Source organism: Lepus europaeus, chromosome 14, assembly GCF_033115175.1.
Source record: "Lepus europaeus isolate LE1 chromosome 14, mLepTim1.pri, whole genome shotgun sequence".
Taxonomy (NCBI): Eukaryota; Metazoa; Chordata; class Mammalia; order Lagomorpha; family Leporidae; genus Lepus; species Lepus europaeus.
In genome coordinates, this window is record NC_084840.1 from 21,831,768 (window position 1) to 21,894,720 (window position 62,953).

The 62,953-nt window shown below is 49.5% G+C and overlaps 2 protein-coding genes across 6 annotated transcripts; one reads left to right on the forward strand and one right to left on the reverse strand.

Moving 5' to 3' along the window:
• Nucleotides 1-12,412: 12,412 nt before the first annotated feature.
• Nucleotides 12,413-19,472, reverse strand: YOD1 (YOD1 deubiquitinase). Its single transcript, XM_062210256.1, has 2 exons — nt 18,835-19,472; nt 12,413-17,958 (listed from the first exon to the last, which is right to left on the reverse strand). The coding sequence occupies exons 1-2, from the start codon at nt 19,175-19,177 to the stop codon at nt 17,255-17,257; spliced, it is 1,047 nt and encodes a 348-aa protein (XP_062066240.1). The 5' UTR covers nt 19,178-19,472; the 3' UTR covers nt 12,413-17,254.
• A 713-nt stretch (nt 19,473-20,185) lies between these two features.
• PFKFB2 (6-phosphofructo-2-kinase/fructose-2,6-biphosphatase 2) lies at nt 20,186-44,992 on the forward strand. 5 transcript variants are annotated; one of them, XM_062210254.1, is made up of 15 exons: nt 20,186-20,505; nt 21,888-21,986; nt 27,361-27,486; nt 28,356-28,452; nt 28,817-28,883; nt 29,016-29,090; nt 29,371-29,427; nt 30,292-30,416; nt 31,739-31,946; nt 32,415-32,561; nt 33,705-33,809; nt 34,502-34,631; nt 35,290-35,352; nt 35,622-35,686; nt 36,299-43,070. In XM_062210254.1, the coding sequence occupies exons 2-15, from the start codon at nt 21,908-21,910 to the stop codon at nt 36,497-36,499; spliced, it is 1,545 nt and encodes a 514-aa protein (XP_062066238.1). In that variant the 5' UTR covers nt 20,186-20,505; nt 21,888-21,907; the 3' UTR covers nt 36,500-43,070. The 5 variants fall into 5 exon arrangements, with proteins under 5 accessions (XP_062066238.1, XP_062066237.1, XP_062066239.1 ...); XM_062210253.1 differs by having other exon boundaries at nt 20,187-20,505; nt 21,839-21,986; XM_062210255.1 differs by lacking the exons at nt 20,186-20,505; nt 36,299-43,070 and adding exons at nt 20,566-20,653; nt 43,082-44,992 and having other exon boundaries at nt 21,839-21,986.
• Nucleotides 44,993-62,953: the final 17,961 nt, after the last annotated feature.

Below are 62,953 nucleotides of genomic sequence, written 5' to 3' on the forward strand. Positions count from 1 at the left end.
GGCAAGACTCGTGAGCAGGAAGGAGGTTTGAAGAAGCCTGAGACAGCCCAGCATCGCAGCAGCAGAATCCAGGTAACAGAGCTGAGCGAGCACTCAGGGCTCAGTATTGTGTATGATGTCACAATACTAACGAAACAGGAAGAGCATCTCCAAGTCAGAAATTTAATGTAACTAGAGTTCCGCCCAGGGTCGGAGTCACTGAAGTTGATGCAGCTTCATTGTGTGATTTGAACATTTGCTAAAAAATGAATTGACTTCAGAGCATGAACCTCTCCAGGAGGCACAAGCTTTCTGTGGACAGTTTTTCAGTTGATAAGAAAATTAGGATAATTAGGAGGGGGCCCTATCTTTTCCCAAGTTGAAGCAGACATAGACAAAATCTTTCCCTTCCTCCTTTTCTGCCACCAGTCACGGAGGGGAGGGCGGTTGCTGGAGCGAGTCTCGTGGGTTCTTTCCCTCAGCTTAGTATAGGAATAAAAAGCTGGGAGACAATTTGCAAAGAGGCAGAAACTTTTGATGGGCAAGGGACAGAGAAGGCATCTGGTCTGAGAGGAGACCAGGCGGAGTGCCCAGGCGGGACACTGGCTTTGTCAGGTTTTAAGGCGTTACTCTCTGTTCATTGGGTCATTCTGTGGGGGTGCCCATTGGATGGGGGTTTCACATACTGTATGTTGATTGGCTTGGGGCTCATGGAGATAGCGGGGGTCTCCTGGAGACTGTCTGTCTCCTTAGGTGCTCAGACCCCCTCCTCTGCTAACAAGATTGCCCCCACTTTGAAGGTGTGATTTAAGGCCACAAGGTCACATGAGATAGCCTGGGTCTTCTGGACCCAGTCTGACTCCCCACGGGCTCAGCCCCTTCTCCTGTGGGTGAAAGATTGCCCCCACCCTGAAGGTGTGATTTTAAACACATGCAGCACAAGAAGCTGTTAGTGGGGAGATGCCAGTTGGCCTGGAGACAGGCTTTCCAGCCCCTGCTGGCAGCCTGCTTGTGAAGGACATTCTACCTGTGTCTGAAGGAGCCCACAGACTCCCAGCCCCACTGGCCGGCCTCATTTTCCTTGCGGCCTTTTCTTTTTTAAAGTTATGAAATATTTCAGTGCACAAGCATAATACCACTGCGTCCAACACCCAGTTTGGTAAATAAAATATCACCATTATAGTGGAAGTCACTAACAAGCTTCTACACCACCCCCCTTTCAAAACACACATCCTAGCTAAAACAGTTATCCGGAATCGTGGTGGTTCCCATTTTCCATGTCCTTAAATGTTTCCTCATGGAATTGATCTTGTTTTTGCTTTGCTTGGAGCAAACCAAACCTTTAAGGTCCCAAGAGAACTGGGGGAGGTGGCCTGCAGGACATCCCTGGTTGATGTAGGCCATCCTTGATGGGGGAGTGTGTGTGACTCTGCTTTTTGCATACGAATTCCTGTTTGATGACCCAACTCTGCAGTCCCGTGGCCGCCCAGCTCACCTGACTCACCTGCTCCCCTGACTCCGCCATCCTCACTAGCTGCTGTGGCACAGTCTCCTCCCTGACTGTCAGAGGCTTGTTTGTTTCCTTTCTTAGTAGAACCTCCCCACTGAGTCACCTCATTGCCCCGCCCGGGTGCTTGGCATGAACCTGCACTTGCCAGCAACTGATACCACTTCAAAACTGAAATGTATCATCAATAGTCATTGGCCAATCTGTCTTCGCTGGGCCCCTTACTACATTGCAAACTAGTTGAGGACCTCCATTCTGGACACTTATTCATTCACATTAAGTCACATCCAATCCGTGCCCTTCTTGCTTTCCTCTCCAGAGGGAAAATTATGTTACTTTGAACATACACAATCACATCCCTAGGGAGTACTTAGTGACTATGATTTTCATAGTACTATTTGTTGAAATAATAATATTTCTATTTGTGGCCTCCGAAATATTGGGGGAGGGACGATTTTATTTCAGTAGAGCCTATGGGGTGAAGAGACAATGGCTGGAGAGGAATTCAGACGAGGGTGTTTCTGATCTGGCTTTAAACCATGGGATTGATAGGCCAGATCAAGACATCAAGTAGATCACCAAGTTCTTCCCAAAGTATATTTTTGTTAAGTGTAAAATAATTAAATGGGAACTAAAGGATAGAATTAGGTGGATTTGGATGAAGAAATTCTGAAATTACTTAGTCGTTAAGTAGGTTCTGGAAGTAGCTTTTTCTTCTCCTTCCCTTTTTTCGACCTGTGTCCTTTGGCCCACCTACCATGGGAGTCTGGAGAATTCAACTGTCTTTTCCTTCCAGTGATAATGAAAGCCTGAAGGCTGAGATCACTTATTAACATCAGAGAGTTTTGTAAGGAACATCAAACCTTAACATGTTCAAAAGTGAGCTCATGTTGTCCTTCCATACGCCTCGAACCTGTCCTCTCTCCTCCATCCCCATCCCAATTAATCGCAACACAATATCCTTCTCAGCACTTACAGCAGCCCTGGAGTGTGTCTGGGAGAGAGCTCCCAGGTCAGTCTCCAATGCTTCCTTCCCTCTACTCTCGTTCAGAACCTCACTGCAGGATTATGGACTGTTAGAGAGGGAAGACTTGTTACACATCTTCCAACAAGCAGGTGCACACCCAGGTTGTCATTTTTATCCTTAAGATATTTGATGGGAGGCCGGCGCCGTGGCTCAACAGGCTAATCCTCTGCCTAGCGGTGCCGGCACACCGGGTTCTAGTCCCAGTCGGGGCGCCAGATTCTGTCCTTGTTGCCCCTCTTTCAGGCCAGCTCTCTGCTGTGGCCCGGGAGTGCAGTGGAGGATGGCCCAAGTGCTTGGGCCCTGCACCCGCATGGGAGACCAGGAGAAGCACCTGGCTCCTGGCTTCGGATCAGTGCAGTGCACCGGCCACAGCAGCCATTGTGGGGGTGAACCAATGGCAAAGGAAGACCTTTCTCTCTGTCTCTCTCTCTCTCTGTCCACTCTGCCTGTCAGAAAAAAAAAAAAAAAAAAAAAAAAAAAAGGATATTTGATGGGTTTTCATGACACCCAAGATGAAACTGTAAGTCCCTATTATGATGTGAATAGGGATGCATGAACGGGTTAAAGTTTTAAAAATTAAAAGGGAGGGATGGATGGATGGACTGAGCATGGGCTGAAGCCAGTAGCAAGCAACACAATCCAGGTCTCTCATGTAGATGGCAGGAACCCAATTACGTGAGCCATCGTCACTCCTCCGCAGGGTGTGCGTGGGTAGCAATCTGGAGTTAGGAGCTGGAGCTGGGAATTGACGCAGGCACTGCTTTGTGGGGTGTGGGCATCTTACTTGCTAGGCTAAACACCTGCTCCTCCATTCACAGTTTTTCCTATGGCCACATCCAATTTTTCAGAAAACACATCCAATTCAGAAACCACATGCTGTCCTGCTTCTGGGCCATGCTGTATCCTTTGCTGATCCCCTTCCCACCCTTCTCCTCTTGGCTTTGTCTTACCTTTCAAGGTTCCGCTCAGGTCCCATTTCTTTCAAAACAGTCTGTAACGTGATATTTCACAGTAATTCTGCCACCACACACACATATGCCAAAACTTAAGATAAATTTTTTGGCAGCTAAGTCCTTTGCTTAAGAAACGTCTTCAAAAATCCATTCTTTGGCCGGCGCCGTGGCTTAACAGGCTAATCCTCCGCCTTGCGGCGCCGGCACACCGGGTTCTAGTCCCGGTCAGGGCGCCGGATTCTATCCCGGTTGCCCCTCTTCCAGGCCAGCTCTCTGCTATGGCCCGGGAGTGCAGTGGAGGATGGCCCAAGTGCTTGGGCCCTGCACCCGCATGGGAGACCAGGAGAAGCACCTGGCTCCTGGCTTCGGATCAGCGAGATGCGCTGGCCGCAGCGGCCATTGGAGGGTTACCAACGGCAAAAAGGAAGACCTTTCTGTCTCTCTCTCTCTCTCTCTCTCTCTCTCTCTCTCACTATCCACTCTGCCTGTCAAAAAAATAAATAAATAAAAAAATTAAAAAAAAAAATCCATTCTTTGAGGGGCGAGTGCTGTGGCGTAGCAGGTAAAGCTGCTGCCTGCGGTGCCGGCCTCTCATATGAGTGCCGGTTTGGTTTCTGGCTGCTCCACTTCCAATCTAGCTCTCAGGAAAAGCAGTAGAAGATGGCCCAAGTCCTTGGGCCCCTGCGCCCACATGGGAAACCCAGAAGAAGTTCCTGGCTCCTGGCTTCGGATGGCTTAGCTCCAGCCGTTGCAGCCACCTGGGGGAGTGAACCAGAGGATGGAAGACCTCTCTATCTCTCTGCCGCTCCTCTCTCTCTGTGTAACTCTGATTTTCAAATAAGTAAATAAATCTTAAAAAACATCCATTCTTTGAATTTGTGTTGATGAGTAATCGACCTGCTATAATTCTACAATTTTGCTTTTTGCCTCAAATCTTGTCCTTCATGCTTGGCATGCTATGTGTTATTTTTAGAAGAACTGGGTAGTGGCTCATTGGGATTGTTTTCAGAGGTTTTTGACATCTAATGGCATATTATACCTGAGTGCAGGATACTGTTAAAGCCCCTGCCTGGTTGATGAGGCTTTCCACATTATAATTTAACACTTTTCTAGTAATGTGTTGACTGATTCCTTATCTTCCTTAAAATGTTTCTAACGTTCTTCATGTTCTTTACTCTTATAATGGACACCTAAAAATTATTTAATGAATAAAAGTCTTTACAAAGAACTGTGGCTTAGAGCAAATATTCAAATAATGGAAAGGCCGTAGAACATTATTGGGTCAGAGTTGCATCTCCTAGCAGTTTATAAGAGCTCTAGATAGAACGACTTGTTGAAATAGACAGTTTAAGAACTTATTTTAGGGACCAGTGCTGCAGTGTAGCAGGTAAAGTTGCCACCTGCAGTGCTGGCATCCCATATGGGCGCTGGCTGGTTCGAGTTCCAGCTGCTCCACTTCCAATCCAGCTCTCTGCTATGGCCTGGGAAAGCAGTAGAAAATGGCCCAAGTCCTTGGGCCCCTGCGCCTACGTGGGAGACCCAGAGGAAACTCCTGGCTTCTGGCTTCAGATCAGCACAGCTCCAGCCATTGCTGCCATCTGGGGAGTGAGCCAGCAGATGGAAGACTTCTCTCTCTCTTTCTCTGCCTCTGTAATTCTGCCTTTCAAATAAATAACTCAATCTTAAAAAAAAAAGAACTTATTTTGCTTCCCAAATTTGTTATCTCTTGAAATACTTTTTATAGAATTTGCATAAAATATCCTATCAGTATGAACATATTACTATTTATTTTACTTGCTATAAAAAGTCATCATTCACAGTAGACAAAACTGTGGAACACAAATCATATGGCAACAGCTACAAGCAAGACAGACTTATCGGACTGTAACCACTTGTATCTCACCTGCTTGTGGCTTCATTCCAAGAAGTGTCCACTTTACTCCTCTACTTCCCATGTAAGCATCTCCTATTCTTCACATGGTTTCACTGGACTCCTGCAAGCCACTAAGACCTCTTTGTCAATCATACAACAGGCAGATTGGTCCCACCATAAATTCATGCATAACCATCTCCAAAGGGCACTCTGTACTGCCAAGCAGTTGCTACACTTCTCTAGGAGGCTGGATTCCCCATTTCTGAGGGCGCTCTTGGTTCTCTGCCTTCCAAATTTCCACCTCTCTTTAACTCTCTCCATTTTTCAATAATAACTTTGCTACAAAGTTTGAAAAATTCAGTAAGAAAACAGTACCCCAGAAGTGGAACTCCATGTTTCCATCATTAGTTTATGCATTTCCCTTCTTTTATACATATTTTTTCTTTTTCTTTGTTGGTACAACAAGGGAATGTTCTTCCTGGACCCTCCCACCATTGCCATGTGCTCTGGATCTCACCCCACTAGCTCTCTCCTGGGAACAGTCTCTTCTACATCATCATTTTAACCTTTCTACTTGATTCCCACCAGCATTCACATGTGCTATGCTCTGGGGCAGTGTATCAGGAACCACAATCCCGGGTTTGAGTCCTTGCTTTCGACTTACTGGTTGTATGGATTGGCCAAGTTATTTCACCTTTCGAAACTTCCATTACCTTATTTATGAAACTGGGTCAATGATACTAATAGTAAATATTTAATACATGTATAGTACTTAGAAGTCACTGGAACTCAATACACATGAATTACTGGCAATTTTTTTTTTTTAGATTTTTAAAAATTTGTTTAAAAGGCAGAGTGAGAGAGAGAGAGAGGGAGAAACAACATGTGAGATCTCTTATCTGCTGGTTCACTCCTTGGATGGCTGCAATAGCTGGGGCTGGATCAGGCCAAAGCCAGGAGCCCGGAGTTTCTTTTGGGTCTCCCATGTGGGTGCAGGGGCCCAAGGACTTTGCCTATCCCCTGCTGTTTTCCCAGGCCATTAGCAGGGAGCTGGATTGGAAATGGAGGAGCCAGGACTCAAACCGGTGCCCGTATGGGTTGCCAGTGCTGCAGGTGATTTAACCCACTACACTACAACGCCAGCCCCATCACTGGTAGTTTAAAGCTGAACAAAATTCTTTTTCTTCCTCTTGAGCCCTTATCTCCCTCTGGCTATGTCTGATGCTCTTTGGCTCCCCTTCTCAGGTATGCTTTTTCTTTTTAAATTAATTAATTAATTTGAGAGGCAGGTAGTGTGTGTGTGTGTGTGTGTGTGTGGAGAGAGAGAGAGGGAGAGGGAGAGAGAGAGAGAGAGAGAGAAAGAGGGGGAGAGAGAGAGGGAGAGGGATGAGCGCTCTCCAATGTGCACTACCCACACACCCATTAATGGCTGGGGCTGGGCTGAAGCTGAAGCTGGGAGCCAGGAACTCAGTCTGGGTCTCCCACATGGGTGACAAGAACCTAATTCCTGGGATCACCATTGCCCCCCAGGGTCTGCATTAGCAAGAAGTGGATCCAGAGCCAAACCCAGGACATGGGCATCTTAGCCAGTTTTAATCACTAGGCCAAACACCCACCTCAAGCATACTTCTTAGGTGTCTACCTACATTAAATCCATTTCTTCACCTTCTACTCACACTTTTAATAATTTTATTTACTTTTGTCCCCACCAAAGTTATACAAATAGTTCTATAAGACTTGTTATAAAACAATGATACCTGATCACACATAAATGCACAATTTCTTGCTCTCCAAATTCTGGCATTCAGGACCATATAACATGTTTATATGCTATGTCTTTTTTTTTTTTAAAGATTTATTTATTTATTTGAAAGTCAGAATTACACACAGAGAGGAGAGGCAGACAGAAAGAGGTCTTCCATCTGATGGTTCACTCCCCACTTGGCTGCAATGGCTGGAGCTGTGCCGATCTGAAGCCAGGAACCAGGAGCATCCTCTGGGTCTCCCACGCAGATGCAGGGGCCCAAGGACTTGGGCCATCTTCCACTGCTCTCCCAGGCCATAGCAGAGAGCTGTATCAGAAGTGGAGCAGCCAAGTCTCGAACCAGCGCCCATATGGGATGCCGGTGCTCCAGGCCAAGGCGTTAACCCGCAGCGCCACAGGGCTGGCCTCTATATGCTACGTCTTAATATTTTTCCTGACTTTCTACTATACAAGATTAGGACTCTGCCTTTTTCACATATTGCTGTCTCTATCGCATCTGTACCTATAGGAGCTTCTTCCTTGATCTCCCACACAGGTGCAGGGGCCCAAGGACTTGGGCCATCTTCCACTGCTTTCCCAGGCCCCTGCACCCACGTGCGAGACCTGGAAGAGGCTGCTGACTCCTGGCTTTGGCCGGGCTCAGCCTTGGCCATTGTGGGCATTTGAGGGGTGAATCAGTGGATGGAAGATCTCTGTCTTGCTGTAACTCTGCCTTTCAAATAAAAAATTTAAATATTATGGATTTTAATGTATATATGGATGCTTGCTAGTCTTCTTTACTGAGATTTGATCTACATATAATAAACTCACCCATTTAGAGTACAAAGTTCAATCTAACTTTAGAACATTTCATCACTACAAAGGAGACCCCTTACTCATTAGTAGTTCCTCCTTATCCTCCACTCACTCCCTCAGCCCTAGGCAACCATCTGTCTCTGTAGATTTGTCTGTTCTGCGTTGTGCATGTAAATGGAATTACATAATGTATGCTCTTTCATGATTGGCTTCATTCACTTAAGATAGTGTTTAAAAGTACATTCAGGGGTCAGTGTTGTGGCATTGCAGGTAAAGCCACTGCCTGTGATGTTGGCATCCCATATGGGTGCCAGTTTCAATCCTGGCTGCTCCACTTCCTATCCAGCTCCCTGCTAATTGCCTGGGAAAATTACGGGAAGATGACTCAAGTGGTTGGGCCCCTGCCACCCACCTGGGAGACCCAGATGAAGATCCTGACTTCAGTCTGGCCCAACCCCACCACTGCAGTCATCTGAGGAGTGAATGAGTGGATGGAAGACCTGTCTCTCCCCTCTCTGCAACTTTTTTCAAATAAATAAATAAAAATCAAGGTATTCAGACTTTAGCATCCATCAGGTCTTCACCTTCTTTTTATTCTTCTGTGCGGCCATATCACATTTTATTTGGACACTCACCATGGTATCTGGGTCTCTAAATTTTAGCTATGACGAATAATGCTGCAATGATATGATGATTTTTCCTGCAGATCTACATACTGTGACAGGCACTCAGAAAATCCTTTCCTTCTAGAAACGCAGGACCCTCCAGTCAGGGGTATTTTCTTGATTTCTTTGATGAGTTTCTACCTCCCATTTTCTTTTTGGAGCTTCTGTTATTTGGGTGTTGGATCTTCTGAACACCACCTCTCTGCTTTACTGCTCTCGGTTGCATTTTTCTTTCTGCTGTTGCATTTTTAATTCCCAAGAATTTTTTTGTTCTCTGAAAATTTAATTGCTTTTTCTATCATAGTCAAAATCTTTTCTATTTTCCGTCCCTTTCCCTTTTAAAATGCATTTACTTATCTGAAAGGTAGAGTTAGAGAGAGAAGGAGAGACAGACACAGAGAGATATTTTCATCTCCTGGTTCACTCTCCAAATGGCCACAATAGCCGAGTCTGGACCAGGCCAAAGCCAGGAGCTTCTTCCAGCTCTCCCACGTGGGTGCAGGGGCCCAAGCACTTGGGCCATCTTCTGCTGATTTCATTAGCAGGGAGCTGGATCAGAAGTGGAGCAGCCAGCTCTTGAACAGGTGCACAGATGGGATGGTGGCATCGCAGGCAGCAGCTTACCCTGCTACACAACACCAGCCTTTTTGTGTTTTTAATAAAGGATCTCTTCAGATGTCTGAGTATTCGTAGCTATCTACTCAAGTTTAAGAATGTGGCAACACAGAGCTCTGTGGCATGACTGGGCTGATTTTAACTGTGAACAATACTGCAGAGTGATCTTGCAGGGCCATTGGCTTGGGAAATCTTTAACGTCAGCATGTTTAGTCTTTTTTGTTGGCCTGGCTAGGATCCTCAAAGGTTCTTCAGAGAAGGATTTTCCGACATCCTGCTTGCACAGTACACTTCCGGCAGCAAGCAGTCTAGGAGCCTAACGGCGGAAGGCCATCATTGTCAACGTGCAGTTTACAAACTTTCACTTCACCCCTTTAGGACAGAGACCTGTTTTACCCTCTCCAGGAGAGGATGTGGTAAACCCTTAGCTGCTCAGAGTGGAAGAGATCTGAGAGGTCTCACTGCTTCTTAACTAGACAATCCACCATCTCTTAAGGTATTTTTTTTTCTACTTTGGTTTCAAGAAATGCTAACATCACCAATTCTGGAACTTCTTTTGGGAAGGGGGTGCTCCATGGAGTCAATAGGATTGCTGAGTTAGAATTCAGCTTTTTTCTAATCAGCTAAGTTAGCTATCACAATTCAAAGTGTTGCTTAGCTTTTATGTTTAGAAGACTTAAACAGTTTACTTCCTAGTACTACTCAGACTCTGGGGGAAGTAATTCACTGAGGAAGATTTATCAACCCCAAGGCAAAGCTGTTATGTCATAGTAGCAGGCTTTGGAATTTTAGTAGTGAAAAGTTCTGTCCGTGATTAGGACAGACAACTCCGTGAAAGAGCCCATATAACATGCTCTAAAAAATGATTCTTCCTCCATGATAAAGGACACATTTCTGTTTAAGTCAATATAGATTTCTAATAGGATAGAAATGAATTGTGCAAGAAATTTTCATGGCTACTTGAAAAAGTACCTTTTCCTTTTGGATAGTTCTATGTAAGTTCTGGCAATTCTTACCACTCCTGTTCTCCATTGTTAATGGAAAAACTGTTAACAATAATTTCAAAGTTGATATTTCAATTTCTAATATTCTTTTACAAATTTTATGGTAGCTGCTTCTTTTTAAGATTTTTATTATTTGTGAGGTCGAGTTATGGACAGTGAGAGGGAGAGACAGAAAGGCTTCCACTGGTTCCCTCCCCAAATGGCTGCCAACTACCATTGGGCAGTTGGGCCCATCTGAAGCCAGGAGCCAGGAGTTCTTCTGGGTCTCCCACATGGGTTGCAGGAGCCCAAGTACTTGGACCATCTTCTACTGCTTTCCCAGGCCATAGCAGAGAGCTGGATCAGAAGAGGAGCAGCCGGGACTTGAACCGGTGTCCATATGGGATGGTGGAGAATTCACCTACGCCACAGCGCCACCCCACTCCTTTGATTCTTACAATGTGTTGTGAGGCCTTCCATTTCCAGCGATGCTGGACTGGGTAACTCAGAAGATCCCTCCTGCTACTGAAGGTGGCCAAAAAGCAGGGAAGGATCAGGAATGACAACCCAGGCCTGCTGTGGTGTGCCCAGTACCAGGGGCCGCCTTTCAGAACGGGTGGCTGAGATGCTGGACCAGCACTTCTGACAGCGAAGCAGAACAATGGGACGGCAGTCACAGTCCGGGGTCCACCCACAGATGGACCCCGTGAACCACGCACACTGCAGATCGCAGCCTGAGAGCAGCACCCTAGCAGTCAGTGAGCATGGGCTCTGCCAACACGGAGTGAAGTCTGTCTCACACATTTCCCCAGATTGGAGGTTAGTCTACGTGTCGATCTGTGATCTTGTCTCGTTCCAGCTTTCAGTCATCTACCCTGCTTCACACCCTGTTTTAACTGTAAAATCCACACACAAACCCTCACTGCACAGGACTAACACTGTGGCTTCAGTTTCCAATCTTGTAACTGTTAAGACACAGTTATTTCTGCAATCCACGCCATGTCACCCTGGTGGGATCAGAATTAAGTGTTATTGCTACATCTTCATCAAGTCAGCTTGAAAGACAGGTTTTCTTCATGCTGGACTCGGATTGTTTTAGACTTTACATTTATGGGCATTCAATGTCAGGGTTTTTCAACATGCTTTTTGAATTGTCACTGTACTAGTCTTTCCTGGACTTCCATTATCAATACATTAACTATCTCTAAGTAGGCAGATGGAAATGAATTGCATGAGCCAAGGATACAAGACTGATCTAAGTCATCAGACATCTCTCCAAGCTAATGTGCTGAAAAGTGTGCTTCTCAAACTGATGGCTGGGTGTCTGCACTTCTGATTTGTGAAAGTTTGCACTTCTAACATGTCCTCGGGTAATGCGATGACCAACGGCGAGAAGCACTGCATTATGGGCCTCGTTAATTGTTCAACAGGATCCTGTCACAAGCTCACGGTACTCTTTATAAGCCACATGGTGGACTGGTTGTCCTGGTGCACAGACTGACAGCAGTATTATGGTTATACTTTCATAATCTTTAAGCTTTCAATGAGAAAGAAAATAGTAGTTTAATTAATCCTAATAAAGTGTTGTTTCAAATGAATGTTTAAATGTTGACATTGTCAAAGATCAAATAAACCTCAGAGATGTTGCTATGTTCACACAAATTTATCTAAACAGGAACACTCAGCCTTTCCACTTGGCCAATTGTTCAGCAACAGACACTGAAAGCTAACTTTCAGGAACCGATTTAGAAAAATCGTCTCAACGAAAGGAGATTTCCAGTGCACTCTGGTGTTAAAGAGAGGCAGGATGGCGTGTTTGGCTGAGGTGTCATGCTGCTGCTCGGGGTGCCTGGGTTCAATACCCGAGTCTGGCTCCTCACGCCTTCCTGCAGATGCAGAGCCCGGGAAGGAAGTGGCGATGGCTCCGGTGACTGGATCCCCGCCAGCCACATGGAAGACCTGGGTTGAGTTCCTGGCTCCTGACTTTGCAAGGCCCAGCCCAGCCCCAGCTGTTGCAGGCATCTGGAGAGTGAACCAGTGGATGGAAGTTCTCAAATGAATTAAAAAAAAAAAAAAAAAAGGAAAAACCCTTCAGCTTCTAATTCATTAGAACCCACCTCGGGCAGGATTTGGCAGATTCTGGCATTTAAGTCAAAGACACTATTTTGATTACAGATAACTTGAGTGTAGTAGTTGTCCACTGGCCCTCTGCCAAGAACACACAATATGCTCAAACAACAATGTATTCATTTGATTTATTCCTTTAAAACAAGTCATTTCATACAGCGTTCAGGTATCTAAAATCATACACCTTATAAATAAAATCAATGCATCTTCATGACAATAGCAAAATTACATAATAGTTGCACAAAATGAAATTAGACATCTTCCAGGTAGCAGCAGTGCATTAACTTTGAAAAAATGCTGGCAAATAGACAAAACACTTTTTTTTAAATAAGAAAACACTGTCAATTTTCTGTTAATAAAAATATATTTTTTAGGCCAAGAGAAACAACCTTGTTGTTAATTTTTCCCTCCCTACTGCTTTTCTGAGTCATTCTACAGCTCTCGATCTAGTTGATGGGTCTCTTCGTGTGGTTTTCCTCCGGCTCTGGGAGCCCCTGCCTTGACCGTGTCAATACAGCAACCACGGGACAGTTGTGATTCTCTGTCACTGGACAAGCTCTGCAGACTCTATATTTTAAGCTGAATTCAAAAATTTTCAAGGAAAAAACCTACTTTGCTAAGTATATTATTTCCTGTAAACAGCTGGAGTCTTAAATGGCACCAATGAAAACTGGAAAATGACAAGAATTAGGTCCCCTGGTCCTTTAAGTAACTTATGGGCTATAATTAAACTACATATCTTATACCTGTTAAAAAGTCAAACGCATCTAATCGTAGTAGAAATTCTAAACACTTCTGCTTACCCACAATTTGACCAAGGCATAGCTTCACTGTACCTAAACTCCTACATGTAGGTACTTTTGGAAATCTAAGTATAAAGGGTATCATGGCAAAATGCTTATATTTATGGTTTTATACTTTAACGGCAAACTTTTACACCTATGGCCCTGCTACATTCTGTGCCCAAAAATGGAGGTGAAAGGGTTAAGGTGACAGAAAGGCATTGCTTGAAAAGCCCAATTCATGACTAGGAACAGTCTCTGGACGTCTCCTTTTTTAAATGGCATTCTATTCTTCTGCTTCACCCTTCACTCTGGAGATACCAGGGGAGGGTTCTCAGCGTCCTTTAAATGCACATGAATCAGGACCTAACTCATGACCTCACTAGTCAGTATCACCCTAACAACTTTTCTCAGCCACATATTCACAGCACTGTAAATAAAATGCTAGCTACTTTTTGGAGAAGAAAAAACAGAACACTTTCCCACAATCAGGGAAGTTTCACATTCTTTTTACATTGATTAAATGTGAAATATAATGCTTAATAAGAAAACATCTTTAATAAATTTAGCTTATTCAAATCAAATCAAGTGTTTTACTTTAGACTTCACAACGATGTTACTTGAATATGACTTTTAAGGCCTGATTCAAAAATTAGGTTCCTTAAAGTAAGTTTGCTTAGGAACAAACTAAGAAGCTTAAGAATCTAATCTTTTAGAAGTTGTCATCTTTGTGCAGAGGACAAATTTGAATACTGCACCACACAATGAATGATAATGGACAACCACATTGTAGTCATAACATTTTAGTGTTAGGACACAGATCATGCTAAGAGTTACTGAAACTGAGTTCTGTGGTTATCAAAACATTAGAATGTTGAATGTGTCACTCGGTATACCTCCACAGATGACGACGGTGGATTAGTAAGAGCTCATGGCCAACAGCTCACGATTGTATCATGTCGTCAACAAGATCCCTAGGGAGGGCTAGCATGTAAACTTTTATTTCATAGTTTTTAAAGTGCTGTAAATAATAAATGTGTGTCAACAGATGAAAGAATGTAAATGTTAAAATACGTGAATTTAGGAAGGCCACCTGATTTATCAAAAACAAAAAATAAAAAAACAAAAGCCACTCTGTTGCTTAATATTACATACTCCTCCATTCTAATTTTTTCAAGACACACAAAACTATGTTTAGCTAGAGCAACTTGCAACACCCCGAAGGAATAAGCTAGATAAGCAAGTTTGGCATGGGCACTTAGGGGTATAAACACATAGATAATGCAATGTTAATTCCTGTTTATGATTCTGCTGGGTCTTGAACTTCAATGGAAATCAAGTGGCATGACTGCATTAATTCTTAACAACAGACCCAAGCTGACCAGCAGCCAAGCTTCAAGGGTATGCCGCCACCTGACTACACCCACTTCTCTTTCATGGTGAACATGAAATCAACAATGAACCATGAGCACAAGATGCACAACATACTGCTGTCTTCACATGGCTATCACATCACGAGGCCCCCAAAGGGACATGAATTTGACCTGCACTCTGTCTAGGAATGCACTTTCATGGCAATAATTCTAAGTTTGAATTCAAAGATAAGAGAATGGAAGACAGGTTGGGGTGTGGGGAGCAGTTTCTATCTGTTTCTTCCACTACTGAAAATGGTCCATTTTAATTAAGGAAATTTTTTTTTCTTTTGGTATGGCACCCAAAAACTGAAGGAATATTAATAAGCGTAGTAAGAAGACTCTAAACGCTGCCAGGACCATAAGCTTCAGTGCAGCGTGAGCAGAAGCTTTCACATTCTCAATAACTCAACCGCACAGGCTGCACATCACGCTTCATCTCGAATTTTCCATGATCAGAACACTATTACAGTACCAACGACCGATTTCAGTAAATAATTTAAAAAGTCATTTTTTTAAAGTGACCTGACTATCAGGGTTCACCTGGTGACTGGACAACCTAGTTGACCCAGACAAAGAAAGATCCCCCAAAAGAATACTTAACAATATGTGATCAAAACTCTTAAGACCCTGGGCGGGGGTTGGGGGCAGGGGCTGTTACTGCTGTCGAATATCCTCGCTCCATTTCTTTCCTTTGTATTTGCTGAATCGATCCATTGTAGGTAATATTTACTCTATTTTAAAGCGAGAAATTTATGTTGGGAAACATATCAAACCATGCTTGCAACATGATAAAATACTGAATAAATATTTGTTGCACGAATCAATTTCTAGATCTAAAATTTCAGTAAGCAATTATCAAATGTGGCTCCGGAAATGGCAAAGGGAAGACAGCTTAGTGACTAACGATGCAGAAAGCTCAATCGGGTCAATGTCACCTGGTGGCATGTTCATAAAGTATATTTTTAAATTTCATCTTTTTTTGAGGAAAATAAAAATCATACAAAAATCATCTAGACCAGATGATAGGGACAGAACTTCAACCATATTCATTCACATGTAACATGATTGCCAAACGTTATTGTAAGCTCACAAGTGCTATTTTTAAGGCTCAGAAAATAGAAAATGAAACACTTTTTAGTTATACTGACCATAATAACTTATAATACCTAAAACAGATATGCACTCAAGAGGTACTCCAGCAACCTCATTTCATGATTTGAATCATTTCTTGTGAATTGTTCCTTCAAGTATTTTCCCCCTAAATTGTTCACATGGTCACCTTCACCGAGTGTTAATGCTAAAAGTAAAACTCAATTCTAAAAACATCTGCTGAGACTATATGCTGAAGAGATATTAAGTGCTTTAGAGTATACCATAGGTTTCCTAAGAGATACTTCATCAAAACTAACTTCACAACATTAAGCTTCTTCACATGGTGTGAGATAATACATAACAAACTCTAACTTAGCATCCCTGATCTTCATAGGAATTAAGAAAAGAGGTAGAAAATCTTATGTGGAAGATCTTGGAGTGCAGTCACGTGTCAGAGGGCATGCCTTGTGCCTCAGCGACCAGGCCGCCAAGCAAATGGCTGCACATCTACGCAAGTAGGAAGAAGCAGAAGTCAGAGAAAGCTGAATAAGGCAAGGGTTTTAAAACTTTCATATTTTGGAAGAGAAACAAATTCATTCAACAGCATTATCCCAATTACTTTGAAAATGTTTCAAAGTACAAGATCACAGATTAAGCAAAGTGCTAATTTGCAGAAATATGGAATTATTCAAAAGAGTGTTAGTGGAGGGACAGGGCTGGCACAACACCAAACACTGTTTAGGTATGCAAAGTCTTGTAAAACACAAGCCGAAGCATAGCATTCTCACTTTGGATGAAGATGTTTTTTGGAGGAAGTGCTCTTAACAAAAAGCTGAGGAAATTACATCCCTCCAAATTTTTATGTAAAGAAAGCAAAAGTCAAATACTGGAATTTCAAGGAACTCTGATTAAAAAAAAAAAAAATTACCCTGCTTAATTTTAAAATTGTACCCAACGTGACAAAGACCAGCACAGGAAGTGCATTGACACACGAGGCTGACGTCCTTGGAAGCCGCAGGGAGCTGCTTCAGGCACCTTTTCCTCATACATTCTACTTCACACACCAGCAATCCGCAGCAGGACACTGGCGCTCCTGCTGTCAGCGACATTCTCTAGGAACGTACTCAGCCCTGTCAAGACTGCTCGTTATGTACTCAGACGTGGTTCAGTACACACTGAAAAAGTCTACCAGATGGCAATATAAAATCAGTTTTGACAATTCTGAGTTTCTTCGTTTGATAAATCAATTCATAATTTAGAAACTATTAACTCACTCAGAGTTGTTAAAAGGACTCAATTACTGGAGACACTGGTACACGTCCGGGCCTCACAAGAGGCTGTCAACGTTACTCGAAATGTGGTGTTCTCTTCTTCTACGGGTGAAAGCTGCGGGTGCTAGTTTGTAATACTGAAACTCAATCTCCAGCAGGTGGGGGGCCACCTGTTCTGTCACCCCCGTGGAAAGAGGGCAGGCATCACCACTGTAGACACACATCTGTAAACTTGCACACTAATTTTAATCTTAACAAGGAATTTCAGTGTCTTAGTGGTTTCAAGTTCAAGGTGTGGTTCAAGCATTGTGTCCTTTGTTCTTTAGGGTCAGGAATAGCTTATTGGAAAACCCAGAGCCTTCTGGATCTGTGAGGTAGTAGGCTTCCACCCTCATCATGCATAGATCACACTTCTCCAAAGTTGGTGTGGCCTGTCTCCTTGGCATGCTCCCTTGCCTCTGCCTGTCCAGTCAGCCCCTTCTGACACACCATGCATCGCAGGGTGAAGCGGTTGACGTCGGTAAACTGTCTCTTTCTTCTAGCTTCATCTGCTAGTTCCAGTGCTTGTACGAGGACAATGTCATCATTCGAGGAGAAGATGGTCAGAGGCGGCGTGTCTGGATCCGGGAAGTCTCGCTGCAGCGGGTCGTAGTGGATGCCATCATAAATTAGCAGGACCCTTTTGGTATACCCTGCGTCTTCCCCAAAGCGATCGATTCTTACCGTCTGTGTATCCACTACACAGATTTCACACTGGTAAAATTTAGACAAGATGGAGATCTCAATCGCTCCTCCCCAAGTATCATCCCTTTTGATCCAGTCACAGTACTCTTGATTTGTTTTTCCCAGTATGGCCTCACTGTAGAAGTCTGGATCGCTCGCTACGATCTGTGCTATGAGGCGTCTCATCTCAGGGGCGCAAGCTGGATCCAGGACGCCTCCTTCAACCACATAGTACACGCTGGTGAAGAGGCAGGAGTTGTCTGCTGGGACCACAGTCCTGGTAAGCACAGGCAACGTTTCCCTGACATAGCTAGGAGCACCGTGTTTTGAGAATGCAGGTGAAGCTTTGGGCCTGGTTTGGTCTTCTTCGACGATCAGCATGTCGCCTGTTAAAAATAAAACAGATCCAGAACTGCAGAGAAATGACAGATGAGGTTAGCCAAGTCTGTAAATTACAAACAGAAGCTGGGGTTACGATGGAGAACACTGCTGCCCCTAGGAACACTAGAAACACCTGACCCGGAATGTTCACAAAGATGAAAACAGAACAGGCTTCACGCTGCATCCCAAGCAAGCCAAGCCAGAGGCCTACACCGCGACACTTCCTTAAAAAGATACATTTATACCAAAACTGCCTGCGAAGCCTCGTCCGGAGGGTGCGTCCCCTAGACCGGCCGCTAGGGGGCTCTCGCCCTCCTGAAACTTGGCCTCTCTCGCCCCGCTGGTGTTTACAAGGTCCCGGATCCAAGAACAAAAAGCTTTTAATTACAACGTTGATGTTCAAGTTTTAACACTGGACACAAATAATTACTGTCGGTTAGGACTTGAAAGAGCTCTCCGCGGATGTTGACAAGCCAACTCTACGAGGCGTGCACCTGTTAAACTTAACTATTCAACGCGGGGGACTGCAAAAACGAACCAGGAAAGCCAAAGGAAGCACCCTGGACCCTTCAGACCGGCTGGCCAAAGAGCGACGCCGGGAACGAGCGCGCTCAGGGCCGAGATGCAGGCCCTACCTTTTCCAACTTCTGCGGATGCACGGGGGAAACAAGGCTGAGCTAGCTTCAGGGAAGCCCAGAAGGCAGGCCGGGGAGGGCGAACTCCTGGGCTCTGGGCTTCTCTTCCAGCCCTGCGTAAAGGCACGGAGTTGCCGGACACTCGGCCCGGCCTCCGTCAGCGCCCCAGCCACCTGCCTTGCCTGGGTCTCCGTCCCCGCGCGCGCCCCTCAGGCCTTCCCGTTGGTCCCAGCTCCGACCCCTCACCTGACTGGATGGGCAGGTCCCCCAGAACGGTGTCCCCGTCGCTGAGATCCAGGCACTCGGGCGGAAAGCCGACGAGGATTCGCTGACCGCCGGGGGCGATCCCGGTGATGGCGGCAATTTGGCCCTGGAGTTCTCGCACCCGGGTTCGGCTGGACAGCCCCTGCAAAACATGGGTGCCATCCTTGGCCTTGCAGCGCAGCCGCCACATCGTGTCGGACTGGCCGCCCACAGGCCAGACACCCCCGGGGCCAGCCTTGGTGGCGGCCGCAGGAGGCGAGACGCCGCCGGGGCAACCAGCCGCCGGGTGGACTCCAAAATGGCCACCCTTCGCGGGGCCAAACATCGCGAGAAGTCGGCGCGGGCTACAGTTCTCGCGACACTTTGGGGGCGGCTTCCGCCTCGGCCCTTGCAGGAGCGCGACCTGCCTTAAAGTGGCCGCTGGTGTTGCAGGGACGAGGAGGCGCCCCGTATCCCTAAAGCACCCCTGGACTCGGCCTTATAAGGGCGCGGGAAGAGGGCGGGGAAGGAGTTCCCGGGTGGAATGTCGGCGGCCAGTGATTAGGCCGGGGCCTCCGCCCGACACGGCTCGGAATGCTAGCGATGGCCAGTGAGTCAGCGGGGCTGTCGGACGCCATCGGAGGCTCGAGGCCGGAAGCCCGACCCTCCCGTCCCCGCGGCAGCAGGCGGTCGGCCCCAGCCTGGGGGGCGCGGTGTGAGGAGGAGGGAGGGCGTCGAGCTTCCTGTGCAGTTCCCGGGCGGGCAGACCCCGAGCCGGCCGCGTCCCCGCCTTCGGTGCCCGCGGGGGCGCGGAGAGACTCGCGCTGGGTGTCACGGCGACGTGACAGTGCGGGGCCAGGTGGCCCTTCTGCACGCTGTGGGCCCAAAACCCGGGGCCGGGCACGGGGAGGGCCGCTGCCGCTCGCCCAAAGAGCAGCTGGCTACACGGTCGAGCCGTTCGGGAGGACGCCTTAGCTCCCAGGTCGGGGGGTGAAGACGCCCCGCGATGGAGCGCTTGTCCAAGAAGTGCATTTGCACCCGGACCCAGAGCTGCAGGGTCTACGGCCTCCAGCCTCACCGGGCCAGCCGGGGCAGCGGGACGAGGGCAGCCCCTGGGCGTGCAGACTCACCGCCGGCGCCGCCGCCTCCGAGTGGCCACGAGGAGCCCCTGCTCGCTGCAAACTCCTTGCCCACCCCGGCCCCCGCCGGTGCCGCCGAGCGCCTCGGGCCTGCCGCACGACCGTCACAGCTGCGGCCGCGGGGGCGGGACGGTGGGGGAAGCCCCGGGTCCCTGGTTAGGGTGCACGGTCCGACCCACGGGAGCGGCACGCGGACACTCGGGGCGTGATCCGCAAGAGCACGGTGGACGCCGACTCCCGGCGCCTCTCAGCTTTGCCGCCCACGCGGTCCGCCTGGGGCTCAGGGATGAAAGCGTTAACCTCTCCGGACGCCGGCTAGCGCGGTTCAGTCTCGCGAGAGTTTTTACAGCACAGTCAGGCTTTCAGTGGGCCCCGCCCCCAGCCCTGTTCGTTACCTAGCAACGATGCAGCCCGCCCGGGAGCCGGGAGACTCGGGAGCTGGTCTCACCCTTCCTCGGGGCCAGGGTCCGCGCTTCCGCCTGGAGCCTCGCCCCCCGCGTCCGCCGGCGCCCGGTTGGTCGGAGGTTCTCCCCAGGTGAGGACCGACGCGCGGGTGGGCGGAGCCAGCGGGCACGTGACCCGCCGGGGACTCGGGGCCCGGCCCCCAGCCACGGCTCCAGTCTCCCGAGTTACGGGGCAGCGCCGGGGCCGCAGCCGGCAGGGGTGTCCGGAGAGATCGCGGGGTGAGCCGGCGCTGCCGGCGCCTGGGAGGGGCTGGGCGGGCGGGCCGCGGGGGGCTGCACGCACCCGGATGAGGGGCCGGGCCGGGCGTTAATGCCGGGCCTCCGGGCTGTCCCCGGCGTGCGGGCGGCCGGGGCCTGGGAGCCGCACCTGCGGCTCGGCTTGGACGATTTGTGTGGTCGTGGAGGAATAATGCGTGGCCCCTGAGCGGGTGGGACCGTCTGCCCTCGCGGGCCCCGTGTAGGCTGGGTTAGGGAGCGAGCTCTGGGCTTTCCTACCCCAGGATTTCCCCCTTATTCTGCAGGTGACCTTGGGGAAGTCACTTACCACCCTTGCCTCCTGTGTTCCTCCCTTAGAATCCTAGCGGATAAGCGGGGAGAGGCTGCAGGGCCGGGCGTGAGGATGAGAGCTCAGAGGAGAGACGACGTGTAGGGCCGTCCAGGGGCAGCTTCTGCCCAGGGAACGTGTTTGAAATTTTCCCACTCTTCTCAGTTTTTGAAAGTACTGAATCTACCTTTGGATTGAAGTTACTTTCTGTTTAAAAATGTTTATTTTCATCTACTTGCGAGGCAGAGAGAGAGAGAGCTTCCATCTGCTGGTTCACTACCCAAATGCCAGCAACAGCCAGGGCTGGGCCAGCCGGCCGTCTGGGTCTCCTGTGTGGGCGGCAGGGGCTTAAGCCATCACCTGCTGCCTGCCGGGATGCACATTAACAGGCAGTGGAATCAGAAGTCGAAGAGAAACGGAAGCCAGCACTGCTCTCTGGGATGTGAGCGTCCCAGCCTGTGGCCTAACCCGCTGTGCCACAGAGCCAGCGCTGAGAATGCCTTCTTGGTAGCGATCTGTTCCCAGCCTTCCCGCCCCTAGATCCTGAAAACTGCAGTCTGAAGTCACAAAGAAACTTGGACAAGCCACTTAAATCGAGCAACGTCGATTTTTCGATCTGTAAAATGGGACAGAAGTAATAATGGTAGCAACATCCGCTCTACTTAGGATTGAAAGAGAGAAAAGTGTCTATGAGGGTAGACTCCCAAGTCAGCAATACAGTAGGGTTCTAGCACCACCCTCTGTGTAAGTGAGAAAACGGGACCGAGGAGGCTGGTGGTTCCCCAAGGACGGGCAGCTCCTCTCTGTGGGAGAGAGAGCTGGCCTTGACTCTTGACCCAGGGTTCTTTCCTGCAACCCAGCTGACCCTCTGCACTGTTTTGAAGACCGTCTTCCTGCCCCTCCTTCCAGACGCCTGCCGGAGAGCCACCATGTCTGGGCACTTCGGGTCTCCCTCGGAACACAGCAGCAACCGAACCACCAGTCTTCGCATGGCGGACAAGAAATGTTGTGAGTTCTGGGACAGAGAAGGGTGGCCGACTGCCGGGATGTTATCTTGGGAATGCAACTTTGCTTCTTGGTAGGGTTGGAAAATCATTCCATGACTTGGGGATTTAAAGTGCCATCTCCAAGGGGACGGTTTCCTGTCTGAAGCAAGTAGTTTCAGTGAAATGTTTGATTTTGGGGCAAGAAGGCTGGGGCAGCCCAGGAATCTGTACGTCCTGCGTGACCTGTACACTCATTTGATCTTCCAAGTTGGGGCAAGCATTGTGCACACGGTAAGTAAGGCAGATTGACCAGGCACAGAAGTTAGATGGGGCTGGTGCTGTTAGCGGTTCCCCTTTCTCTGTTGGGCCAAGTCTGGGAGTGCCCCGCTCACTGTAGAAATTTCAGGTGCGGGTCAGTGTTGCCTTGCGGCATTCCTAGGCTCAGGGGAACGGGCCCTGACTGTGACTTCGTACCGCATCTAAGCGCCTTACTTTCTCCCAGGTTTAGGCTTTGTACTTTGCAAACTTCTTCTCCCTGCGAGTTCCTTCCTCTGGGGACTGGTTTCTCAGGAGCACGTCCAAGCTAATTTTTTAAAAGTCAGCTGGAGCAGGAGGGCTTGCAGAGGGAGAAGCACCACTCCCTGTCCCCACACACCTGCATTTCCAGGCATCATCGCAGGTTCCGTAGCTTCCCCAAATCTGGGAAAGCCGGTCCCCAGATGTCTGGGAGAAGCTGTTGCATCTGCTCCCCGCTGGCACCTTGCCTGTGGAGACCTGTCGGTGGGCTCCTCTCACTTCAGGGGTTGTCTGTATCAGCGAGTGCAAACAGCTGGCCAGCAGGAGCCGGGGATCCTTTCATGGTCCGAGCTCCTCCACCTTGATGTCATGCGTCTGTCAGTTTCATGATTAATGGTGCTGATTTCTCTTTACCGCTGCCCATGAGACCTACTGGACAGTAACAGCTGCTCTGGCTGTGATCCTGGGGTTGGCCACCTCTGCATTGTCACCAGGCACCAAGGGCAAAGTGCCCCATGAGTGAGAACCCGGATTGCCGGAGGCTTCGGCAACAAGACTGGGTTTGAGTGACGGTTTTACCTGCTCCTGGCAGCACGTGGCCCCGCCTCCCTGTGCCTCCCTCTGCTCCCTCTTACAAGTGAGGATGCCGATGGCGTCTGCCCTAGGAGTGACCCGAGGGCTGGGTTAGACAGTGTAGGGACCCCTTATGGAGGTGCTGGCCACACAGCTGGTGTGTGGTCTCTGTCACAGGTGGCTTTCTTCATCTTGTATTTATGGTTGAAACATTCTATGTAGATGCTCAATCGCCGTGCTGGGAGTTCAGTGTTTAAAGCACCCAGTGAAGACTTATTTTTTCAGTAGAGAATGTTTTCCCCTCTTGTTTGACAATATCCTAACCCAGGTTTGGGGACCAGGCTTGCACCCCAGCAGAGGGGAATCTCGTGTTACTGGGACGCTGGACCCAAAAGAGGGCGGGAAGTTGGAGGGCAGAGCACGGGCAGACTCTGTCACTGTGGGGATTCTGACCCTGGGGTCCGTCCTCTGCTCCCCGCCCGCCTGCCTGGCTCTCCTGGAGTTTCCTGTCTTGGGGTTTCCATCAGTCACGGACGCCCTAATCTCAGGCTCTTTTCTGTCTTCGAGACTCTGATTTCTGCTCCGGACTCTAATTTCTCCTTCCCAAACCCCACCTCTTTCTCCAGATGGCTTGTTCTACGCTTGTCCCAAAGCTACCCTCGTTCATTTGCCCCGGTCTTATCTCGTGTCTGGGCTGTGAGACTCTGGTAGAAAATACAGAAGAATCCAGCGAGGAGAACATGTGCTCTTTTACGTGTACAGAGACATGTAAATGTGGTTCTTTAGATGTCTAGTTCAGGTCTGTCTTAGTGACGTGTGTATATTCTGTTCTGCCATTTCCTTTTATTTTTTTTTTAATTTGCTTTGTTGCAGGCTTTTTTTGTGTTGGAAAATCCAGCTTTACCTCATTGTGTTATACAGAGAATGGGCCTTGGAACAGGCTCCCTGGCTGCGTGGCGTTCGCCCCAGCAGCTGCTCCTGCGCAGCTTGGCTGGGGTCCCTTTGCTGCTTGGTTACACCTGCGCTGGCTAACTGACTCTGGGGAGTGCCTGGGCTGCAGGACTTCAGGGCTGAGGAATGGGCCCGGGGAGCCAAGAGCTCTGCAGGAGCATTCCTGGGCCATCAGCTGCTCCGGGAGTTGGGGGGGAGGTGCCTTTGAGCCGCGCAGAGGCCTCTGAAAGCAGGAGCAGGGAGTGTCTGCGTGCTGTTTGTTCTTTTTATTTATTTTGAGTAGATCCGAGGCAGGCAGGTTATTTACAGGCACGTTTCCCTAAATACAAAGCAGCACACATCCATGAACAATTCAGAAAGAGGGAAAAAAGGAGGTGAAAAGTAAAAACAACCTCTTACGACCTCTCCTTTGCCTGCTAAGCCTGATGCTTGCAGACGTCGGGTTCTGGGCATCCTGTGAATGAACACAGGTTCCTCCTGTCCCTATCCGATCTGCCATTTCCTTTTGTGAAAAACTTACTGCTTCATGTTGGGGAATCCAGGTTTCTTCATTCTGCGTGGATGGGTGTGTCAGTTTCCCACCGAATTGTTTCCAGGTTTTCATCATCACAGACTGTTGCAGTGAACGTCCTTGTACACATACACCTTTGCGTGTTTGTGCCAGCAGCTGTTCCTACAGACATGGCAGGAGGAAAGGTAGATGTGGGAAGTGCTGACCAGTGTTGCAGTATTTCAGGTTACCTGGAGGAAACGGGACTTCTCAACCGTAGCCGCACCGGGTAACTGAAGTGTCCACTTAGTGTTTGGCTGCAGTCATATGAACTTGGGTATTTCATGCCCACAGGCAAACAGCAGGAGATACTTAACAGTTGTTCTGATTCTTGATAAATAAAAGTGTCAGTCATGAAGCATGCTTTATGGACGCATGTTGCAAAATGTTGGATCTGTTTAGAATGAATACCGAGAGAAGGCTGGGAGCCATTGCTGTCCTGGAGCCGCTCTCGGGAATAAGGAAGACAGCAAAGCTGTGCTTCCCAGAGAGTCCCTCTGTGCAGAGCTGATGTGAGGCACGAGAGTCAGCCGCTGGGACCAGCAATTAGGAGACCAGGAGTTTGGGCAGGGCCCTGACCTTGACTTGCTACTGTGGGCAAAGCCCAACTGCTGGGGGCTTGAGGTGTTCTGTTTTTGGGGGGCAGTTACGAGGCTGTCATTCCATGTGAGCATGTCTGATAAGGGAACATAGATTTCAGGTTGAGATGTGAGTTGAACTTTATGAAAAGACGCTACAAGAGGATTTGGGGACTGAAGCTGCTTTGCATAATGTGTTCCACAGTCTCGGAGATCGGTCAGCACCAAGCGTCCTCCGTACACATTAAGCTGGTGGTGGTGGTGGCAGGGAGACTGCAAGGTGGTTTTGTGTTGTAACGGGCAGGACGGCATGTTCCTATTCTTGCCAGTGTGGCGGTTTCAGATAGGAAGTGGGGTTTTGTTTTGTGCTTTAGAAAACCAGAAGCCCTGGTGGCAGCCGGTGTGTGGTGTGCTCTGGGCAGAGGCGGCGGGCGGCGGGCGTTGGCGCAGTCCCCAGGGGTCAGGGTTTTACATTGTTCTTAGCTCTCTCCTCCCCGGTGGCAAACACAGAGCATCTGGCTCCCTGGTTGCCTTCAGGGCAGCTCCCAAGTATCAGTTCATTTTCAGCTTTAGGGAGGGCGGCGGGGCCTTTGTGGGGAGCACCTAATGGGCTGGAAGGTGTAGACAGAGCAGGCCATGAAGCGCAGGTAATGAGGCAAACCCTGGGGGAACGGAGAGCGTGTGCACTGAGCTGGAGAAAGCGAAGGCTCAGGGGGACTCTGCTCCGCAAACGCGCGCAGTGGATCCCCTGCAGCGCGGCCAGCAGCCAGGGGTCAATACCGCTGATGCCGCACGGTGGTGTTTGCTTACCTCTGAGTAACGATTTTAGACAGAGGAACATTACTTACGTTGCTCCATTACCTACCCTGGAGGGGCTCAGTGAGTAGAAGCCTAAAAGCCACGTCCTCTGGCCCTGCATCTTGAAGTCCACCTGTCCCTCACCGCCGGGGCCACCCTGGCTGTGCAGTACTTCTTGCCCAACACCCCTCGGAAACTCTCCTTTCTACTTCTCCACTGAGACCTTTTTACAGTTCTCCCTCCAAAGATGAAGGGTTAATTTCACATCTGAGCACCTCCCTTCTACCCAGTTGTCTCTTAGTCCTCCAGGGTCGGCTTGTCCCAGTGTAGACAAGCAGCGGCAGCCCGCAGGGCACCTTCTAGAAAGCGGTGCTGGGATGTGGACGGTGAGGTCTTGCTCTCCGTTCCCATCCCTGTGCCGGGCCTCACTTATCAGAGGGGCAGAGCCTGAGCCCTTCCCGATGACCTCAGGTTGGGTCTTGGCCCCAGGAAAGGGGCTGGCAGCAGAGTGGGGTCCTTTCTGTCCCTTGCCCTGTGTCCTGATGGGCAGGAGGAGCCGGGCCTGTGAGTAAGCTGAGGAGGGGCTGCTTTTTCTGGAGAAAAGCTGTGCGTGAAGCCCAAAGTCTGAACTCCAGCACCAACTCTGCCCTTGACTCTCTGCGTGTCCTCTGGAACGTCGCCTGACCTCGGTGCATCTTGCCCAGAGAGATGAGCCTCTCTAAGTGAGCTTGCGGACATAAGTTAGCTTACTGAGCAAGGGCGGACCAGTGACGTCCTGCTTCTCCGTCGTCTTTTCTTATGGGCCACTTGGCCCTGATGCCCCTGTGGGCTGTCTCTACCAGAGACTTCCCAGGGTCTATTCGGAACCTGTATCCAGTAGGCTTTGCCCCCAGACTCTAACTATGCTGTAGAAAGTCTGGCTGAAGCTGGAGCTCAAGGCCGTGACAGCTCAAGGCCAAGCCAGGCCTCACCTGAGGCACTGAAGGGATGGGCGAGATTCCCAAGATGGACGCTGTTGCACCTGCTGTAGGAGCCAGCTCAGTTCTGCACGTAATCTCTAGGCGCCAGCCCTTCCTTCGCAGCTGTGTCCCTGTCCTGTGACTAGGTGTTCTCCTGGTAAGGAGGGGATCCTCGTTACTTTCTTACCCTTGCCACTCCCACCCCCCTTTCCACCTTGGGTGCCTCCTTGAAGACTTCAAACATGTGGAAAAGACATGGCTTAGTTGGATACTTTCTAGGAATCTGCATGGCCTGTAATTCTATTTCCAAAGAGTCTGCCCAAGATGTCCGTTTGCTTTCCATTCTTCCTGGAGCTTTTCCCTGCAAGTTTATGAGATTAAACGAGACATGAACATGAAGTCCCTAGCCCATTTCATAAGGCTTACTAGGCCCCTGGTCATTGAGTTCCGCCTTGTTTTGTTTCCTTTTAGCCTGGGCCTCCTACATGACCAACTCCCCAACTCTCATTGTGATGATTGGTTTGCCAGCCCGGGGGAAGACCTATGTTTCCAAGAAACTAACACGCTACCTCAACTGGATTGGGGTGCCCACCAAAGGTAGGTGTAAGTTTTCCTGGGAAAGGCAATGATGAGTTCTCCATCCCCACGGCCTCTAGGAGACTTGTCTCCCTGGCATCAAGGTTGTGGGGTGCTCCCAGCCAAAAGAGTGGGCACTTCCTGATTCACTGGATTTAGTCACTATTTTGAGACTTCTCTCTCCTGGCCTGGGGAGAATGACTTTATTTTGAGGGAATGCTGCTGTTAGAAATAAATATTAAGAATTAATGAGACAGGGCCAGCATTGGGGTGTAGCAGGTTAGGCCACTGCCTATAGTGCCAGCATCACATATAGGTACCAGTTTGAGTCCTGGTTGCTCCAGTTGCAATCCAGCTCCCTGCTAGTATGCCTGGGATGGAGTGGAGGATGGCCCAGGTGCTTGGACTCCTGCACCCATGTCGGGGACCAGGAAGAAGCTCTTGGCTCCTGGCTTTGGCCTGGCTCAGTCCCAGCCATTGTGGCCATTTGGGAAGTGAGCCAGCAGATGGAGTATCTCTCTCTTTCTCTCTCTCTGTAACTCTGCCTTTCAAATAGATAAAGTAAATCTTTAAAAATAAAAAAAAGAATTAATGAATATAGAGCTTTATATTTTCAAAGCCTTCCCATGTACTTCATCTTATTTTACCCTAGTGGTTCCCCTGTGAAACAGAAATAGAGTGGATGAGGAACTTGAAACCTAGACAGCTTAAGACTTGTCCAAAGTCTGCTAAGTCAGGACCTGAACCCACTCTTTTGACCTCTTAATCTGGGATTGTTCCCAGTACACTGTGGTGGTTTTCTCATCGCCTTGGCCACATTAGGCCAAGAAGTCCCCTTGGGTGGCGCCAGCAGGTTGTTTTGCTTCTGAAGGATCTGGGTGTCTCTGCAGTGTTTAACCTGGGGGTGTACCGGCGCAAAGCGGTCAAGTCCTACAAGTCCTACGACTTCTTTCGGCATGACAACGAGGAGGCCATGAAGATCCGCAAGTGAGTCTTTGTGAACGCCTGACCTCAGGGCCAGCGTGTGCCTGGATGTGACAGGGCTTTGTTCCTTGTGAGCACTTGAAGTGGAGGGTGTCTGGTGGGCAGCTCACCTTGGGCTTGGGGAGGTGGAGTAAGGCTTGTAGGCCAGGCCTAAAGAGGGATAAGGTGTGTGCACTGGGCAGGGGAAGGAGGAAGATGCTGGGTGTGGTGGAATCCTCAGTGGCAAGGGTGAGAGCTCTAGAGAGAAAAATTGTGACCACCGGGGACCTGGGTAGCAAGGGATGTGGCTCCTGCAGTAACCCACGTGCTTGTGTCAGTGGCTGCGCTGAGCGTAGCTCTTCTTGCTGATCTCCTCTGCTCTCGACAGACAGTGTGCTCTGGTGGCACTGGAAGATGTTAAGGCGTACCTCACCGAGGAGAACGGGCAGATTGCGGTAAGCCCGAGCCGCCTCTTCTCCGTGGGCTCCCCCTGTCTGCAGCCTGCCTACTCAGTCCCACCCTGGGTCTTCCCTGGTGGGGCTCCGTTTCTCAGGCCCCACTCAGTTACCTTGTTTGCTTATTCCCAGGTGTTTGATGCCACCAATACCACCCGGGAAAGGAGGGATTTGATTTTGAACTTTGCACAGCAGAATTCCTTCAAGGTAAGCTCTGACTCCGTGCTGGAGGAGAAAGGGTAGAGTGGAGGTGGGGAGTAGGACGGGGACATGCATCAGTTTGACCTGGTGGGTGGGGACAGGGCTGGATTCCTGAGCCCTTCTCTTGGGGCATACCTCCAGTCCTTGAGCGTTTTCTTTTAGGTCCTTTCTCAAGAGCAAAATTACGGGAGACGAAATGGCTGGGTGGGATAGGTGAGCATGCGCTCTTAATTAGTAGCCTGGCACATTTCTGACTCCCTCATCACTTCCTTCTCTCCATGGCCAGGTGTTCTTTGTGGAATCTGTGTGTGATGATCCTGATGTTATCGCTGCCAATATCATGGTGAGTGACAGCCCTGTATACTGCCTCCTCTTCATCTTTTGTGTCTTGTCTGGTTTGTGTCTCTGGGTAGTGAACGAGAGAAACTGACACGGTTGACACCAGAGAGTTCTGTTCTGTCTGTCAGAGCACTGTGAGTGCTTCCCTCTTCCCTTGGGAGATGAGATGGGAGCTTTGAGAGTCAGGTAAGAATTAGCTGTTGAGTGGACAGTGAGGCCTAGACTGTAGGTGTCCTGGCTCTGTGTCCTGGATATCCTTTGAGTGCTCTGACTTGGGTGTTGGGATAGATCATATTCTTTACTATCTCTTGGGGCCATCTCACAGTAAGCCACCTGCCCAGCAGGTGTCCAGTAGTCTGGTCAGTGTGCTATGCATTGTCTTCTTCACGCCCTCTGGGGTCACTGCATTCCGTGGGCCCCTTCAGTGGGTCCTGCCACGAGGTGGACATCTGTGGCTGTTCTCTTGGAGGTGCTGTCCCAGCACTGTGGGAACTTGGGGTGATCGGAGGCGAAGGCACCTGGTCCCAAGGCAGGCATTGGATTACACGCCCTATTCTGAGCAACGGTGGGGAACAATTGGAGCCCTTCTACCTTCAGGAGAGTCCGTAGAGGGATGGATGGGGCGGCTTCAGCTGCGTGACTGCCCGTGTCCTTCAGCCAAGGGCAGGCACATGACTCCCCAGTTGTCTTTCCCTTCTCGCTTGCCAGGGTCACAGGATGGGGGCGGGCTTCCCAGCGGCGGGGAGTGCCAGCGCCGCAGAGAAGGGCCGCTTTCCTGGGCGTCGGACTTCTCCTGCAGCAGAGCCGCGTGTGGCAGAGCTGCGCGCGCAGCTCTGTGACAGGGCTCGTGCTGTTCCTGTGCTTTCAGGAGGTAAAGGTGTCGAGCCCCGACTATCCCGAGAGGAACAGGGAGAATGTGATGGAGGACTTCCTGAAGAGAATTGAGTGCTACAAAGTCACCTACCGACCCCTGGATCCAGACAACTATGACAAGTAAGGGTTAGGGTCATGATTTGAAGGGCCTGAGGCAGAGTCTCCTCCGGGAGCAGTGCCTTCCTCACTCTGTCCCTTAATTGCTAGTCCAGACTATTAGTGTTTACATCATCCCAGAGAAACTGGGTGTGGACGTGTTGCTTTTATGCAGGTTGCATCTTACACTTGAACCCCACGTATTACATATTTCTTTCTATGCACATGTTCTACCTATCTATCATCTAATCTGTCTTACACGTAAAGCTCTTGGGAACATGCCTGACTCAGAGGAATTCTCATAGATGCTGCCTGTCATTCCAATGGACGTGTCTGTTGACAGTGTGGTATGGAATTCAGATGAGATACACTGTATTGGGAGGTACAAGAGCCATAGCAAATGTCAAGTCCATGTTGAACAAAGATGGTGCACTTGGAAGCACTTTTGAAAGTGCGGACGTTCAGGGCAGTCACTGGCTCTAGTCAACAGGTGTGGGCCTGCAGCCAAGCCATCTCCGAGACAGATGCACTTGGCACGCTGTTAGATCCCTGTGGGCCGGGTGAACTTGGTCGGCCTTTAGCTGCTTCAAGTGGGTTGCCCTGAATGCCAGTGTTTGGAGGTGTGCCCTTAGTACAAAGGTTGAAAACTGCTACCTTGGATATGATAGCACAGTACATTCTTCAGTTGCCCAAAGTCTCACACAGAGAGACAGCCTAGAAGGATGTTACGTATGACAGTGTGTCTTCATAGATGTTATCTCTGGTCATAGGGTGGTGGGTGACTTGCATCATTCTAGCTTATTTTTTGTTTGTTTGTTTCCTGAATTCTTTTTTGGAATAAGTACTTACTATTTTTATAATGAGGGAAATCCCACGATGGCTGCAAAGCAAACAGTTCCTGGAGTGCCTTTGAGAGAGGCTCGATTAGGCGGATGGAAGGAGTGTGTGGCTGTCTCTGTATGGCTCCGCAGCCTCCCTCTCTCCCCGGGTTGTTGGTGCCGTGTTCTAGCCAGGTTTTACCAACTTCAGGTGGAGCCTGTCTTCTCACCAAGTTTTGGTCTTAGCGCAATCTTCAGGACATCTCGTCTAGCTCCTGAGTGGAAGCTGAGTTCTGTTTACTGTGTTTATCTACTTGTGTGGTACAGTGCAGACATAGAGGAAAGGGTACAGACTGACCAAGAGCACAGGGAAGTGTGCTTCATCTTCCACTGTCTCTTGCCACTCGGTTCTGGAAGTGTGGGGAGGACACAGGAGAGGAGGAAGATCTGCTGAGAGCTTGGTCTCCTCCTGTTCTTACTCAGATTTGCATGGCCTGGGAATTTTCTTTTTCCTCTATCCTGTTCCAGAGACCTCTCTTTCATCAAGGTGATAAATGTGGGCCAGCGATTTTTGGTCAACAGAGTGCAGGATTACATCCAGAGCAAGATAGTCTACTACCTCATGAACATCCACGTCCAGCCCCGCACCATCTACCTTTGCCGGCATGGGGAGAGTGAATTCAATCTCGTGGGCAAGATCGGGGGTGACTCCGGCCTCTCGGCGCGGGGAAAGCAGGTGAGTAGTTGGCCAGCGTTGGATTTCCTAGGCTTAGAGCTGGAAGGGCATGGCAGAGGTCATCTATTTCATCCCCTTCTTAAGTCCCGTCTGGGCTTACGCTGTAGTTCCAGGCAGTCAGGCAAGTGCCAAAGATGCTTCCTTGCTCACTGCCTCTAGGTCTGTATTGAAGTGTGGGTGACTTGGAACCAGTTCTGCTGTGATCATTCAACCATTACTTATTCAGCAGGACTTGTGTTCTCAGCACAGTACAAGGTGTTCCTGCTGAGGTCCATTTCTTCTTGGGTTTATATTAACTATGTTGCACCTTACAGATTTGGCCCATGGCTCCCCACACTGCACATTACAGGCCAAGTTAGCAGTTGTGTGTGTGTGGTGGTGGTGGTGGTGGGGGGTGGTGGTAGTGGTGGTGTGTGTGTGTGTGTGTGTATTTTCTTTCTTTTCATAATTTTTATTTTCAAACCCCAGTTTGCTCAGGCTCTGAGGAATTTTCTGAAGGAACAGGAGATAGCAGATCTGAAAGTGTGGACAAGCCAGTTGAAGAGGACCATCCAGACCGCTGAGTCTCTCGGGGTGACCTATGAGCAGTGGAAGATCCTGAATGAGATTGATGCTGTGAGTAGGATGCTCTGAAGGCCAGGGGAGCCAGTAAGAATCACCTATTGAGACAGGGACCCTCAGAAGTCACTCTGTGGGCAGATCTCTCTAGAAAACTAGAACCGCACATCAAGACTGCAGAATCTGGATCTGTGGCCAGTTGAGGGGTTGGAAAGGAGGTGGACTTGGCCCTCCAATCAGAGCTTCCCGCCTGCTCAGCACCTGTGCCAACAGTGGGACCCAGGCCAGCGTTTGACCTCATTGCTCTGGCATCTAGGGGGAGTGAGGCTGAACAGGCCTATTTTGTTCCTTGATATGTTTTCCTCCTGGGAGAAAGGAATAGTTAACTACCCAGTTCTTTAATTGTTGCTTAGGTATTTTTCTCAGCTCTTCTGGTGAATTCTTTCCTCAAAATTTTCTTGTAATAGGAGACATCTCTATTTTTCTTTTTCTTTTTTTTTTTTTAATTTTGACAGGCAGAGTGGACAGCGAGAGAGAGAGACAGAGAGAAAGGTCTTCCTTTTGCCATTGATTCACCCTCCAATGGCCGCCACGGCCAGCACGCTGCAGCCGGCGCAGCGTGCTGATCCAAAGGCAGGAGCCAGGTGCTTCTCCTGGTCTCCCATGGGCTGCAGGGCCCAAGCACTTGGGCCATCCTCCTCTGCACTCCCGGGCCATAGCAGAGAGCTGGCCTGGAAGGGGGGCAACCGGGACAGAATCCAGCACCCCGACCGGGACTAGAACCCGGTGTGCTGGCGCCACTAGGCGGAGGATTAGCCTGTTGAGCCACGGCGCTGGCCTGAGACATTTCTATTTCTCTCCTTCCTCTCTGCCTCTTTATTCTTCAGCAAGGTGTTCAGTGCCTTCAGTTTCCCTCCTTCCGTGCTACCTCCTTCTGTTCCTCTTGTTGACTTTTCTTGTCCTCCCCAGTGCTAGGAGAAGGGGGACGTTAAGCTAGAGGAGCTGCCTGCTTTCTGCAGGGGCCCTCACCCCGTGATCCCAGACACCGTGCCATCCTGGTCACAGTCAGCTGCAAAGCATGGAAGGACCCAGCGCGGGGCCTGGCACACAGTCTGAAACTCGTGATCGTCCCTCCTATGTTCCTAGTCTGGCGTGGGGCGAGAGCGGGTCAGTCGACCCCTACCCCATGGCTCTTTGCAGGGCGTGTGCGAGGAAATGACCTACGCAGAGATTGAGAAGCGGTACCCGGAAGAGTTTGCACTTCGAGATCAAGATAAGTATCTGTACCGGTACCCAGGAGGCGAGGTGAGACTGCCCTTGCGTGGCGTGGCTGCCCAGCCCTGCGCTGGGGCTTGGCCCTCGTTTGGGAGAAGGATCGAATGATTGGGTGGTGATTAGAAAGGAGGATCGGGGCTCATTTATCCTCCGACCTTTGGGTCATACTAAGATCTCCAGGGCAGAGGGTGACAAGGTATCCCCTGGGTTGAGTATGTTGTAGAATCCTTTTTACTTATTTTCATTCTGCCTCTTCATTTCTACCTCCCTCCAAGCAGGAAGGGTCACCAAGTGCACATGGGATATGGGGTTATGAATCATTTCCTGTTGTCTCTGGTGGTCAGTTTGCTTCCTGGTCAAGGGGTTTCCCACTGCAGGGATGTGCAAGGCAGGAGTGCATGAAACAGGATGATGGGGGCCAGGAAACTGCTAGCAGCCTCTTGTCCTAGACTCTGCCTGTTCCTCTCGTTCCTTCCTTCCTGTGGGAAGGAAAAGTAAGCGCCTGCCGCCCCCACCGGCTGGATGCAGACTTCTCCTTGACCTTGGTTTTCCCAGTGTCAGCATTGCTCTTACAAGTCCTGAGTGTTCTGAAAAGGCAGCAGGGCGGGGGCAGTTAGCGGGCGACACAGTCACTGAGCCTCCGGGAGGAAGAAGTGGCCTCTCGACCATGGGTCCTGCCAGCTGGGCCTGGCCTCCTCCCAACCTGCCCGCTTCCCCCACAGTCCTACCAGGACCTGGTGCAGCGGCTCGAGCCTGTCATCATGGAACTGGAACGGCAGGGCAACGTCCTGGTCATCTCCCACCAGGCTGTCATGCGCTGCCTCCTGGCCTACTTCCTGGACAAGGGCGCAGGTACCCGCTGAGGGGAGGGGCTGGGGCACAGGCAGAGAGAGGGGCCGGGCTTACTGCGACTCTGTCTCTTTCTTCCACTCTAATTAGAGTTCATTCTCCAGGCAGCAGCTATTGGGTTGCCTACTTGAATTCGCTCTGCTGCCACCAAACCCCCAGGGGACCGGCGGGGTGCTGCCACTGCGCTGCTCGTTGGCCCCTTCTGTCTGAAAGGCCTGTGTCGAGCTGAACGTTCGCAGCTTGGCCCTGAGGCCGTGGGAGGGTGGTCTCTTGGAAGCATCTCTATTCCTTGGGTTGGGGCACTGGCATCTGGGTCAGAGCCGTGAGGAAGTGCTGCTTTCCTGCCAGATCCACCTGAACCGCTGGGAAGCCTGCAGGCGGCCTTAGCCTGCCCGAGGGCCAAAGTCTCCCCTTCCGCGGGGCCCTGGCTGCGGCACTTACTCCTGTTGCGTCTACCTGGAAGGATCTAAAATGGCCCGATTTCCTCAGGAGTTTGGGTAGCTTCCGTGGTCTTGCTGAGCGTCTGGGGACCAGGGAGCACGTGTGCCACTGCAGGTGGCAGTCAGGGTGAAGAAAGCTCACACACGCTGCAGACCCCATCTGTTACCTTGACCTCACTCTGCAGTGTAGGAGACCCCTCACCTGGTCTCTCTGCTTTCAGATGAACTGCCGTACTTGAAGTGCCCTCTCCATACCATCTTCAAACTCACTCCCGTGGCCTACGGTAACTAGGGCGTGGGGCTGGCACGAGGTGGGGACTGGCGGAGGTCAGGATGCTTGAGTTTTCTCTGAAGGTGGCCCAGAAGTTCAGCGTCGTCACCGTGCACGTCAGGGAAGTTCCCTCAGCGCCCTCCATCTTTGAAGGGGTGGATGGGTGCCTGTATTTGGGAATGCACGCATACCTTTATGGTGTGCTTTCCCGGACTGAAACCAGGGAGTTTTCCATAGAGCGTTTTTGCCTGAAGGCTGCTTCTCTTTGCTCTGTTTTGTCAGGGTGCAAAGTAGAAACAATTCAGCTCAGCGTGGAGGCCGTGAACACTCACCGGGACAAGCCCACTGTAAGTATTTTCCCATGGATGCACTTGCCACATTCCCGTTCCCTTGCGTCTTTGAACCTTTGGTACCAAGAGACCGTACAAAAGGAAAACATGCAGATCTCACGGCCTAGATGGTCTGCTGACTTCCCAAAGGAAAAGATGTTGAGATTACATGTTTTAAAATTATCTCTCTTTCATGAATCAACCTTGAAATCTGGCTCCTAAGGAGGTCAATTAAATATGAAAAATGTTTGGCTGAAATAAAATGCAAACATCGCCCCTTCCCCGCCCCTACCCCCACCCCCAGGTTTCCCTTTAGAAAGCAGGGTCCACAGGAGCCAATGAGGTCGGGTCATGAGGTTTAGGTCTGATCCTAGCTCCGTCCCTGGGAATCTGCGTTATCTTAAATAAGCCCCTTCCTTGGAGCCACTCTCCATGCTTTGGGATGTGAGGCTCAAGGAGCTTTTCCCCCTGCAACCCTTTTAGCTCCCAGGGGCTGGGGATCAGGCTGAGTCCCTGCATGTGGAGCAGCAGGAGTGGAGGAAGCTGTGTGGCTGCAGGCAGTGTTTAGCCTGTGCAAGTGAGCTTTTGGTTTGGCTTTCATCTGTGTGGTGTCCCTCCATTTCCAATCAGAACAACTTCCCCAAGAACCAAACCCCTGTAAGGATGAGAAGGAACAGCTTTACGCCTCTGTCCAGTTCGAATACAATCAGGCGTCCAAGAAATTACAGTGTTGGGAGCCGGCCCCTCAAGCCCCTCAGCCCTCTTCGTGCCCTGGACGTGCAAGAAGGGGCCGACCAGCCGAAGACCCAAGTCCGCATTCCGGTGGTGTAACCGTGTGTGTCCCTCCGCCCTGGCCTCCTGCCCCTGTCACTAATCACCTGCGCCCTGCCACTTCACCATTAATCTGAACACAGATCCTGGGTCTGTGTTGTGGACCAGCTTCCGTCGGCGGCCTCGCCCAGGGGCAGCTTGGCAGGTTGGGTCTTTCAGGACAGGCGCTCAGCTGGGGTGGTCTGGAGGAGGAGGAACAGGATACACTCTCCGGGGCCAAGCACGCCCCTACACCTGCTCCTTTCCCGTGTCCAACTCCCCACCGTCCTGGTGCTGTGACAGGGGCAGGTAAGTGCAGGGAGACACGAAAGCCCATTTATCCTTCGCCTTTGTCTCTTGAATGTGTGTTTCCTTCATAGTCTTCGCTTGGTTGTTCTCCTCGTCCAGCTCACCCGTGGCTTGTCCAGTGTTATTGTCTGGGAAAAGGGGTGGTTGGTGAAGGAGAAGGCTAGGCCCCGACGCTGCCTTCTCCCATGGGCCTGAAGGGATCAGGACTCGGGGAGACTCTCCTTTGCCTTCTCCCTTCCTCTCCAGCCAGGTCCTGTAAGGGTCAGCCCAGGCTGCACACCCAGAGAATGCTCTGGCGCTTGCAAGTACACATAGGGTGAGAGTTCTGGCCTCCTCTCCTAAGAAGTGATCCTGTTTCTGATGCTGTGAGAGGAGCTGGCTCCGGGGACGTGGACGACATCTTGGTGTGTGTTCTAGCTTGAAGAGCCCAGAGTAGATCGTCTGTTACTGCAGGGTGGGCTGGGCCAGCAGGGCGGTCTCCAGCTCTCGCACAGCGCTTCCTGGAGCACTCCTCTCCTCGCCTGTGGTGCTCAGGTTCTTTGCCAATCACAGCAGGTTCCATGCCAAGCCTGTGTCCTGCTCTTCTTGAGTTGTGCCGAGGTCTGAAGGGCCCCATTTCCTATAATTTTCAGCACAGCCTCCTTAACTTAAAGAAAAAGCTGCTTCTTCCCCCCGCCCCTCCAGGAGCAACCTTTTTTCCCCCCAAATATGGAAAAAGCTTGATCAGCGTTTAATCTCTCATTTAGAGTATTCTTGTTCATAAGGAGAATCTATCTCATCTTAATGTCTAGAGGAGTCCTTGGCACACTGGAGTCTGACTCTTTACTGTTTTATTTATTCACTTCTGTCATTTTCTTTGTAGGGTTAGACAGGAAATATTTAAATCCATAGCCCCTTGGTGGCCAGTAATGGCTTTCTCTCGGTCCCAGTGTAGTAGACAAAATGCATGAATGTGGATATGTATATTTTGCCGAGAGGCAAGTCTAGAATTCTCATGAGATTTTTTTTAAAAAGATGGGTGGCTCCTCACTGCAAAGTTATGAATTTGTCTTTTAGAAGAAGTCAGCAATTTTCCGAGGACGGTCGTGTTTGGTAATAGAAGACTCGTCTTGGTTCTCACCCAGGAGTGTTCTTTAGAGAGCTCTTTAGAACTTTGGGACAACATGTCTGGGTCCACCTGGGTCAGGCTCAGTAGTGGCTCATTGCATCTAGGTTGGAGCCTGGACATGTGGTGTTTAATAGCTTCCCTGATTATTCTGATTCATTCCCAAGGTTCAGCGCTCCACCCTGTCAACTTGGGTGGGAAAACACTCGGGCAAAGTGTCAGCCTGCAAGTTCTGAATTGCCTCCTGGTTCTGAAAGGACAGTTCTGTGCAGTTAGATGTTTGAGCACTTGACAGTTTGAAATGAAGTCACCCCCTCGAAGGCAGGCTGCGTCAAACAACCCTTTTTATTAAAGGCTTGTTCCAGGCTCTTGTCCCATCTCTGACACTTTACTTTGCAGGGTAATTAAAAGAAATCACTAGATTAAATAAATGTCTTTGGTTGAAAGCTGAGGGTTTTAAGCACCTTGGAGAGAGGCACCAGTGATAAAAATCGGCAGCACTGGGAGCTGACTGCTGACCTTGAGCCCTTTGCTCTTACGTGTCCAGTAGAATCCTGCAGCCAGTGTCCACAGTCAGGGGGGCTAGATTCTTCCTGAAGTTGTGTCCGAGACAGAGTCACCTGCCGTCACACATTGTCTTTAGTGGCGTTGGTTTTGGCAGCTTTAGGGGGGTGGGTTTGTTTAGTATCTTTGCTTTTGGGGCTTTGAGCTGGTGGGGGAAGGACACACGGAAGTAGTAGAACGGGGCCTTCTCCTGGGAAGCAGGACTTGTATAACCAGTGAGCACTTGCCGAAGAGAGCTCCGAGTGTAGAGTGATGCGGCAGTGGAGAGCAGATTGCTCTTCCTCGATTTTCTCTTGTCCTGGGGCTGCTGGGAGACGGGGGTCTGGAGAGGGGTGTTCTGCAGTGGGGTCTGGGAGGTCAGTGCACGCAGTCGCCTGGTCTGCTGGGCTTGGGTAGTGGCATCTGTGGCCCGAATGGCCCAATTCAGCCTTTGCTTGTGCTGCGAGGTGAGAGTACTGAGTGAGAAGATGGAACTATGGAACTCGGTGATCTCAAGACCCTGGATTTGGGCTGCACTCACCATGAATCAGGAGAGGGGGCTTGTGGTGAAGTAGCACACTGTTAGCCTGTTAAAACCCCGGCACTGGAGACAGGTCCAGGGAACGTTCACTCTGGCTCTCAGCCTGCTGATTGTTTTTCCACTCTCCCCAGCCCCCTTGCTGGTCTGTTTCCCCCCGCAGGAGCTGAGGTGGTCTTACTGCCCTCAGATAGGACACGAGCAATTGGAATTTGACAACCCGCAAGGGTTTCAGCGTCTTTCAGGTTTTAGTGCTAAGAACCTTCAGAGAAGTTCATCAGGAAAATATAGAGTGGGCTTGAGCGCTGACTCCAAGCTTTAGAGACAGCCTGCTTCCCGTCTGTGCTCTCCCAGCCTCTCCCCTGCTTTCTTGAATGTGTACTCATGGTGTGTGCACCTTGCTGTGCTGTCTCAACCCCAAGTTCAACAGGGAAAGGTTGGGCCCCACACTGCCCTTTGCTGATGCGCTGAGTTCTGTTGAATAGGAAGCCGGTGGAGACTTCAGCATTTAATCTACTGATGTAAAATAGGGAAAGGAAATCATGATGTTATGTGTGTGTGTGTGTGTGTTCTCTTGCTCTCAGAGCTGATTGAAGAAATCCCTGGCAGATTTGAGAGCAGCCACTTCCCATTCCGGCCTCCTCATCTTCCAGTTGGAATTTAGCACTTACTTTTTGTCTCTGTTATCTGTTGTTTTGATAAAGGGGTAGTTGAAAAAATAGAAGAAAGATCTTTTAAAAACATGCATTGTGCTAGGCATGATCTGCCCCATGCCCCATATCATTGTCTCTGGCTTTTTTTTTTTTTTTTTTTTTTTGTCTGTTTCCCAAGAACTGAGCATTAAGGATGGCCTGTCTTTGTGCTCCCCGCCTGGATGTCTGTCTCATGTGAGAGCAGGGCCAAACCCTTGCAAGCCACGCTTGATGTTCAGAGGCAGTGAGGTTTGGAGGGAACATTTGGCACAGCTGTTTGGGGATAAAGCCACCTTGTGGTTTTCCTGTGAGCAGGATTCTGAGTGATCAGGAAACAGCGGTGCTTAGCCCGAGGACAAGGGAAGCACACTTAGTAACTGTGAGAAGTGTATGTGGGTGAGGGGATCTTAGGCATGTTCTACTATCTTTGCCAAGTCCAAAAGCTGTGTTGTATTGTCAAAAAATTGGATAGATTTACACAGCTTTCCTACTGTGCATTTTGGCTTGCTTGTATTTGGAAATACTTTTATTTATTTTTATTTTTTTGACAGGCAGAGTGGATAGTGAGAGACAGAGACAGAGAGAAAGGTCTTCCTTTTCTGTTGGTTCACCCCCCAATGGCCGCTGCAGCTGGTGCGCTGTGGCCGGCACACCGCGCTGATCTGAAGCCAGGAGCCAGGTGCTTCTCCTGGTCTCCCATGGGGTGCAGGGCCCAAGCACTTGGGCCATCCTCCACTGCCTTCCCGGGCCACAGCAGAGAGCTGGACTGGAAGAGGAGCAACAGGGACAGAATCCAGCGCCCCGACCAGGACTAGAACCTGGGGTGCTGGCGCCGCAGGTGGAGGAATAGCTTATTGAGCCATGGTGCCGGCCAAGAAATACTTTTATTTTAAAATGTATAGCAAGAGTAGGTGTTCACAGAGGGTTGCCCTCCTTGGGATGCCTGCACCCCATACTGTAGTGCCTGGTTCAAGTCCCAGCTGCTCCATACTTCTGATCCGGCTCCCTGCTAGTGTGCCTGGGAAGCAGAGAATCATGGCCCAAGTACCTGGGTTCCTGCCACCCATGCGGGATACTTGGATGGAGGGAACTTCTGGCTTCTGGCAGTGGTCTGGCCCAACCCAGGCTGTTTCAGGCATTTGAGGAGTGAACCAGTGGATGGAAGATCTCTACAACCCCTCCCCAACTTTCAAATAAATAAATAAAAATTTTTAAGCAGAAATTTAAAAATATGTAACAATTGAGTCCATTTGCAGCATTGGCGGGCTCTTTGGCTTCTCTTGGCCATGGCACAAACCTTAGACGTGTGCCCAAGAATTTACTCTAGACTCCCAGTCCCCAGGGTCTCTGCATCCTCTCTGATGGACTCTAGGGGTTGTGTGCTGGCTGACAGACTCACAGCAGTGCACCTGCTTTCTGACTGTAGCTTGGTGGTGTGCACACGTGTCGTAATTCTCGGTCTACAGCGCCTGTCTATGAAGAACAGAATTCAACAGGCCCTGCTTTCTCTTTCTAGGGAAATTCTACACTCTGGTCTTAATAGACATTTCTTGTCCATTAGCAGCCAACTTCTCATCATTTTGTAAAAGATGATGGTTGAGTATCACTGGGATGGTATTTTGTGAACTCATCCAAGGGAACGTGTGTTCAGAGCCTGAAGTTGTGACATGTACTTGAAGTCAGCTCACCCAGTGCCCTTCAGGGCAGGGCTTTGTGTCACCCTCTGTTTCTGAACCTTCTATGCCCGCAACTGACTCTGTTGAGGAGTGTCGCGTTCCACTGGGTAGTGGTGCTGTTTTTAGTCTGCGTGAACTTGGCTTTTATTCCTAATCTAATAAATAGAAATACAGAGGAGATTTTGTGATGAAGAAATGGGTGGGTACATGTGTTCTTTCCAGTCAGCCTTTTACTGGATATCGGTGTCCAATATCTACTTACTTTCAATGTGATTGTATTTGATTTGTTGTATATATTTTGTTTGATATTGAAGTCAGACAATTAACTCATTCTGATATGGTGATGATTTTACTGTGGCAAAAGCAAAGGACTGATCACAAGCAGTGCCCTTTGGAGGGAGGTGGGAGTGAGGGAGGGCTGAGGCCCACTGGGTTGGATGGGAATGGGCTGCACTGGGAAGCCAGGAACAGTTCTGTTGTGGTTCCCTAGGCACTGCTCTGTTGAAAGTCAGAATGTAAATCTGTAGTGGTGTTCTGATTTAATTGGTGACACTGATAAGAAAATTCACCAGAGGCGTGTACAACTGTATTTGAAATGTGCTTTGTGTGTGTGTGTGTGTGTGTGCGTGTTTGCGTATGTGTGTAGACTGGGTAAATAAAATTGTTGAATAACTTGAACATTTCAGAAGGCTCCTGGGTTTTTTGTTTTGTGTTTTGGGTTCTGTTCCCTACTGTCCCCCCTTCCCCCTAAAACTTTGCCTCTTGTTGCACAGTGAGACTTGGGCAAACCCACTTCAGTGTGATTGAGTCCATGGCATAGGCATGGCTCACTTCCACCACCTTCTGGGGGAGATGGGAAGGACATCATGGAAGAAAACATGGTGTACTTGTGTGTACCTATTGGCACCTCTATAAGAATTACAAACTACATTTGACCACACTGTACTCTAAGTCCCATTAGTGACATGTAATTCATGTTATCTAGTACAAAGAAAAACACTGGAGAACTTTGAAAATTTATTGGGCTGTTGCTTCTAAAATACAGCTTGCCTGTTGTTTTGTAAAGGGCTTGTAGTCAATGGTGCAGAGCAGTGTTTAACGTCTTCTGGGATGGGCGAATGTGCAGGTGGGGTTCTTTCACCATTCTCAGGCCTTAGTCCTTGGAATCCTAACGTGGCCCAGGAACTCAAGAGAAAAGCAGAATCACAGGCTCCGTTGCAGACCCGCTGAGCCCGAATCTTCCTCCTAACAGGATCACGAAGTGGTTCCTATGTACATTCAGCACTTGGGGAGCACTGTTCTAAGGGGAAGAATTTCTCACGAGGTGGAACGTTAAGTCTCAGTGAATGGGAGGAAGTTGCTCTGCTCTGATCCCTGACTTCAGAGCAGGACTGGGATAGCTGCCACGGTAGGGACCCTCTCGGAGGCCAAGTAGCCCCCAGGCTGCAGTGTCACTCTTGTGGCATGGTCTTTGGCTGATGTTGCCAACACATTCTCCTTTTACTGCCGGGGTCCTGGCTACTTCGGTTTCATAGCTTGGGTACGTAGCTTGTGGTCCAGGTCTGACGAGGTCAGCTTCTCAGGGAGAGAAGCTGAGTTTACCTGACTCCCCAGCGTCCATGCGTGGGTGTGGATATGGGGGTGAGCGGCACGGGGGAGCAGTGGAAAGGCGGGAGGGCTCCTCTACTTTTCTGCTGTCTGGGACATAATGGCTCTGCTTCTCTTCCTTCTGACCCATAGGTAGCAGCGAATGGCTGTGTATAGAGCCCCCTCCGTGGCGTCCCCCACATCGCTCTCCTCCTGATGTGGAGGCTGAGGCCAGACCTCTCCGAGGGACGGGCATCTACTGGAAAGCTGGGATGTCAGCTCCACAGAGACTAGGACAGGAAGCTCAGTGGGGATTCAGCTTTTGGCGCCACCAAAATAAGGCGCAAGAAAACAGTCACCCGTATTTCTTCCCCTCATGCCCAGCGGGAATATCAGTTAACACTGAAACTTAACTTCCCTGTGCCTCGAAACACCTGCCAGCCCGAACCATTTAGTTTTTATCATCTCCTTGCTGGGTTTGGCCACGTCGGCCTATCTTGTTCTTTTCAAGCATTTTACCGCCTTCCTGTGACTGCCTCTCCACAGTGCACAATGCACCTCTTCAGATACAGTTTGCAAGAGTGAGGACGGAACTCCAGGGAAGCTTTTCCAGGCACAGAGCTGGCCTCTGTGGCCATCCTGGGAGAGCAGGCTAGAGCCCTGGCAGTCACCTTCTGCCACACTGGACAGGAGACGCCCAGCAGGAGGATGGAGGTGTCAGAAGTTCCGTCTTCGGCAGCAATGGAGGAGGCAGTGTCAGTAGCACCCTTTTCATTCACAAAGTTTTCAGGGCGGACTCTGGAAGCAAGATCCCTCACGTGGGTACCCATCTAAGTTCTCTTTGGTAGCTACTGTGTTTCCTACCTGATGCAGCTCTCCTGGCTTGTACGAGATGAAGACCAGAGAGAAGAGTAGGGCTCTGTTGACATCACCCAAAGAAATAAAGACAGCTCCTTCACAATCAGCTCTGCTAGGGAGAGTTTCTGACTTCACACAGATGCATGGAGACACGTGCCTCTGCACGTTCTGTCACCATGGCGCAGTCTCTGAGAAAGCCGTGCCTCTGAGGGCAGTGGTCTTAGGATGCTTCTGTCTTGGCTAGTTGTCACTGTTACGGGCACCTCGTCTCCTGCGTGGAGCTTCACAGGAGCAGGAGGAGAGCCAAGGCCTCCAAGCGTTGGGCATTTGGTTTCCCTTACAGATGAGCCGCGCTGCTCCCCAGGCCAGTGACTGTCCGATGTACAAACCTGTCTGTGAATGGTGTTCCTGTCAGGGCTCTGGATGGAGTGTGCAATCCCTGAAGGATATTACATCTTGCAAGCAAAACCTTTTTTTTAAGAATAATGCATTTTTAGCTTTAATTTTTTTTTCTTTTCACTCCGATGCCCACATACTGGGCAAGAGAGTAAGTAGCAAGTAAGGCCGTGCAGCACGGCTTTCCCCACGTGGGTCTTCCGTGCTGTGGGTGACACGGAGGCAGAGAGCTGGGCTGCAGGCAGTTCAGCAGCCGGCAGCCGGGAGCTGCTTTCACACGCACAAAGCTGCCTCCGACGGGCTCCTCACCCAGCTCTGCACGGTGACTCTCAGCTGGCTGCTTGCAGCGCGCTGTGCTGTACAGATTTGCTTCTTGTGGTGCAGGTCTCCCTCTGCATCTGTCTATGCTATCTTTTGATGATCAGAAAAAAACATTTTTCATTATTTATTCTATCTGTGTAAGGCATTTTTAAGTCCTCATATCAGCATTTGCATGTATTTAACCAGAATGTAATGTAATGTATGTTGTCAGTTTTTTGGTAGAAATGTAGGTGGCCTGAACTTTTATGTCTAATGATGTCCATGGTATCACCTTAAGTTAAATTTCCAAAATATGGATATCGTCTTCTCTAAAAGGGTAATAACTGTGTTAAGGCACAGTAGGGTTTTTTGAATACTTTTTTTCTCGTGGATTTTTATTATAAGCCAGGAGATGCATTTATTTGCAGAAAAGTTTACCTCCTGGATAAATAAAATCAATGCTAAAATATGTGAGTCATATGTATTGTTTTTGTAATAACAGAATACAATAAAGGCTATTTTTCATTAAAAATGTAATCGTTATAATCACACAGAAAAGAAGATCACATTTGGTACATGGTGCTGGCCCTGTGATGTAGCAGGTTAAGCTGCTGCCTGTGATGCCAGTACCTGATGTGAGCACTGATTCAAGCCCTGGTGGCTCCACCTCTGATCTAGCTGATGTGCCTGGGAAAGCAGCTGAAGGTGGCCCAAGTGCTTGGATCCCTGCACCCACGTGCAAGGCCCAGATGGAGTTCCTGGCTCCTTGCCTTGGCCTCTTGCAGCCCAGGCCGCAGCAGCCATTTAGGGAGTGAACCAGCGGATAGAAGGTCTCCCCCTGTGTTTTCTCTCTGTCCCTCTCTCTTTATAACTCTGCCTTTCAAATAAATAAATCTTTAAAAAAAAAAACACACACTTAGTGGGGCTGGCGCTGTGGTGTAGCAGGTAAAAAGCCACCACCTGCAGTGCCAACATCCCAGGGGTGTCTGTCACTTTGGGTCCTGGATGCCCCATTTCCAATCCAGCTCTCTGCTATGGCCTGGGAAAGCAATGGAAGATGGCCCAAGTGCTTGGAGTCCTGCACCCGTGTGGGAGACCCAGAAGAAGCTCCAGGCTTGTGGCATCAGATCGGCCCAGCTCTGGCCATTGTGGCCATTTGGGGAGTGAACCTGCAAATGGAAGATCTCTATCTCTGCCTCTGTCTCTCTGCAACTCTGCCTTTCAAATAAATAAATAAATCTTAAAAAAAACACCATGATACTTTATATATACACAAAATATTCTCAAATTATTAGATTGTATATATATTCCAACTATAATTATGTTTTAACCAGTGATTACTGTCTGTCATGATCCACTAGCATTTCAAAATGATATCAGGGACCGGCACTGGCGTAGCGAGTAAAGCCACTGCCTGCAGTGCTGACATCCCATATGGGTGCCCGTTTGAATCCCAGCTGCTCCACTTCCGATCCAGTTCTCTGCTATGGCCTGGGAAAGCAGTGGAAGATGGCCCAAGCCCTTGGGTTCTTGCACCCGTGTGGGAGACCTGGAAGAAGCTCCTGGCTCCTGGCTTCGGATTGGTGCAGCTCCAGCCATTGTGGCCAATTAGGGAGTGAACCATTGGATGGAAGATTCTCTCTCTCTCTCTCTCTCTGCCTCTCCTTTCTCAGTGTAACTCTGACTTTCAAATAAATAAATCTTTTTTAAAAAATGATATCAGTAGGATTGTTACAGGTGCACATTACTGGCATTCCAGAATTTTACTCACTTATGTAACAAATAGTTAATGATTACCCTTAGGTTGCCAGGCAGCTCCTAAAGCAATGTCACTGCCAGTTTTCTAGCGCTTCTTTTTGGAAAGGAAAAGCAGTTCTGTAACCCATCTCTCCCTGCCGGGGCTGCTGTCTTCCTGATGACTGGTCTTGGCCAAAACCAGGATTAGATAAGAATTACATAAATGTGCATCACAGAGGAACTTAGAACACTCTCTTAGGGGGCAGGAGCAACAGATATCAAATAAAAATGTCCTTAATAACAACAGCTGCTTCCAAGTTATCTAAATTCAGGAGTTCTGATAGAATCAAAATGAGTAATGAATTTTCCAAGTTTGAAAGTAAACGAGAGATAGTGGTCATAAATGCTGAGGTGGATGAGTAATAATGAGTGTGATGTCTAGGGTGTCTTTTTTTTTTTTTTTTAAGTTTTATTTATTTGAAAGGCAGAGTTACAAAGAGAGAAGATGAGAGAGAGACCTTCCATCCACTGGTTCACTCCCCAAATGGCCACAGTGGTTGCGGTTGGGCTCCCATGAAGCCAGTAGCTTCTTCCGGGTCTCCCACGTGGTTCTCCCCTGGGCCATCTCTGCTGCTTTCCCAGGTGCAGTAGCAGGGAGCTGGAAGGGAAGTGGAGCAGCCCATATGGGATGCTGGCCCTGCAGGCAGCAGCTTAACCCCCTGCACCATTTTTTTTTTTTTTTGAAAGATCTGCAAGCACTTTTACAAGTAGTATTTGACAAGCTAAGGACTCTATTCCCAGAAAAGCTTAGAAAAATAAAAGTTTTGCATACAGTTTAGGAGGGTCATGACCTCAAACCCATTCCTCAGGGTAGGAAACCAGGTGCCAGGTGGTAATCCACAAGCTATCTCCTTTGATGTATAGAAGTAAAAATCAAATGACATCCATTCGACCCTTTTTTCAGCAGAGGAGGGGACTATTTGAACACAAAAATACCGGCCGGCGCCGTGGCTCAACAGGCTAATCCTCCGCCTTGCGGCCCCGGCACACCGGGTTCTAGTCCCGGTCGGGGCACCGATCCTGTCCCGGTTGCCCCTCTTCCAGGCCAGCTCTCTGCTGTGGCTAGGGAGTGCAGTGGAGGATGGCCCAAGTCCTTGGGTCCTGCACCCCATGGGAGACCAGGAGAAGCACCTGGCTCCTGCCATCGGAACAGCGCGGTGCGCCGGCTGCAGCACGCTACCGCGGCGGCCATTGGAGGGTGAACCAACGGCAAAAGGAAGCCCTTTCTCTCTGTCTCTCTCTCTCACTGTCCACTCTGCCTGTCAAAAAAAAAAAACAAAACAAAAAAAAAAAACTTTTTATGGACACTGATATATTTAAGATTTTTATGGATTGTAGTGAGATAATGTCAATCATAGGGAGTAATATCTTCTTTCTCTTCAAAACATCAAAGCACAAAGTCCGTCCCTTTTTATTCTCACCAAGCCGTTGTAAGCTGTGTTATCACAACCATTTACAGACAGGCGGCCGTTCCCTTCTAATTTCCAAAGGCTTGAAACGCCCTTTTTGGTTATGTGCAGTGCTCTGCCTGTGAAAACCTGGTTATCTTCTTCAGGTAAGTGTCTCCTTGTAAGGGACTTTCTTGCAGGAATGTGAGGTCTGTCCTTGAACCCCAGCTGGTGAATGTTCACCTGCCAGCCAGTCCACCTGCAGAGAACAGTGCTTTATCCTCTGAGGTTTCTTTCATCAGCGATGCGTTGACCGCACTGTTTGCGTTTGCTTTTCACTTCTTAGGTCGTCTCCCCCTCATCCACTGCTTGCCTTAGGATTTCTGGATGGGTTGGGAAACAGTCTGGGGTTGTAGTTCAATACAGTCTATTAAATATGCTTTTCTGAATTTAAATTCCTGGGTCATTTCGCTCAGACTCCGGGTCATCTTTATTTTCTTGCTTTCATCATTTCACATTAGAGTTGGCCAGCGAACCTGAAACAACCGCTCCTCACCTGGGACAGAAGGGTGTTGTCTCACCTACAGTGATGTGGGGTGTGCTTCCTAGAACTGGCGTGGAGGCATTGCAATCCTTGGGGTCCCTGGCCTCGAAACTCATCCTTAAAATGTGTAGCATTCACGATACCAGGTAGCTGCTCCGGCTGTAGGAATCATGTCTGCGTTCCAGCTAGCAGGAAGAAGAAATGCAAAAAGAAAAAAAAAAAAAACTTTTTAAGGGATAGTACCTAGATGCTGCACACAACACTTACTCTCACTCTCATGGGATACAGGGATACACACACACACACACACACTCACATCCCATAGGACACATGGATACATCTATATATATATATATGTATATATATATAGCTCCAAGACAGATTGGAAAAAATTGTTTATAATTCCAGATGGCTTTGTGCCAACTGGCATTGTGGTTTAATTACAGAAGAAGCAGGGTACTGAGTACTGAGTAGCTCAGTGCCTCAGGAGGCAACTGGAACATTGTAGTCAGTCTAAGGGCCAATGGCAAGACAAGCCACAGCCTTTGTCAGGTTAGGCTGCTGGGCCGGTGCTGTGGTATAGCTTGTGAAGCTACCGCCTGCAGTGCCGGCATCCCATATAAGCACCAGTTCAAGTCCCGACTGCTCCACTTCCAATCCAGCTCTCTGCTATGGCCTGGAAAAGTAGTAGAAGATGGCCCAAGTGCTTTTGGCCCCTGCACCCATGTGGGAGACCTGGAAGAAGCTCCTGGCTCTTGGCTTCAGATCAGTGCAGCTCGCCATTGCGGCCACTTGGGGAGTGGACCAGTGGATGGAAGAACTCTCTTTCTCTCTGCCTCTGCTTCTCTCTAACTCTGCCTTTCAAATAAATAAAATCTTAAAAGAAAAAAATAAGATTAGGCTGCGTGGTTTTGTAGGGTAGGGACAAATTCTTGGCTTCTACCTCCCTAGGTCCTCTGGCTGGGATCCTGTAAATTAGGCTGACAAAAGACACTTAGCAGGAGGAAAATGCATTACTGGTCGGCAGCAGTGCACCTGCAGGGTAGGGCAATCTCCTGATAAGGGGTGATTAGAATTCAACTAGTGCATCAACTTAACAACAAAACCATACCATTTAGACAAGGGCCAGGAAGGGACTTTCGAGTTTATAGAGTGGCACATTTGGGAGGGCAAATACTTAAACTAAGAAACTAAACTGATCCAGCGCTGTACTGTGGCCTGGGAAAGCCCACGTGGGAGACCCGGAAGAAGCTCCTGGCTCCTGGCTTCTGATCGGCCCAGCTCTGGCTCTGGCAGCCATTTAGGGAGTGGGCCAGCTGATGGAAGACGTCTCTTTCTCCCCCTTTCTCCGTAACTGCTTCTCAGATAAACAAATAAATTTTAACAACAACAAAAAACCTCAGGGGAGGGAACCTATTAGCAGTCCACATTTTTCAGCACTTTCTGCTTTTAGCCAAGTAAAGAAAGCTCTGGGAAGGCTTCTTTCCTTCCTTTGTCTTTTTTTTTTTTTTTTTTAAGATTTATTTATTTATTTGAAAGAGTTACACAGAGAGAAGGAGAGGCAGAGAAAGAGAGAGAGAGGTCTTCCATCCAATGGTTCACTCCCTAGTTGGCTGCAATGGCTGGAGCTGTGCCGATCTGAAGCCAGGAGCCAGGCGCTTCTTCCAGGTCTCCAATGCGGGTGCAGGGGTCCAAGGACTTGGGCCATCTTCCACTGCTTTCCCAGGCCTTAGCAGAGAGCTGGATTGGAAGTGGAGCAGCTGGGATTAGAACCGGTGCCCATATGGGATGTTGGCTCCGAAGGCAGAGGATTAACCTATTGCGCCACGGCACCAGCCCCACTGTAGGTCTTCTTAAACAACCCATTCTCGCAGGCCTCACACTCATCACATGTTTGCCCCTTTTCCTAGGTCATACAACCCTTCTCCCAGACGGGCATTTCGTATTTTTGCCTCTCTCCCTCCTCCCTTACTGCCTGGTCCCTTCCTGTATTCCTGTCTCCCCGTTTGTTTGAAAAGCAATCAAACCAGTCCTAGTATGGCTTCTTCACCTGCCCTGTAGCTGTGGGCCTCCAGGAAACATTGTGGAGCAGAGCGAACTGTCCTTCATGGTCAAGGGCGTAGAAGAGCCTGCGAATGCTCATTTCCTGCTTTATCCAGCGTCGGGTCCTCGTAATAAAACACAAGCCTGCAGCCTCTACATCTTCCATTCTAAAATCCAACAGTTTTGTTCTAAATCGTTTGACAGCAAAACTTGATTAAGTTTTTGAGGCTATAGTTTCTATCTGTCTCTCAGAGTGAATATTGTTGTCTGCTATGGAGAAATATCAGTACGGCCACAGTATAAGCGATATGGGACCTTCCTGAAGCCCTCGAGGTTCTGAATCTGAGATGAAGGATTCTTTGCAATGATTCTCTGTAACACATCCTCTATTTTATGTCCAGATTTTTTCTTTCCTTGTAGACAATTTGTTGTACAGATATTATGTATCTGTCTCTATATAAGACACTGAAGGGTGTATATTCCTCAAGAAGTGGAATATGTGGGAGGTTGAAAAAATTATTCAAAACCTGGAACTAAGCAGAAAGAACCCGTTGGATCATGTTTCAGTGGTTCATGGGCATTCTCTGGGAGGTTGGGGATTACCATTCTGTAGGGGCATGTAATTTTTTTGCTGACTTTGCATTAGCTAGGCTTTGTTACATTTCTCAAGAAAAGAGAATGTCTAGTAAAAAGACAGGCCTATGAAGGAGTTTTAGAACAATGATTCTTGAGCATACAAAGTTAATGACGTTTGACCATTTTGCTTTCATTAATTTCCATTAGGTAGAAAAGTCAATGTCGAGCATTGCACTGTGTTACTTTGTAAGCTATTCACCAGCTTTGTGCATTACAAGAGTCATTTCAGAATGCTTTTCACTTACTGACCGCACGGGTCTCGATTCCTCAAATTCTTCTTTGACCCACTCTTAGCCTGTCAATGCGGGGAGGGGGCGCCCAAAGTTGCGAAGCCTTCGCTCGACAAGGCCTCTAAGCCTTAGCTCGAGTTTGCCGCACTTCCGCATCCCAGTGACTCAGCGTTTCCAACAATCCAAGATGGCCCCCGGGGGAGGGACCTAGCCTGACAGGAGACTCCCGTATTCGTGAACAGTATGTGTCCTCGGCTGTGATAGGCCCTTGAGGGCGTGCCCGGCTCGTGTCCTGCCTTACCTTTCAGCTGGTTGGCTCGGTTCCCCTGTGCCCTAGACAGCCCCCTTTCTGTGTCTATAAAAGCTCTTCCCCTCCCAATAAAGTCGAGAACCCGGCTGCGCCCTGGGTGTTGACTGATCTCCCGGCTCTGGTGTGGTTCCTTTGCCGCCGACACTCATCATCCCGCTCGGCCCCCGAGCTCCCCAGGCTGGCCCTGAGGAGCTCTATCGGACCTGCTGCCCCGTGAGCAGCATGTCAATGGTCCCCCACTCCTAAATGAGTTGAGTAAAGCCTAAAGCATAGTATTTATTTACACACTGTATTTACACAAGTGTCATGGTTTTTTTCACCTTTTGAAAACCATGCTTTAGAAGGTCCTTAGACTACAGGAATCCACACATTAGTTGAGAAAAGATAGTTTTAAAAAATGCCTATTATACAGTTTATGATAAGTGATGAATGATGGGATCGGATCCAGGAGGCTGTGGTAGAGTCTCCGGGTGCCTGTGATCTTCCTGCTGGTTCCTGCATGGCTTCTATTCCTTGAGCAGACAGCTCTGCTTCACACCACGAGGCACAGGTCCTGTCTCAGAACTATTAACAGTTTAGTGCACAAGCAGGGGAGGAAAAGTGCTGCCCTTCACCCACGTAGATTTGGTGGCTGGGATGTGTGAGTCACACGATCAGAAAAAAACAATGATGTGTGCAGTGTGAATACACCGTGTACTCAGGGATGAAGGGGTGGTGGGAATTGTTTTTAACCACCTTTTTTTTTTAAGATTATTCATTTATTTGAAAGGCAGAGTTACAGAGAGGCAGAGAGAGAGAGAGAGAGAGAGAGAGAGAGAGCACGTGTTCTTCCATCTGCTGGTTCACTCCCCAGTTGGCCTCAATGGCTGGAGCTGTACCGATCTGAAGCAAGGAGCCAGGAGCTTCTTCCAGGTCTCCCACGTGGGTGCAGGGCCCCAAGGACTTGGGCCATCTTCTACTGCTTTCCCAGGTCACAGCAGAGAGCTGGATCAGAAGTGGAGCAGCCAGGACTTGAACTGGCGCCTATACAGGATGCCGGCACTGCAGGCATCCGCTAGGGCACAGCACCGGCCCCTTTAACCATCTTAATGGATGAAGAGGAGAAAAAGGTCTGTGTAGGTCCGTGTAGGAAGACAGATGGCCTTTTGGAAAGATAAATGGATTTTCAACAGGAAAAACAGGAAGTAAGGAAGTTTGGGCCTTCCCGCCTTCCTCGTGGTCTTAAATCTGTTCTGGAGAGGGATCTGGGGTAGGTCTTACCTCCATGCTCCTTGCTGGGAGTGGATCTGCCCCACAGCGGAATTCACAGCACCCTTAGGTGCCAGAGTTGCTGCCTTTCACCAGCTCAGCAGAGCTGCAGGAAAGTGCTGTTCCCCTGCCCCCTGCAGCTGTGGACTTGGGGATATCTCCAGCTGATGTCTCCCTGGTAATGCAGCATGGTTTGGGGGTCCATATTCCGATCCCCTTCAGGAGAGGCACGGGAACAAATCATGATGATGTCACGAGAATGAGTAGGGCAAGGAATACCATTTGAGACTTTCCTGCATCCTTAGATGTTTTGTATTTGTTATTGTATGGAAATGGAAAATCGTGACGGTATTTTACACCAGCTTCATGACCCGGACGCGGAGAACCCACTAAGTGCTGTCCACTCGTGAAGAAGACGCCCTGGGAGCCCCAGAGCTGTCTCATGTGCTTTGATTCCTGGGATCAGGCATTCCCCTTGTCTCTCTCTTCATTCATTGGGTTCCCTTTGCACTTGGGCCAAAGCCTGCCCCTAGCAGGGCCACGGGTGGGAGACCCGGCAAGGCCTGGCCAGTGAGGGCTGCGTGGCCCTGCTGGTGCGCTCAGTTTACAAGTAGTCAGGACCAGCTCCTTGCAGGGAAGCCGTCGACCTGCAGGCACAGAGACAGGTGAGGGTAGCTTACTCCCCTCCGGCTGTCAGAGTAGCCTTGGGAGAAAGAGAAGGAGGCAGCACTGACTTGGCAAGCGCCATCGATGGGTGCTCCACCCTCTGCCTCCAGTGTTGGAGAGAGTTGCAGAAGGCGGACCACAAGCACTAACAAATATTGACAGAAGTCAAGGTCATGGAAAGACCTTTTGGCCCATGTCTGTTGGGGAAGGAGAAACCTGTAGTTCAAAGGGACTGGTCAACTGATTTGCATTCCCAGAAACCGGGACATTTTGGAAACTGAGTTTTGAAATTGGTAGCTCTTTTATACCGTGCTGTGTGTTTTTCCAAAGCCCCTCCCTGTACCGAGTTCCTTCCTGCTATTCTTATTTCCTTTGGTAGGATTTCCCCCTTCCTCCCAGGGAAGGGAAATCAATATAGCCTCTTGTCCAGCAGCGCGGTGGTTGGTCGGTCGTACCCGAGGGTAGATCTGTTTTGGTCCAAGCCAGGTATCTGGATGGGCGAGTCGCAGCCTGGGTCCAGCAGGTATCGCCAGAAATTTCTTCAGTGTGCGTGAGGTCTTGTGGTTGTAGGGCTGACGTCTGCTCTCGATGATCGGTCTGCTTCCCTTAAACTCAGTCTACAGGCACTTGATAGTAGTTTGTGGGCGTTGAGACAAGTGTCTGAGGTTTGGATGACATGTAAACTTGTGATATTTCTTTTATCAAAAAATCTCTAAGTACTTGAGCTAATACTCTGTCCTCCATAGGGGCTTTAGCAGATCCCTGAAGTGGGTGATTTCTGTTCACTCTCCCTTTTTTCTGAGAGCAAAAAATGCACTAATGTCAAAATCCTGAGAGCTGTGGCTCATTTTAAACCTCAGAACTGCTTTTGGGAAGGGGACTGTCTATTTAGGAATGGATAACGTGTGGCTGTATTTGAATGAAATTCTTGCTATCCTCTTGCATATAAAACCTTGTGGGATGTGCAAGGACAGGGAAGAATACGAGGCATCAGGATCAGCAACCCTGCAAAGACAGTGGGATGCAGGAAGCTGGCGAGGGCCGGCCTGTGGCATCCAGCACGCTCACATGGAGATTCTGCCTTCCTTCTCCTTCCAGCCGAGAGCTGGCCCGCACTTCCCCAGGGGCCAATAGTGTCTGTGGTAAAGCGGGTGGACGGATAGACTTTTTTTTTTTTTTTTTTTGACAGGCTGAGTGGACAGTGAGAGAGAGAGAGACAGAGAGAAAGGTCTTCCTTTGCCGTTGGTTCACCCTCCAATGGCCATTGTGGGCGGCGGGCATGCGGCTGGCACACCGCGCTAATCTGAAGCCAGGAGCCAGGTGCTTCTCCTGGTCTCCCATGAGGTGCAGGGCCCAAGCACTTGGGCCATCCTCCACTGCGCTCCCGGGCCACAGCAGAGAGCTGGCCTGGAAGAGGGGCAACCGGGACAGGATCCGGCGCCCCGACCGGGACTAGAACCTGGGGTGCTGGCGCCACAGGCAGAGGATTAGCCTAGTGAGCCATGGTACCGGCTGGATGGATAGACTTTCACATCAAGGGCTGCCCCTGATAGGAGGGAAACTCCTTATCTGCAGGCCGCCACTGGTGCCTGCCGCCTCTGGTGGGCTTCCCACCTCTTTGCCTGAATCGCCATCCTGCCCTAGTTTTCAGAGCCCCCTTCCTGCCGGCCACATGAGAACTCTAAGAAACCATTCTCAGTTTCTCGGTATGTGGTCAGTTCTTTATCAGCATTAATTCAGCTGGATTATAGAGCTAATTACTCCTCCTAGAAGAAAAGACTTTTTTCCATATATCATAACTACTTTTTTCAGTGTAATTTTTAGTAGCCTTACTAATTCATTTTTTTAATGTTATAGAAAAATTTTTATACAAATGCTATACAAAATTTTATACAAAAAGAAGAGCCCAGTTCACTGACATATGCTAATCACACAGCTTCCTCAGTTATCGACGTGTGTCTAATCTTTTTCCATCTATATCCTCACTTTATTATTTTGAAGCAAATGCATCATTTTGTTTCATCCATTCTATAACTTTTTAAAAAAGATATATTTATTTATTTGAAAGTAATAGCAACAGAGAAAGGGAGACAAAAGTAGAGAGAGAGAGATCGATCTTTCATTTATTGGTTCTCTTCTCAAATGGTCACAATAGTTAGGACAGGACCAGCCCAAAGCCAGGAGCCAGGAACCCTGTCCAGGTCTCCCACCTGGTGGGTCATCATCAGCTGCTTTCCCAGGCACTGTAGCAGGCAGCTGGGTCAGAAGTGGAGTAGCTGGGGCCGGCGCTGCAGCTCACTTGGCTAATCCTCCGCCTGTGGTGCCAGCACCCCGGGTTCTAATCCCAGTTGGGGTGCCAGATTCTGTCCTGGTTCCTCCTCTTCCAGTCCAGCTCTCTGCTGTGGCCTGGGAGTGCAGAGAAGGATGGCCCAAGTGGTTGGGCCTTGAACCCGCATGGGAGACCAGGAAAAAGCACCTGGCTCCTGGCTTCGGATCGGCACAGCCCGCCGGCCACAGTGGCCATTTGGGGGGTGAACCAACGGAAAGGAAGACCTTTCTCTCTGTCTCTCTCTCTCTCACTGTCCACTCAGCCTGTCAAAAAAAAAAAAAAAAAAAAAAAAAAAAAAAGGAGTAGCTGGGACTCAAACCAACACTCAGATACGAAATGCTGGCATCTGAAAGGGTGGCTTAACCTGCTGCACCACAACACCAATCCCATCCTATAATTTTTTAACTGGGAAAAATGTACGTTCTCAATTTACAAATGTGATGGCTGAGATCCAGGTGACTTGGCAAGGTTACAAAGCTCACGTGTGCTGTTGTTTACAAAGGTGGAGAGTAATTGGTCTGTGTCATCTTTATTATTGCTATACTGATGCCTGACTGTGGTGTTGTCTGGCATACCTAGAGTGAGGCATGCTGGGATTTTTACCCTTTACTCGTGTGACCAAATTCACATCCTACTTCATTCTTTCTTTCTCACATCACGGGAATGGGGGAGGGGTCCTTTTGGTGGAGGAAGCGATGGATGCAGAACATGTGCCGGGTCCCACCAGTGCTGCTGTGAAAGTGGCAGGTGCAGGCTAGCTGGTGTCCTTACAGGGTGCGCCCACCGAGCAGAGCTGGCCCTCACAGCTGTTGCTCCTGTAGCCCCTTCTCCAGGTGGCTGTGGTCCTCCTGGGAATCCAGTCCATGGCTGTCCTGAAGCAGAGATCTCACCTCGGGGTCTGCCTCCTCTTCACCGTGAGGAGGGGAAAGCGTACGTAGCCTTTCAAGGGTGGGATCTTGGCCCTTGGCAGCACTGCTCTGGGGAAGGGCCCAGGCTATGCCCCGACCAGCCCCTGGATTTTCTGCTATGTCAGTGTTCTCTGGTTTTACAGCTGATGTCGCCCACTGCTAACTCTCCCCAGTCCCTGGAAGACAGACTGGTCCTATTGAAGTTTCCTATGTATCCTAATTAAAGCATGACTTTTCTCTCCATAAATACTACACATGTATGTTTTTCTAAAGAACTGAAGAATACAATAACAAAATGCAGACGTGCAGAAGTACGAAGCTTTAGTCTGTGGACCCTCACAGCATTCTAATCAAGATCAAGCCTTCATTCCGATGGCCTCCTCGCCCACCTCAGGGACCTCCTCGCGTCCTCTCTCACGGTCTCAGTCTTACTAGCTCCGCATCGTGTGGTGTCACTGCCATTTCAGTTAGTAGACCTGGCAGCCGACTGTCATGGTGTTCTGATGAAGCTCTTTCTCCCTCCTAGCCCGCACGTGAAGACCTATTGAGGGGATGTCTCTAACTTCCTACTCTGCTTAGAGCCTCGATGACCGGTGGCATCTGGGTTACTGAACCAGCAAATGCTGCTTCCCTCACCCAGCCCGCTCCAGTGGTGTGTGCATTAGCGTCCTGACAGAATCCCTCACTTCTCTGGGGTTGATGGGGTGACTCACCACTTGGGTCCTCCCCACCTTCCAGAGAGAGTTTTTACTTTGTAGCTGTTTTGTAACACTGAGATAACCTAAGTGTCCATCAGGGCTCAGGCAGAGGGAGGTGGATTCCATCCCCGTGGGAGACACTGGCTCGTGATTACACAAAACCAGCCCCAGCTGCCCCGTTGGGAAGGTGGTGTTCTGGCTTCTGTCCAGGTACCACTTAATGGGCACCCCACAAGCAGCAGTGCGCTCACAGGGAGTGGAGCGGACACTTCCGGCCTGTGAGCTGATCCAGGAAGCTGCCGAACCGGCCTCCGTGACTGAGTTTGAGAAGCAGGGTGTCTGTTCATGGCTGGGTCTCCGAGGCCTGGGACTGGCTCCTGGCACGGGCTCTGTAAATATGTCTTTGGATAGGCTGGCTTTGGCCTGACTGAAGAAGGGCGTTCATAAACAGTGAACTCACATTTTTATATATGGATGATCTCACTTACCACCATCCACACGAATCTCTCCGAAGTCCCATGTTGACAGGAGCTGCAGTCTCACGAGTCTTACAGAGCAAGGGACATGACACTCAATGCCTGCGATTGGACATACTGTTGTGAAAAGTCCCTACATTTCTGAAGGCTTAAAAAATAACACCAAACAGATCCCTTTTCAAAGAGACGCTTCTTTTAGTCTATACTTGCTCTGGGGTAGTATTAAAAACTATGCTTTATCAAAATATGTAAACGACCCATCCTGTTGAAGAGCCAGATCCTCACTGAAAGCCCCCTGGTTCCGAGCCCCAACTCTGCACCCTACCCCGATTGGAGGCTCTGCACGCTGCCTTCCTGGCTCAGAGTGTATAGCTGGTCTCAGTCCTTCAGCTGCAATTAAACATTTTTTCCTTCTTAAGCTTGCCTCTCGGGAGAATAGCAGCCTTTGCCAAAACCCAGAGGAGCTTACACAAAGGTTAAGGGGAAATACCTTAACAATGGGAGGACTAAAATATTCTCTAAAGATGAAGAAAGTGGAGCCGGAGGCAAAAATGTTGGTGCAACATGGGAGCTAAGCAGTCTGCTAATAAAAAGGCATCTGTGAATCAATTTTCCTCTTGGTTCTGAAATTGGTTTCCGATTTGTTTCTTATTGGACTGAAATGTAGCTTTCCGGTAACCAACTGCGATTGTATAAGGCACCACGGGTGTGTGTGTGTGTGTGTGTGTGTGAATTGTCTACTCAGAATATGAAAAGGCCAACGTAGAAGCTGTTTCTTTAAGATAAGAATTGGCAACAGGGAGGAGCCGAGAGTTTAATTTCCTGTGTGTGAGGAGGAGGAAAGGTGGATTTCAGCCAAGAGCGTACCTCATCTTTTAATAGGAAACGCACGTAATGAGGCAAAAATTAACCTCAAGTTAACCAAAACTTAGGAGGCAAAAATTTACCTCTTATTTTGGGGTAATCAGCTCGGAACAGTTCCATCCTTAGAAAGACCCACTGAGGCAGATGCACGGTCAAGGACCCGCACTCCCTTCCGAGTCCCCTCTGTGTGGTTTCCGGAGCCGGGTAGGACCTTCTTTGGGAACGCTCTGGGCTGCCTTTCGGATGAGGTTTGAGGTGGTGCCTCACAGTGAATGTCTGTCCTTTTTCAGAGGGTAGTGGGAACAGGAGTTCTAGGGCTTTCTGCCAAGGCGTCATCCTGAGCTGACGTGATAAGCTTCTCATCTTCACCCTGACCCTCACCCGAACACAGAGGAAAAGCGCAATGACACATAACCAGAATATCCCAGATGCCTTGAAAGTTTGGCCAACCTCCAGGCAAAATCACAAAGCAGCCCAAGACTCGGTCTCTGAAGCAGGCTGCACGCTCTGAGCGGACACACAGGGCGTTGTTCTGGGGTGGTTACAGGGAACTGGACGCTATCCCCCAGGGCCGTGCCACGGGCCACGAAGGAGAGGAAGAGTCCATGTGTGGGAGGAAGCTGCGGCATTCCGAGGGAGGAAGCCGTGGTCATGCGGCCTTCAAGGGTGGGAGACGTTTGGAGACCAAGCATTAAGGAGGGGCAGAAAGGAGATCCAAGAAATGGCATAAGTAAGTCATGAGCTCTCGAAGTAACTCCACTCCCAAGATTCATCCAACTGGTGCAAGGGACAATGTTAAAAACACGATCTTAGGAAAGAGTAGAATGTTTATTAATGCATTTATGTAAGCCTTCTATTCTTTTTTTTTTTTTTTTTTTGACAGGTAGAGTTAGAGAGAGAGACAGAGAGAAAGGTCCTCCTTCCGTTGGTTCATCCCCCCAAATGTTGCGCTGATCCGAAGCCAGGAGCCAGGTGCTTCTCCTGGTCTCCCATGCGGGTGCAGGAGCCCAAGCACTTGGGCCATCCTCCACTGCCCTCCCGGGCCACAGCAGAGAGCTGGACTGGAAGAGGAGCAACCGGGACTAGAACCCGGTACCCATATGGGATGCCGGTGCCGCAGGTGGAGGATTAACCAAGTGAGCCACTGTGCTGGCCCCTAAGCCCTCTACTCTTGTGGGAAAGGTCTAGGCAATCACAGGTCCCGATGAAAACACTGTCTTAGAATGGTTGTGGGAGAGGTGCTAACTTTCTTAATGTTTTGAAATGTTTTGATAGTGCTTTTTTTTTTTTTTTAAATTTTTGACAGGCAGAGTGGACAGTGAGAGACAGAGAGAAAGGTCTTCCTTTTGCCGTTGGTTCACCCTCCAATGGCCGCCGCGGTAGGCGTGCTGCGGCCGGCGCACCGTGCTGATCCGATGGCAGGAGCCAGGTGCTTCTCCTGGTCTCCCATGGGGTGCAGGGCCCAAGCACTTGGGCTATCCTCCACTGCACTCCGCCACAGCAGAGAGCTGGCCTGGAAGAGGGGCAACCAGGACAGGATCGGTGCCCCGACCGGGACTAGAACCCGGTGTGCCGGCACCGCAAGGCGGAGGATTAGCCTAGTGAGCCGCGGTGCCGGCTAGATAGTACTTATTTTTAAAAGCATTGTACAGAGACAGGAAAAATGGCAAATGTTTTGTGAATAGCACACATTCTGGGTTGGTCTGGATGCAGTGGGGAGAGGTGATTGAGAAGTCTGGAAAGACAGGCTGAAGTCAGTTTACGCAGAGCCTTGAATGGCATGGTAGAGAACTTATACTCATTTTGATAGGCAGCAAGGAGACATGGAATACTTTTAAGCAAGCGAATGCTAAGAACAGGGCAAAGAGGAGGAGTTATCTCACCACAATATGTTGTATTGGTTGAAGCAGAAGAAGAACCGGGGCAGAAACCAATACAAGGGTTCCTGTAATAGTCCATGGCTACGATTTCAGTATGTCCCCCAAAATCCACGTGTAGGGAGTTTAATCCCCAGTGTGACAACGTCGAGTGGGGAGACCTCTAAGAGGTGATTGTGTTAGGTCATGAGGGCTATGTCCTCCCGCTTTATGCCATTATGGCAAGACTGGGGTTAGTGACCATGCGAGTACATTCCCATGATAACTAAGGATGGGTTCAGTCCCCTCCCCCTCTCTCTTGAAAGCATGCTCGCTTGTCTCTCCACCTTCCACCATCGGATGACATGCTAAGAAAGCCTTTGCCAGCTGCAGGCCCTCAACCTTGCATCCCCAGCCTCCAGGTAGAAGAAACAGACATCTTAGGCAGCCTCAGGTGTTCTGTGAGAGCAGTACAAGACAGATGAAGCCAGCTACACAGGAAAGAATGATGACCCCAGCTGCTCTGATGCAGGGGAAAGAGTAAAGAAGGCACGAGACAGCCTGCGAAAGTCTGAGCCAACTTGCCAACCGACTGACACTCGGAGGGCGGGGGAGAAAGAGCTCCAAGGGGGTCTGAAACCCGTTACTGAGAGCCCAGATGAAAGTTGGGGTGTCCTGGGCAGGAGATGACAAGGTCCTCTGTGCGTGTGCTGACTATGAGCCACTTGTGAGGTGTCCAGTGAGCAAAACCCTCCACATGTCTTGAGTTTCGGAGAGCGAGCAGAGACACAGAGCAGGACGTCCTCTCATCGCGAGTGCTGAACGCTGCGAGAGGAGGGAAGTCATTAAAATTGTGAACAGAAAAATCTATTCTAAAAAATTGGGGGTTGGGGAGCCCCTGGGATGTATGTCTATTGAGGGATGAGAGGGAGGAAGGAGGTATTAGAACTTGAGGGAACCTGGAGTGTTTAGGGCAGTGGGGGCGAAAGCAGAAGAGAGTTTTCCGAAAGAACAACAGCAGGGCTGTCAAAGACTACTGAGATGGGGCTGCGCTGTGGCGCAGCGGGTTAATGCCCTGGCCTGAAGCACCGGCATCCCATATGGGCACCGGTTCTAGTCCCGGCTGCTCCTCTTCCAGTCCAGCTCTCTGCTGTGGCCTGGGAAAGCAGTAGAAGATGGCCTAAGTCCTTGGGCCCCTGCACCCATGTGGGAGACCGGGAAGAAGCTCCTGGCTCCTGGCTTTGGATTGGCGCAGCTCTGGCCATTGCGGCCAACTGGGGAGTGAACCATCGGATGGAAGACCTCTCTCTGCCTTTCCTCTCTCTGTGTAACTCTGACTTTCAAATAAATAAATAAATCTTTTTTTTTTTTTAAAGACTACTGAGAAGTCACAGGAAATGAATTAAGGGGATTTTGGGTCTGAGGACAGGGCATGCCTCAGAGCAGCATGCCCGCAGCAGGCTGGGAGAAGTTCAGCATCACAGTGAAGACCAAAACGGAGTTTGAGGTTCCGGCGAGATGGAGGGATCACGTCAGGACGAGAGGCACATTGTGACAATGAGGTAGAGAAGAAGAAACCCCACCCCCACCCCGAATCAGGAGTAATGGGAGGAAGCTTGGTGAAACTGATATAGAATGATTTTCAGTAAGGAAGGAGGCAAGATCGTCTGCTGAGAGTAAGACAGTGTGCTGAGCTGTAAAGAAAAGTTTGCAACAATCACCACGGAAAGCAAAACGTCTTCTAGTGCTTCGGGAACTAGTACTCTGAAGACCCAGCTTGGGGCCAGCGCTGTGGCGTAGTTGGCTAAGCCTCCGCCTGTGGTGCTGGTATCTCATGTGGGCGCTGCTTCGAGTCCCCACTGCTCCTCTTCTGATCCAGCTCTCTGCTGTGGCCTGGGAAAGCAGCAGAAAATGGCCCAAGTGCTTGGGCCCCTGCATGCATGTGAGAGACCCGGAAGAAGCTCCTGGCTCCTGGCTTCGGTTTGACCCAGTTCTGGCCATTGTGGCCATTTGGGTAGGAGTGAACTAGAGGATGGACGACCTCTCTCTCTCTCTCTCTCCCCCTGTAACTCTGCCTCTCAAATTAAATAAATCTTTTTTTTTTTTTTTTAAAAAGACCCAGCTTTAAAGGTGGGATTCTCTCTAAATTAACTCTCAAGTCTGACGATCAGCAAACCTCTTCTATACTTGTTCCTGTACCATCAGTCCCACACCTTTGAGACCTGCTTTATTTACACGTAGAATCCTCTCTCCATCGAATGATTTCTACTTCCTATTCAAAGCCCAGCCTAACTCACATCTTGGGTCAAGGCTTCCTCGATTAACAGCCTGCTATACACAGACGTCTTCCTTTCTGGAACCTTTAATGTGACGTTAGATGTTTATTCCAGAAAAAATTGTCAGAAACAATTTGCTTTTTCATAGCAATTTCTTGAACACACAGAGTGGAAACTTTAATAACGGATGATGTTGGGGCTG

Bases quoted from the DNA above. Each gene is read 5' to 3' on its own strand.
- YOD1 (XM_062210256.1), bottom strand. From the start codon at position 19,177: ATGTTTGGCCCCGCGAAGGGTGGCCATTTTGGAGTCCACCCGGCGGCT. The intron at 17,959-18,834 runs GTGAGGGGTCGG...TATTTTTAACAG, and splicing joins GGACCTGCCCATCCAGTCAG to GCGACATGCTGATCGTCGAA.
- PFKFB2 (XM_062210254.1), top strand. From the start codon at position 21,908: ATGTCTGGGCACTTCGGGTCTCCCTCGGAACACAGCAGCAACCGAACC. The intron at 28,884-29,015 runs GTAAGCCCGAGC...GCTTATTCCCAG, and splicing joins AGGAGAACGGGCAGATTGCG to GTGTTTGATGCCACCAATAC. The intron at 30,417-31,738 runs GTAAGGGTTAGG...ATCCTGTTCCAG, and splicing joins GATCCAGACAACTATGACAA to AGACCTCTCTTTCATCAAGG.